Raw genomic sequence first — 72,089 nt, 5'->3', positions numbered from 1 at the left:
AGTCGTCTAACATCACATTTATCATCTTCACTCCATACCAACTTCCTTGCTGACTCGGCCCTAAATTCCACTCTATCGTTTTCCCCTTTTCGCCCCCATACAGTCCATTAATTGTCGAACATTTTGGCCTTCGACCCGCATACTTTGATAAAGCGCCTATGATTTGTCGTTTTCGTTTTAAATATTCGCTTTCTCAAATTTGTATTGTCATTTTTCGCACTTTAAAATTTAGGGTAGACTTGTTAAAATTTTGTGGGTAAGCAAGAAAGTTGGTCGGGTAATGGTGCTTTAACAAAAATCATTCACTCACTTTTCATTTTATTGGCAACAATTTTGTCAAGTGTCACCTGTCAGCTGACACCTGTCACTTCTGTCAGTGTCAATCAACCGACTTTGTGTTGTGATTTATTCTGTGAAGATTAGTTTTGTTGTAATTTTATATTAATATCGCCGTTTTTAGTGTAATTTAACGCCGTAATAATGACGAATAGCGAATAAGTCTGTCGGAACCGAGGTTGACACGGTGATGATTGCGCGTGACTATCAGGTAATGAGAATTGAATATTTGCAAATGTTGTCGGACTCCGAACTTGCGCTATGTGACGAAAGTGAGCTGTGTTCTATAGCGAAGAACTTCCATGAAGCGCAAATAAAGTTATTAAGTAGTGCTCCTCGGTCCGAACACAGGGAGATCTGCTCACATACCGCGATGTTCGATTCGAAAGTAAGGGCAGTACGGTCGAGGTTACAGAATAGGAAGCCTTGTGCTGGGACTTCGTCAGTCTCGGGCGTGCCGCAGCCGGTCTTGCCTAAGTTACCAAAACTGCAAATTAAAGCATTTGATGGGAAAATTGAAAATTGGGTAACATTTATGCAGTTGTTTAATTCTTTGGTGGACAAGCGGACTGACATTGCTCCGGTTGAAAAATTACATTATCTTTTGTCCAGTGTGCAAAACGTAGCTTATGACCTTATAAAGAATTATCCTGTCACTGATGACAACTATAAGGTAGCATATGAAGCGCTGTACAAGCAATATAATAAAACTAGATTAATTGCTACTACATACTATGAGAGGCTTGTACAGTGTGAGCCGGTGAAGGCATCTCGGGCTAGTGACCTGCAGCGGGTTTATAAAATAAAAAATAAAAAAAAATCATTTATTTCAGAAGACAGGTTCCATAATATGGTTAGTAGCTCTAAAACTTAATAACTATGTTAGACTAATTTAGTACAAATAAAATAAAATATTAACACAACACAAACAATAAACAATACTTTCACGGATCCCTCACGTGCAGATCCACGAACCGGCCAAGGACGGGCGAGTCCAGCCTGTCTGCTATCATCCGCAGGATGCTGTTGCCGCTCTCTCGCACACGTCTTATTACGGACGCCGACTTTTTGCGCATTATCGCATAAAAATCATCGACAGCGGCGTCCGCAAACATGCCCGACGCGCTACAATGGCGAGGGAGCCTCAACAATGCCCTGAATGCATTATTATACTGCACTCTAAGTGCACTGTACGCCCGCTGCGTAAAACCGACCCATAGACCACACGAGTAGAAGCTTTGGCAATAGGCTCTAAAAAGAGTAAGCTTTACAGGAACACTACAACGAGTAAATCTATGGGCCAGCATATTGCCACGAACGGACAGTGACCTTCGCTCACGTTCTATATCCCTGTCATCTTTAAGGTCCTCGGTTAGTATTATATTATATTATAGGGTTTTTGCTGAAAATTTGTCGATTTTGAAAGGTTTCAACTTACCGGACAAAAATTTCCTTCTTGTACAGCTACTGTGGTCGAAGCTTGATAGGAACACTAAAGAGCAATTCGAATTAGAACATAACTCTGATGACATTCCTGAGTTTAGTAAATTGCAGGATTTTATTGAAAAGCGACACCGTGCCTTAGACGCTGCAGTGGCATCGGGGTTTGTCGCTAGTGTTCCGCAGCCAAGTAGTAGCAAGCCATCTAATAAGCCAAAAGTAGCCTTGGTAGTCTCGGCTCCTAAGTGTGAGGTGTGTGGACAGGCCCACAGTCTTACATCCTGTCCAACCTTTTTGAGTTATGACCCCGCTTCTCGGTTTAAATGTGCAAAAGAGAATAAGTTGTGTATTCTGTGTCTGTCTGGGTCACATCCTATGAGGTCGTGCAAGTCGAAGCAGCGGTGTGAGCAATGTCGGTTCTCTCACCATACGCTGTTGCATTTTAATAGTGGTAAGGTGCCTGTACCCCCGGCAACGGATGTGGATGATTTGAAGCGTCCATCGAGCTCAACAAACCCTCTGGTGATGGTAGCCAATAATGTTGCCGCTTCATCTCTATTTTCGACTGCGAGAGTATTGGTGGAGAATGCCAGAGGGAATTTAGTTGAGGTAAGGGCCTTGCTTGACTGTGCCAGTGGTTGTAATTTCATAAGTGAGGCATGTGCACAGAGACTTGGTCTCCGGGCAGAATATGGGAACCATGCCATCACTGGTATCGGTGAACTTGTGTCGAAGCCTGGTGGTACATTGTCATGTACCATCACACCGAGCGTTGGGAAGGCTGATACTAGCCTCTCGTTTCAGGCTTATTTGCTGCCTAAAATTTGTCCTGAGATGCCGCCTGAACTTGTCGACCTGTCATCATGGCAACATATTAGGGGCTTAGAATTAGCTGACCCCTACTGGCACATTCCAGGACCTGTTGATCTATTGTTGAATGTCAATATTTTCGCTTCTTCGTTGCGCCCAGGTTTAATCCATGGGGCCCCGGGCCAGGCGACTGCCGTCAACACCGTTTTCGGGTGGATTCTGATGGGAGACGCAGGCGACTGTACTACGGACATTTGTCGTTCTCGGTTCCGTAACAACAGTTGTCAGCTGGTAGTGGGCAAGTTATCGCTTGACGACTCCATTAAGAGGTTCTGGGAGTTGGAAGATGTCAACTCTCCGAACACCGTCATTTTATCGAAGGAAGATCAGCTGTGCGAGGAATACTTTCTCGCTAATTTTCGTCGCACAGAAGAAGGTAGATTTGTCGTTCCTTTACCTTTTGCTGATACTTCTAATAAACCTATCTTCTCGGGCTCTCGAGCCATCGCTCTTAAGAGATTCTTGTCGTTGGAGCGGAAGTTATTAAGTAACTCCGACTTCTACCAGAACTATGTAGCTTTCATGAAGGACTACAAAAGCTGTCGCCACCTTGAGGAATGTGATCCTCCAAAGGTGGATTTGGGGGGGTTCTTTTACATACCCCAACATGGAGTGTTGAGGCCCTCGTCGACCAGCACTCCTCTTCGGGTAGTCTTCGACGCTAGTGCCAAGGACAGCCGGGGTGTCTCACTAAATGACGCGCTACTGCCAGGGCAGAAGCTGCAAAACAACATCTTCCACTTGCTCCTTCGTTTTCGGTGGCATAGTGTTGTCTTCACAGCAGATGTCAAGCAAATGTATAGGCAGATCTTAGTGTCTCCGGAAGATGCTGAATATCAGCGCATCCTGTGGCGTCCGTCTGTCAATGAGCCTATCCGGGACTATCGGCTGTTGACCGTTACTTACGGCGTGTCCTCAGCTCCCTACCAAGCTCTTCGGACAATAGCTCAACTGGCGAAAGAATCAGGAGAAGAATACCCTTCTGGCTCAGCAGTGCTAGACCGAGACATCTATGTCGACGACGTGGTGTCTGGAGCTCAGTCTGTCGAAGAAGCACGGAAGCTTCGATCGGAGCTGTCTACCATCTTAGCTTCTGGTGGCTTCCATCTACGGAAATGGACGTCCAACCACCAGGAGTTCTTCGAGGGTGTCCCCTCCTCAGACCTATATTCCGAGGACTTTCGGGAGTTCAACTCCATTGGGGACATCTCACTAAAAATTCTCGGCCTCTCGTGGTTACCCCAGACGGATGACTTCACCTTCAAAGTGTCTGTCGAGGATCGACGGTGCACTAAACGCACTATCCTCTCAGAGATCGCTCGAATCTTCGACCCTCTGGGCCTCCTCTCACCTGTGACGTTCTTCGCGAAGTACCTCATGCAGTTGCTCTGGGTCTCAGGTGTTTCATGGGATGATGATGCGCCAGAGAACCTTGCATCCGAATGGCAAGAATTCAAAGCGCAGCTTCCTTCGTTGAAATCGGTGTCTGTCCCGCGCCGTATGGTCAAGGATTTCGTCTCGCTCGAAGTCCACGGTTTCTGCGACGCCTCAGAGCGAGGGTATTGCGCGGTGGTCTATTTACGGACGTCAGGTGAGGATGGAACGCGATATGTTCAACTGGTCTGCAGCAAATCAAGAGTGGCACCTCTTCGTAAGCTGTCGATACCCCGTCTAGAGTTGCTGGCTGCGGTTCTACTTGCTGACTTGATAGCATCTGTTGCAGAGGCTCTGACGCCCCTCCACAAGATTTGTGAAATTTGTGCGTGGTCTGATTCCAGCGTTGCTTTGACGTGGATAAAGTCTTGCCCGTCCAGATGGCAAACTTTCGTGGCTAACCGCGTGAGTCACATTCAGGATATCATCCCTCCAGACTGTTGGCGGCACGTGAGGACTGGTGACAATCCTGCAGATTGTGGATCGCGAGGACTCTTGCCAGATGACCTGGTTCACCACAATAACTGGTGGCAGGGCCCATCTTGGCTAGGTTTGGATAAGGTTGACTGGCCTAAGTCCACGGTGGCAGTGGATCTGGACGTTCTACACGAAGAGCGCAAGGTCACTGTGCTCACTGTCTCAGTGAAAGAATCATGGACAGACAACCTGATGAATAAATTCTCGTCGCTAAGGACACTGCAACGTGTCCTTGCATACTGTCGCAGGTTCGCATATAACGCGAGGAATCAGAAGATGCCCAACAACTTGTTGAGCGGTCCCCTGACACCGCTAGAACTTAAACAGGCCCTCATGTTCCTCGTGTGCCATGTGCAAAAGCACCACTTTGCTTCGGAGATCGAGAAGGTGACAAGTCGTCTTCCGAACTCTCTCCCGAAGGCATTTAAAAAACTGTGCCCATTCCTAGATGACGCGGGTCTCTTGAGGGTGGGCGGACGCTTGTCGCGAGCCTCTCTCGAATTCGATGTTAAACATCCCCTTTTGCTACCTCGCGACAACCGTCTGACCTATCTCTTGATTGACGAATACCACAGGCGTTTCATGCATCCGGGCATCCAAACGCTCCATAATTTGCTGGCGCAGCATTTCTGGATCATGAGTCCTAAGCGGGCTATCTACGCCGTGGTCTCAAAGTGCATGAAATGCTTCCGGGTTCGCCCGCTGGGCGCTCCTGCGCCATTCATGGGAGACCTACCAGCTTATCGCATCACTCAACTGAAGGCTTTTTCGAGCTCAGCGGTCGACTTTGGTGGACCTTTCGATATCGCCCTTGGTCGTGGTCGCGGGAACAAGACGTACAAGGGTTACATCTGCGTCTTCGTTTGCACCGTGACAAAGGCGATACATACTGAGCTGGCTACGGAGTTGTCCTCAGACGCCTTTCTGGCTGCGCTCCGGCGTTTCGTCGCCCGTCGAGGTCGGTGCAGTCGGTTAGTCTCTGACCAAGGCAAAAACTTCGTCGGTGCGAGCAACATCCTCCAACGTCTCGTGGAGGATGCTGCCGCACGCGAAGCAATTCATTTCGAATTTAACCCGCCAGGGAGCCCACATTTCTCGGGACTCGCTGAAGCCGGGATCAAGGCGGTAAAGACACACCTCTCGCGCGTCATAGGGAACCAAAGGCTGACGTACGAGGAGTTTTCGACGGTCTTAACTCAGGTCGAGGCTTTGCTGAACTCAAGGCCACTCACTCCTCTCAGCTCCGACCCTAATGACTTTTCAGCCTTGACTCCGGGTCATTTCTTGACCACAGAACCCCTGTCGGTCGTGCCTGAGGAGGATCTGGCAGACGTCCGGGTTGGCCCTCTCCAACGCTGGAAGCTGCTGCAGAAAATGCACCAAGACTTCTGGAGCAAATGGTCTAAGGAGTACATGCATACTCTCCAACAGAGGATGAAGTGGCACGACAAAGAGTCTAACATCCAGGTCGGAGCACTCGTGCTCGTCATAAACGAGCAGACGAGCCCAATGAAATGGCCCCTGGGTCGCATCGTCGAGACACACCCCGGATCCGATGGAATCTGTCGTGTGGTTTCCGTGCGCACTGCCACAGGGTTGTACAAACGGCCTGTGGTCAAGCTGTGCCCATTGCCGGTGTAGCTGCTGCTCTAAAGCTGTTCAATTGTGTCGTCTATTTTCTCGTTTAATTTTAATGTTTTCGTATCCGTATCGTTTTCGCCATTCTTTTTTTATTTTATTTTTTTTCTCACACTACGTCAAAATACTAGTGTATTTTGGTGGGCGGAATGTTCAGTTTTGCTCATCATTTTTCGGATATTTTTTCATGTTAACTGTGGCAACACTTTGTCACGGTTGAAATTCGAATATTAAAAAAAAACGGTTGCTCTGTCATGCAATTGACAGAGCCCGTACGCAATAGATTCGCGAACAGTCACCATTACCTTAGCCAGTCTCGCTATTTCTCGCAGTGAATCATTAAAAGCACCATCACCCGTAGTTTAATATCATTTCAATAAGTGTTGTGTATCGGAGAGCGCCAGGATCATCCGTGGAGAGAACGTCGAATATCTAAGTTGAAAGCTCGAAGGTAACGGTTTTACGCTTCCTCTAGCTTGCGACAAGGAGCTGAAATCACCGCTAGCGGGCCTACAGCGCGACCAACGACTCAGTCCTCACATTCCCGGACTGTAAGGTAAACTTCGCTTACACTTATTTCACACTTAGTCGTCTAACATCACATTTATCATCTTCACTCCATACCAACTTCCTTGCTGACTCGGCCCTAAATTCCACTCTATCGTTTTCCCCTTTTCGCCCCCATACAGTCCATTAATTGTCGAACAAACGCTCAGGATAATATCTGTTTCGTAGCAATTATCTGTATCGCTCTTGCACATCGGCGCGACAGAGCTAGACTGTATTTCTGTCGGCGTCTGGCGTCGCAGAAATGCCATTCGGCTAGCAGACCTGATTCCCAGTGCCGAAACCGATTATCAAAACTCAAACAAATCCTTCAATCGGAGTTCTGCTCCTGGGCTTTTGATATTTGTGATAAAATCCATTGGCTCCATTTCGGTTGACATTTGCAATGATTCGTGAATAGTTAGGTTGATTCAAGTGTATTGAATGCTCAGGGCTTTATTATTTGGAAACAGGAGATAAACATTCGACTTTGCTAATGTTGCATTTTATCGGGGTTACTAGTTAAATTTATTTAGCTTTTGCCCGCGGCGTCGCTAGCGTTAGAAAGAGACAAAAAGTAGCCTATGTCACTCTCCATCCCTTCAACTATCTCCACTTAAAACATCAAGTCAATTCGTCGCTCCGTTTTGCCGTTAAAGACGGACAAACAAACAGACACACACTTTCCCATTTATAATATTAGTATGGATTTTTAAATACGTTTGTGTTTTGTCACATGCTTGATTGTGACTAATCCCAAACAGTTTCAGTTTATTTAAAAGAGATTAATTTGAATGATAGATATACGAAGTACTGGTGGCGAAGCCGGGAGTGGGCTTGATCGCTTTTTCTTTAGTGTATGGGTTATTTCAGTTTATAATTTTATAGTAGTAATAATACAGTAGTGTTACTACTTAAAAAACAAATCAAAATATATTCAATGATTTGATTTGTTCCCTACATCGATAGATATACGTATTAATGATAAGTATGTATGGAATATTTAAATATGGAAGAAAAAGACAGACGTGTTGCATCCAACTCAAGTGAATGGGATGACGGCGAGTTAATGATAACTTAATTTTCAGAAATCAATCAATTTAATTTAATCCTCGCAAGGTCATCAATAGGTACACCGTTTGAAAGACTTTTTTTTAATATTACCTATATTAATATTGTCTTCGGTTACCGCGATAGTTACTCTATGGAAACGGGTTATATTGTATATGTGGTTAGATTTGGAACATTGTAATTTTTCTTCAGTCACCCCTTGGCCAAGACTGCTGTAAAGTATTCGAAACGTCGGGATGTCTTCTGATTTTCATAAAGTACCTTATTGAATTACTTATACCAACGACCTCCTTATAAAAAGCAACAGATTCTAACCTGCAAAACAAAAATAACTGCATTTACCCTGTCAACATGACAGACAGACAGACAGAGCAATAAAACTGTCTACGGAACCCACGGCTCGGAAATTAAAACGGTGACTAATGTGCCAAATATGCGTGTTTCGTTCACCGCGGCAATCATGATGTATGCGGGGTCGACTAAAAGTATTTGTATGTTGTATTTGTCATTTTTGTTGTATTTATGTTTTTGGATTTTATTATTTTGTGTTGTTTGCAAGTAGCAAAATAACAATAATTCACTTACTCGTAGCTTGCTTTTGGTGAGCTTTCGAAGTGTCTATGGAATGGTGCTAAAGATTTTTAACATCTGATGTAATGCAAGGAAAATTTTAGGTATTAAAATTTGAATCAAGGATGAGAAGGATTTTATTGCTTCTGTAAGGACCCCTTTAGGCATGGAAAGCTACAAATAATTTCAATTTGTTTACCTCAACGCTAAATGTAAAAAAATACATCCATCTGTTACTATTTCTTAAATAATTTCTGTGGATATAATATGTACTCTGTCTAGCCATTTTTATCACTCGAAAAAAACATGTAAAGTATCCTACAGAAAGTTATGATTTAGCATTTTTTTTTTCGTCAAGATTAATCAAAAAGCGAACAGATAAGACAGCGGTTTTTTTAATGAACTGTATTTTCTTATGAATAATAAACAATACAGTTCTCATGAATTTATATCAACTACTAACTACAATTTTTATCTGATCTCAACGATAACCACTTCCAAAATAAAAAAAAGTCCGGCCTTTTGTTTTTATAGTATGGTCACGCGCGCCATTCCAAAAACTTTCAGTATCGCCTCTGTAGGTAGGTATGCAAATGAAAATCGAGTCATGTGGTTGACAGTAACTGCCTTTATGACTATTGCCTGCAGGCAAAAATACTTCAGCAGATGGGTCATAAAATTAATTAAGTATATTTTGCTTTTAACTGTTTTTTACGCTTAATTTTTTGTTTAATCGCGGGAAAAAAATATGAAAAGTAGTGGTGACATTATTTGCGCTGTGAATTCGATGGTTATTGTGGATGTACCAACGTTATAAAACTTATGAGTATTTATATTATTATTTTATCCCAAACTCTAGTGCATCTCTAGTGTACCTAAAGGCACATTTACCTACACCAAATATAGGTAATGGATAAGATTTTTGAAATCTTTTATTTGATAAACAGTGAAAGAAAAAGCACCGTTTAAACTTTGCATTGTGACTTTTGAGGTCATAATGAACAACTCTTATTACGGGACCAATGCTGAAATCGCAAAAAAGTATTTTATTGGAATATTTCGCTTGCTCGGGTATCAATATTGGCCCGTGCGGTTAAACAACAACTTAAGTAAAACAAATAACTATTGCTTATTTCATTATTATTTATTATTTATTTATTTTAGGTAATTACAAACAAAAATCTCTAATTAATTACACAGTATCGTTAAACCAATAAGGTTTGTCTCGATACTCGATACCTATACATACATTTCGACTGTCAAGATGCCGCTCATTTCTATGGAACAGCCAAGGCCAAAGCCAGCATTCGTCCCATAATAAAAGTTTTTCATTATGATCTCTAAGGTCACTATGCAGTTTGAGTGGTCGTTTTATTTCACCCTCAAGAACTTATAATACCAACAAAGTGTACCACAGCAATTCCCGAATAGTTTGTACATTTGGATCCAAAGATGGATTTGTTAGCTGTACGTCCAATACGCGGTTCGTCCAAATCGTGTTTCGTCCGTTCGTCTACTACGCAGTTCGTCCATCATGTGATGAGTCCATTTTGCGATTTGTCAATACACAATTCGTCAATTAAGTGATTTGTCCGACCGCATTTCGCCGACTTCGCGATTCGTTAATACGCAATTCGTCAATTAAGCGATTTGTCCGACTGCATTTCGCCGACTTCGAGATTTGTTAATACGCAATTCGTCCATTTCGTGATTTATCATATCTGAGGTCCCTCCTCTTATTTCAACATCATCATCATCATATCAGCCCTTTATCGCCCACTGCTGAGCATAAGCCTCTCTTCTAGTACGCCACTTGTCTCGGTCCTGGGCTAATCTCATCGAGTTGTGACCCGCAGTTTTTCGGATGTCGTCGAGCCAACGGCTGCACGAGAAGTAAAATACATTTGCATCCGTGTGTAACACAAAACTTTTCCCCTCACTATAGCGAGGAAAGTACAACGCAAAAAACGCATTTATCACGGCTTCCAGTAGTTCTATAGGTGGTAAATCATCTTAACCACTAGATTCACCCAGTTTTATCAATTTTAAAGCAGAAAATTTGACTATATTCAAGGTCAAATTACTTTATCCAGTAGTGGATAAAATGTGTTTTTACCCGCTGGTATTAAAGGACAAAACACGTATTTCCGAGCTAGTGAGGGGAAATAATAATTATAAGTGTGGAGCACTTATAGTTGTAATTGTATATTGGAGGACACCAGCTCACACAGAACGAACCTAGACCCAAACTAAGCATAGATTGTTACTATGGGGGCTGGTGACGTGGTGACGTTATTTATACGTACCTCCTTTAAATGTATCCTTCAGCCTTCGCAATATGGTTACTAAGGGGGTTGAAGGTAGGGAAGTTGGAGCTGTTTAACACGATCCAATATTAAAAGAGGTAAAACGGCGGGCCAGCGCAGCGGGCCAACGTCCCGGTCCGCCGCCGCCGGCGCGCCTCGTAGTAGGGACGCTCCGGGCCTTCGGCCCTACGCCTACGCCGAGCTCGGCCTTCGGCCTTCGCTGGGTTTTGAAGCTCAGCGTTGGCCCTCCAGCCCGCCGCTTCTCTTTCAATACACTTTTATTACTGTTCTGCGTCGGAGCACTGTCTGTCCGGAGCTCGGCCTGCGGCCTCGCGTGCTTGGGAGCCTCTCAGAGACGCTCCGGGCTTTCGGCCTTACGCGGAGCTCGGCCTCCGGCCTTCGCTATTTAGTTATTTTGCCCTCCTCAATAGCGGTGGTCCACACAACGTTTCACGTTATCCATAGCAGCTGTGTCCCTGACGCAGCCTACCTTTTTTTTCCATAAGTACATAATAATTCAGCACGCAATGTATTATTTCCACATCAATTAGTGTACCTACCCAAACGTCATTACGACACACTGTGGTACCTAACCTAACCTAAACCTACATTCTTAGCAAAGTTTTGCGTGGGGGTCGCAGTTCTAACCTAACCTAAACCTACTTTCTTAGCAACAGTTTTGTGTGGGGGTCGCAGTTCTAACCTAACCTAAACCTACTTTCTTCGCAACAGTTTTGTGTGGGGGTCGCAGTTCTAACCTAACCTAAACCTTCTTTTTTAGCAACATTTTGTGTGGGGGTCGCAGTTCCAACCTAACCTAAACCTACTTTCTTAGCAACATTTTGTGTGGGGGTCGCAGTTCCAACCTAACCTAAACCTACTTTTTTAGCAACATTTTGTGTGGGGGTCGCAGTTCCAACCTAACCTAAACCTACTTTTTTAGCAACATTTTGTGTGGGGGTCGCAGTTCTAACCTAACCTAAACCTACTTTTAGGTTTTTAGGCTATGTTTAGGTTTTTAAAGATTATTTGACTCGTCATAATTATGGCATTTTCGTCAAAAGTGTTTGTGGGAAGCAAACGTGTAAGTAGTTGTTAAAATCTGTTTGGGAAATGAAATTCGATAAATGAAAACAATCATGTTAAAACACTTGTCAAAAAGTGGTTTTGCATAGTGTGTTTTTAAGGAAAAATTTTTTTACTTAACAAATTATTTGACTAAATAATTTTGTCCAGTAATTAATTTGACGAAAGTAAAGTTGAGCAAACTTTTCTAGTCAAAGTGAAACATTTGCGAAATTAACAGTTGGGGTTATAAAAGTTGCATTACAACAGTTTGGGAAATTATCATTTGACGGATTTTAACGTTGTCAAATGTTATTATAGGAAAGATTGAGTTGACAAACGTGTAGTTGGCAAAATTCGTTTGGGGAATGAAATTCGACAAAAAAATCTTCGGTAAATTAAAAGGATCCCGAGTCATATAATATCGATCGAACTTCGCTTGCGAAGCTCGTTTGATCATATAGTATACCCATCTGCGAGGTTATAACGGTTGAGTGTGTGAGTGAGATGATTTTCTTGACATTTTGTTTCCGCTCCATACATTTTTATCGAAAAAAAATCATAAAACTATTATTTTCAAGTTAAATTGCCTAAAATTTATAGGTTGTCATAGAAATGATATGTTGACATTGTCAATAAGTGCGGCCCAAACAATGCCCTCGCAGGTGGACACACTTTTTGGCCTACTTAACTACTCATTCTGGGTTAATTATAATTCTGTGGTACCTACTTCGTTTGGACTAAATTCATGTTGGCCGAATTGATGTTAGGCGAAATACTTGTTGACGTAATACGCTTTGGCCGAAATGCTATTGGACGACATGCATGTTTGACCAAAAGCGTGTTGGACGAAATGCTAATTGAAATACCATTTGGACGAAATGCTATTGGACGACATGCATGTTTGACCAAATGCGTGTTGGACGAAATGCTTATTGAAAAATCATTTGGACGAACTGCGTATTGGACGAACAGCTAACAGAAATCTGGCAACAAAAAAGGAAGGTTTCATACAAACAACCTAGGACATTTTGGGAAACCTAGTGGATCTGTGCTCAGCATCATGGACTCTATCAGCCTACCAATTTTTATCAAAATCGGAGACGTGATCCAAATGTACAAACTATTCGGGAACTGCTCACCAACAGCTATAATAAAGTAACAACAACAAAACAGGAAACGGAAAGTCAATTACAGGATCTCATAGGTAGTTACAAGTTTTTTCAATGATTTTGTTTAAATATAGAAAATTTTCAACACCTGGTATGAAAAGCTAATAATTTAGTTTGAAATGGAATGTCTCTGTGTTCCCAGAAAAAACGACCTCATCCTCTTTAAAGCAAGTGTATAGGCTATTACTGATGAATCGGCAAGCTTCATCTTAGACTCTGCCTTCACTTTCCATCAGGTGTGACCAGGGTCAATCGCTGAACAGTCTACAAAAAAAAGTTTGAACGAGTTGCAAATAACTTATTAGTTATTGCAGCATTAGTTTAGCCTATAACTAGGCCCACGTCACTCGCTCGCGGTCGCGCGTTAAGTACCTACCCGCTCACTGAGTTTGCACCTACCGGTTTATCCGTTTGAATCAGCCAAACGTATGTTTAAAACAATATGTGTCAGCTAGCAGTTGCGTCGAGGTAACAAGTGGCCATGCGCCCGCCTGTGTAGTCGCGTGGCACGTACCTACTATTCTTCTGAGTTTTACGTAGTAACTTATTAGTATTAGTTAAATAAAACGTAGGCATTTGTCGTTTTGCGGGTAAGTGCAGGGTCTATTAAGTTAGTAACTTATTAATAATCTGTTCTATAACTGTTATCAACCGTCACAGAACTCACAGACACTAATGGTAACTGTTTCCTCCAGTTTAGTTATTAGTGGCAATAACCTCGCAATCTTAGACTGACGGGTGGCGGGTCTGCGTCGCGGCTAAGCCTGGATTGGGATGGCTCGTTCGCTAGAATATTGTGCACCATTTATTGCGTACCATAATTTGTATTGGATTATATTCAGTTATAAACTGAAATAGATACCATACACTAAAGAAAAAGCGATTAAGCCCACTGGTGGCGAAGCACCGGACGGGGTTCCCGGCTTCGCCACCAGATCGCTTTTTCTATTTCAGTTTATAATTTATATATAGTAGTGTTACTACTTAAAAAAAAAACAAATCATAAAATATTTAATAAAATAATTTGATTTATTCCCTACATCGTTATTCAGTTTTTTGTAGTAGTGCAAAAGAGTAAAATGCTCTTTGTACAGCATCCTAGATAGGATTTCTAGGACTAGTAATCGTCAGGTCAGTATGTCAATGTGAAACTGAAGAAGCTGGGTTCAAATCTCAGTTAACTCTTTATAGGGCACCGGTCTCAAAAAAGACCACCCTGTATGACTATTTTCTTTTTGTATTTTTTATTTTTTTCTTGTAGAGAATTTTTAGTACTACAGGATGGCGATGAGGTTTGAACTCACGATTTTTTTGAGTCTTGCCCGTTAAAGGGTTAAGGCTCTCTCAGTCATATGGTATGTTTATCCTGCCCAAAAACCACGTTGTTTAATACTTAGAATAAATGACTTACCACTTTTAAACGTCGCAAGATGCTTGTAGTTTTAGCATTTGCAGATGCCAAAGTTGGTTTTTGACACGTTCGCTGCGGTACCAGAAAGAAAAACCTTATGCGAAAGGTTAAAGGACCTAAGGGACCGAAGGACCAGACGAACTATTGTAACATAATATAAACAAGAAACAATAGGCTTGTGCCGTTTCGTTCGTTGATCGGAGCGCTCCGATCTCGTTCAATCGCTCCCACGAACTAGTTCGCTCTTTTAGGTCTTTTGCTCATTTAGTTCAGCCAGACCAGCGACCACTGGTCGGAAAGATCAGAACGAATGGGACCGAATAGTGTCAAAATGATACGAATCACATACGAATAGTCCACAGATAGTAACATTCCGGGCCGAAAGGTTGTAAGTAACCGAAGTTTAATATGAAAACTTGACTTTTTTTGTTGCTCTGCTAAGTAGCTCTCGCTCTCGGTCGGCGCAGTCACACATTCGTTCTCGATCCAAACCGCTCGCGTTCGCCGATCCTATACTGAACTAAATGAGCAAAGACCGATTCTCAGACCACGGAAAGATTCCGTTCATTTCGGTCATTGATGGGATTTTATTCCTAACAGTTCATAGTTCGTGAACGACACAAGCCTACATAAAACTGGGAACAAATCAAATTATTTTTATTGAATATCTTTTGATTTGTTGTTTTGTATAGGAGGTGCATGCACTAATTGCTCGCCCTTAGAGTTGGTCAAAAGGCGCCTAGCCTTATCAGAGATAACATACTCTAGAGAAATTTCGTCGGGTACCACGGCGGGCGGGTGGTCTAGTGGTGAAGACGTTAGCTGCGTAAGCTGAAGACCCGGGTTCGATTCCCGGCTCGGCCACCAGTGGGCCTTGTCGTTTTTTCTTTCGTGTATGATATCTGTTTCAGTTTATAAGAAACATAAAATAGTGGTAATTGAATGGTGCCGACCTTACTGTTGTTATTGTCTTGATAGTTCAGCGGGTAAGGGTGGCCACCCTTACGAAGATTTACTTGGTTCACTCTTTCGATCCTGTGCACACTTGCGAATCGTTATTTATTTAATTAATAATTATAACTTTATTCGTCGTTGCGGATATTTTTTCACATTGACATCGAATGTTATTTAGCGGATTGACGTATTTACTTATATTTTTAAGAATCTCGTCAAAAAGGCAGATGACATGACAAATAAAAATGAGGTTGAACCTATCATAAGGAAGAGCGAGCGGGATGGATGATATGAATGATAATGAATGAAAAAGACGCGAACAGTCGTAGTGTATTATGTGAGCTAGTGCACATTTATCTCTGTGACATTGTCAATTCTTCACAAGCTTGACGGTCTGTCTTCTCTTCTGTCGAACGCTCAACAGCTACGATGCGGTTTCAGCAGAGCGATAACAATGCCTCTCCTGCACTCCTGTTTGTTCACACTTGCCGGATTATCCGGAGACCTGGATATTTAACGACGCAGAATCTTCAGTCGAACGGCAGCTACAAACGATGCGGTTTCAGCACAGCGGTAACGAAGCTTCTGCATTCCTGGTTGTCACACTTACCGGATTATCCGGATACCCGGATATTTGAACGACGCACCATCTTCACTCGAACGGCAGCTACAGTACCAAACGATGCGGTTTCAGCACGGCGATAACGAAGCTTCTCGAGCACTCCTGGTTGTCTCACACTTACCGGATTATCCGGATACTCGGATATTTGAACGACGCACCATCTTCAGTTGAACGGAAGCTGAGTAGCAAACGATGCGGTTTCAGCACAGCGATAACGATGCCTCTCCTGCACTCCTGGTTGTCTCACACTTACCGGATTATCCGGAAAGCGACACCTTGTACCTCAGAACTATATTTAGATAGAAGAAATAAGTTTATCTATTTGTATAGTCAAGCGTGTCAAATTTTGTACTGAAGTTGTTACTTGCCTGTGATTGGAAACATTTCTCAGGCCCAAACCTGTAGCGAGGCGTTTTTTTTTGTTTTTGTTGACATCAACTTACAAAAATTGAGCTGTGAGACAACAAAATTAAAATTTTGAAAAAAACCCCGACTGCGACATAGTTGACCGATTTTCATGAAACATGGCTAAGAACATTCCCGACTGACTCAGCTTTCAGACAAAAAAAAAAATCTAAATCGGTTCATCCGTTCGGGAGCTACGATGCCACAGACAGACACACACAGACAGACAGACAAACAGACAGACAGACATACGTTTTTGCGTCGGGGGTTAAAAATGGACAACTCTGACACGATACGTTGCCCAATCGCTTACTTATAATATCTCTTTCGTAGCTATATCTATCTCTATCACTCTTGCGTATTAGCGAGACAAAGCCAGACTACATTTCTGCGGCATTTCGGTGGCGTTTCGCGTCACAGAAATGCCATTCGGCTACGCCCCCTGATAGGTATACGTTTCCAAGTTTCGGTGGTTGAACTTTCGGGAACTCACTAATTTTAAAGTTTTACTGACAACTTGGAACAGAATCGGAGAGGTGGCGAATCGATGCATTCATTAATAGTTATTTGTTATATGTAGGGCAAAGTTATATTTTTTTTTATACTACGTCGGTGGCAAACAAGCATACGGTCCGCCTGATGGAAAGCGGTCACCGTAACCTATGAACGCATGCAATGCAAACAGTTCACATGTAACACGTTTTCCACTCACTATAGCGAGGAAACTACAAAGTAAAATGCGTTTATCACTGCTTCATAGTTCCACAGGTTTCATTCTTTATTACTAGATTCACCTACTTTTATCAATGTTAAAGCAGTTACTTTATTCAGCAAAACTTTACCCACTAGTGGATAAAATGCGTTTTTATACGCTGGTATTAAAGGACAAAACACGTGTTTCCGAGCTAGGGAGGGGAAAAAATTTAAACTGCAGTGTTTTTGTGTTTCTGTTTTTATAATTTATATGTAACGTCTTGAAGATAGGTACATATTATAGTGGTGCTGCACACTTTACTCTTAAAAGCTAAGAATCTTTATGCAGATAAATCTTGTGAAGAATTTAGGAAACCTTAAATATCTGCAAAGTTTCCTAATATACCTAATCGTAGAACGTACATACTTTACTTACTTACTTATACATATAAAACACTTGATCAATATGTTTTCAATTATTATTTAAGGCAGTGTTATGTAAGTAATTAAATTAATAAGTACTCTAATGTTATGTTTAACTCAATTTTTATTTGCGAATTGGCAATAATTTGTGTGACATTTTGCAAGCTTTAGGTATACAATTAACTAGATATTACTTATACACAGTGTTCCATTTGTCCTTTTTTGTGATGCGGACTGCAAATTTGTAAATAATAAGGAATTGAAGAAAAATAAAACCTCGGTCTCTTTAAAGCAAGATTAAATAGAATAGGCTATTGCGGAATCGGTTTAAATTTGTGTTCACTTTCCATCATGTTTGACTAGGGTCAATTGCCGATCAGTTTATAATAATAATAAAAAAAAAAACAATAGAAAACACGACTGTATTTCAGCAAAATTCTGAGGTCGCGGGTTCGAACCCCGGCTCGTACCAATGAGTTTTTCGGAACTTATGTGCGAAATGTCATTTAATATTTGCCAGTCGCTTTTCAGTGAAGGAAAACATCGTGAGGAAACCGGACTAATTCCAACAAGGCCTAGTTAGCCCTCCGGGTTGAAAGGTCAGATGCTAGTCGCTTTCGTAAAACCAGTGCCTATGCCAAATCTTGGGATTAGTTGTCAAAGCGGACCCCAGGCTCCCATGAGCCGTGACAAATGCCGGGATAAAGCAAGGAGGATGATGATGATTTCAGCAACATTTTCTAACAACGACATTGGTCAAAAAGCGGCGGCCATACATTGGAGCGAGACACAGCGATGGGACTTTTCATTCGCATATGGCTGCCGCTCACCGCTGTCGCGCTTAGACCAATGTCGTGGCTGAGCCGTAACAATCAAAAAATACACGAAACATTTTATTCAAAAACAAATGAGACTCGCAACTAAATAAATAATAATTGCAAACTCATACCAATGTGAACTGTATTATTAACGCAATAGAGTGCTGTGTGAGGTTCAGAATTAGAAATGTCACGTAGACGCCTCGTTACGCGCGGATGTTGTCGAGACGTCCCGGAGTATAATGTAGGGTGTCCAACTTTTATATAATGCTTTTCAAATTGATAAAAATATGGTTAATATTAATACCAGATACCTAATATTGGTTTTACGATCCTGACTATGATAGATTTTTTTTATACCACGTCAGTTGCAAACAGGTATACGGCCCGTCTGATGGAAAGCGGTCGAGCGGTTGCCGACTCATTAGAAACTTGTACACTCCTTTTTGGAATAACCCCATACTGAAAAATGACAGAAATAAAAAAAAAGTCATTTGTTGTCGCAAAAAATATTTAAATTGTAATATTAATGATGTGGAATGGTCGATAAATTAAACCAGCCATAGAATTTGTTACCATTAAGTAAGAGGTGATTTTAAGTGACTTGATTTTCACCCCATAAATGACATACATAACATGGTTGCGATGACAGTCACTGAAATTGGATACGGGATATGATATTTTTAAAGTCAACTGTCAACGAGCGTTTAACGCGAGTATGTTTGCATTACAGTGCGGGCCGAATTATTTTGTATGGATGAACCATGAGTTTCAATTAGGTATAAATAAAAGTTATCTAATTATATTTTTAAGACCTATGTTACTAACCTGTCTAAACACCGTTAATGGATTCGTCCGTATTAGATTTACACAATATAAATTTATACAATATACGTATAACGGGCCGGCCACGGCCATACATTGGAGCGAGACACAGCGATGTGACTTTTCATTCGCACGTATGGCTGCCGCTCACCGCTGTCGCGCTTAGACCAATGTCGTGGCCGGGCCGTAATATATGATTGATATACGAATATCAATCACTTGTTTGTCTTGTCAGAAAAATTACTTTTTATTACATAAAGAACAGTCTCTACTAATTTCAAAGGCTGGTCGCCTCAGTTTCCGGTCAGCAATTGTGTAGTGATCCTTCGTTGCTCGTTTCCGGGGCACACAAGGCACAACACATAACTATCTACTTTTCTACTCACTAGCCAGTTAGGTACATCCATTAGGTACTATATATTTAAATACTTGAAATGGGAAAGTGTTGTGTGTCTGTTAGATTATCCGTCTTTTATGGCAAAACACAACGACGAATTAACATGATTTTTAAGTGGAAATATTTGAAGGCTACTTTTTCTCCCTTTCTAACCCCCCCACTTCCCTAAAATGGGAGGTGAACAGGTACAACAGATCAACATAGCCCCAAACTAAGCAAAGCTTGTAAATAAGCCACTATAGGTGCTAGGCGACTATATACATCTAAATATATAAAAGAAGAAGCTGACTGACTGACTGACTGACTGACATATCAACGCACAGCCGAAACCGCTGGTCCTAGAGATTTCAAATTTGGCACGTAGGTTCCTTATATAGTGTAGAGGAGCACTAAGAAAGGATTTTCCAAAATTCACCTCCTAAGGGGGTCAAATGGGGGTTCAAAGTTTGTATGGGGAAACAAGATTAGTTTGACTATTTTATTCGAAACTTCACAGGAAGATTCCTTAAGACATATGACAGAATACGTGTTTCAGGTTTTTTGAAAATTTAACCCCTAAAAGAGTGAAAAGGGGGTGATAAAGTCAAAAAATCAATATGGGTATCGTTTTTATGGTTTATCGGGTCGCTGATCACGATAAATATGACGTTTTTAAAATCTAACGGGGCGGAAGTGAAATACCTTCTCCCCTGTTGTGGTGCAATGGGGTTTAAATATATTAAAGAAGATATTGACTGACTGATTGACATATCAACACACAGCCGAAACCGCTGGTCCTAGAGATTTCAAATTTGGCACATAGGTTCCTTATATGGCGTAAAGGAGCACTAAGAAAGGATTTTTCAAAATTCTTCTCTTAAAAGGGTGAAATGGGGGTTCAAAGTTTGTATGGGGAAACAAGATTAGTTTGACTATTTTATTCGAAACTTCACAGGAGGATTCCTAAAGACATATGACTAAATACATGTTTTAGTAACATGTATGACCTATCTGATTTGTATTGAAGATTGAAGGGGATAGTCAGATATCCATACTAATATTATAAGATAGGTCATACATGTTACTAAAACCGAAACATTCCTCCCTGGATCGTACCTGGCTCTAAAGTTCCCATTATTCCCGCTGCATTACCCCGCTGGACGGCAATGGAGACCTGTTGGACCAAATACAACCCAGAACGAGGATCGCAGCCCATCTTCAATTAGGTCTACATACCTAAAGTCGCCGTCAATAGAACTTGTGAACAATGTAAACAAACCTTGTAGTCAAAATGTCTTTGACTTCCATTCTATTTAACTCATCAGATTCTGGCTAAATCCATGTGTTATTTAATCCATATCACATTATGATCCTCAAACTTTAAAATAATAAAATCGGGCTCAAATATTGATATTTTATATAATGGTCTGTTTACATTGTTGACAATTTCTATTGACAGCGATTTTATCTATTTTTAGAAACAAAAACTAGTAGGAATTTTTTTAATTCCTAATACTTCTGATTCTTGGCAAACAAGCATACTGCCCGCCTGATGGTAGGCATATTCAACAATCAAAAAAGTCAGACGAAAAGGAAGTGGTTAGAACAAATCATATTCAGTTACTTACTCATACGGTTTTCCCGTGATTACAGAAACGCAACCCGATCGTGGTATTTTTCCCTAATTACAAAATATGTTGAAATGTTTATATTTATAAGTAATAAATTAAGGTAAAACTGAAAGAGTCATGAAAACAGGACGTTAAGAAGGAAATGGCATCACCGAAACTACGAGTACAGTCAGCATCAAAAAATAGCCGATGAAACAACGCACCAAAACTATTTGGCATTCTAAATAACTTTTCTAACTATAGATAAATGTGTAGGTCAAGTTTAATTATTATTTCTGTGTTTATACCATAGACGATATAATACCGGCGGTGTGCGTAGCCGAATGTACAAACGCTCACGATAATATTTTTCGTAGCTATCTATCTCTATCGCTCTTGCGTATTGACGCGACCGAGCCATTTCTGCGGCGTTGCCACACAATTTCGAAATCGCGAAAAAAAAACATTGTTTCATACATTTTATTTATTTATTTATTTATTTAAACTTTATTGCACAAATTATCAATAAAAAGTACAAATGGCGGACTTAACGCCTTAAGGCATTCTCTACCAGTCAACCATTGGGCAAAACAGAAATAGTTAGTTTGGTGCACAAGATTATAAAGCCAGTATGAGATTGTAACGATTAAATACAAGTCGATACCTACTATTATAAAATAAACATACACAAATACAATAAGTAAACCTACATATATATTAGAATAATACATATATATGAATAAAATACACATATACATAAATAAATAAATGTACCTAGTGCGAGACATCAAGTAGACTTTAATCTCGAATGTTTGCAAATAAGTGCTTACGCAACTTGCTTTTAAAAGAGAGTTTACTCTGAGCTTGCCTGACAGGCAGAGGGAGGGCATTCCATAGACGAATTGCCTGACAGCTAAACGAGTTGGACAAGAATCCAGTGCGATGAGGGACGACAGCCAGTTTCAGCGGTACGAGAAGCACGGAGCACACAATCCGGCCGAGCCGCTACGAACTGAAAATTGGTCCTGAGATAATTGGGCGCAGCTGGGTCAAATAGGATCGAATAAAGAGCACACAAGATTCGCAATGACCTACGTTCACGAATTGGGAGCCAATTAAGTTTACGGTGAAAAGCGGAGACATGGTCATATTTGCGAAGATTAAAAACGAATCTTATACAGTTATTGAGGAGACGATCAAGCTTGGACAACGAGGCTTGTGCAATGTTGGTGCAACATACATCAGCGTAATCAATAATTGGCAGTATCAGCGACTGTACGAGAAGCGTATTTTGTACATTTTGTATATCGATACCTCTGGGTTCAATTGGCGTAAAGGACATTTTGGCGAAAATGAGTTATATATACAGTTTTGTTCAGAATTTCAAGCGCTATCGATCTGTGTAGTTAAAATTTCGATATCTCTTAAAAAGTTGCCTTTACGACCAAGATTTTCTACTATGGACTTGCAAAAATAGCTTTTCTGAAGGGGCGTAAATATCAAGTCATTAATTATAAATTATTATTTGTGTCGTAAAGGAAATCTACAAATAAAAATATAGTCGCAAGTCACCTTGTTATATATTGTTGACCTTTAAGCCCTTACTTTTTAAGGATCACTTTCTATAGTAGTGTGATAAAGTTGGGCGTAAAGGACAAGTTTTTTGTTCTTCGTCCTTTACGACCAGCACTAAAAATATTTTATCCGCAACTGTAATCGATATCTTTGGGTTCAATTGTCGTAAAGGACATGTAATGCAGGTTTCCAAGAGAAGGATAAACCCACTTTTTTGTTTTTTTTACCTATATTTGTGACGTGTATAAGAAAAATATGCAGATTACGAGTATCTTTAACCTAGTGTAGCAACCGTAGTGATAAACTAAACGATTTAGAAGATAGATGGTTGTAAAGGACACGTCAAAATGTTATAACGTCCTTTACACCCATGATTTGATACGGTCGTAAATGACGGTCTTAGATGATTTTTATACAAAGTCGGGGCGTAATTGTAACCGAAATGGTACAAATGTTGTTCTAAGTTTACAATTAAAAACTGGAAAAATGTATCAAAACGTACTTAATATGGCATAGAATAGCTCTACATCAGTTTAATGCAGTGTATTATTTATCTAAGCTATCTTAGCAACAAAAAAGAACAAGACTAATATTTTATATCCAGTTTTGTCATAAAGAAACAATATTTGCTTAAAAACTATCTAATACTTTGGCAACAAATTCAAAGTTATTTTTTTAGTATTCGCCGCTGTCTGAATAGTTAGTAGGTTACGCATTCAGTCTTTAATTCTAGCAGGGAAACGCTTTCGTAGTATTATTATACTGCGGCGAGATGTAGGTAATTAAAAAAAACATTATGGTAATCAGGGTACGTACCCAAATGCACAAACGCTCACGATAATATCTATTTCGTAGCTATATATCTTTATCGCTCTTGCGTATTGCACCAGACTGCATTTTTGTCGACGATTGCCATTCAGCTACGCCGGCAGTAAACTTTAACAGTAGACTATACTAACATTAAGTGCGACTGCGACAATAACAGGTGCGTTTCGCTAGCGAATGAGCGTTAGCGTTTGGTGACTTGGCTATGTACCCAGGTACTTAAAGCATTGACTATAATATTTCTAGGATTGAACTCATAATTAAAATTATTCTTATTTAACAGGTTTAAGACTAAATAACAATCTTCTATTTTAAAATTATCAAAAATATGAATCAACATAGTAGGTAGTCTTGACTATATATACAGTTTGTATACGCGTCCTAACTTGCGTTTATAAATAAGTACTTAACTCTTAGTTATTCTTAAAACTTCTTTCTACTTTAGACTTAAAATTACTGTCGTATTAATATAGTCTACTATTCACAGTTGCTGATTAAAGTTTACGTGATTACAATTAGTGTTTTACTTAAACTACGAAATCGTTTCCCTGCTAGAATTAAATACTGAATGCGTAACTTATTGAGACAGCCGAGCGGCGAGTACTAAAATAATAACTTTCCAAAATATTAGATAGTTTTTAAGCAAATGTTGTTTCTTTATTGCAAAACTGGATATAAAATAGTCTTGTTCTTTGTCACTGTTAAATATTTAGATAAATATACACTGTAACACTAATGTGGCTATTCTATGCCATATTAACTACGTTTTGATACATTTTTCAAGTTTCTCAATTGTAAACTAAGCTAAAAACAGTTGCCATTTGTACCATTCCGGTTACATTTACGCCCCGAATTTGTATAAAAATCATCTAAGACCGTCATTTACGACCCTATCAACTCTAATTGTTCAAAAAAATCGTGGGTGTAAAGGACGTCCATAGCATTTTGACGTGTCCTTTACAACCATCTAACTTCTAAACCGTTTAGTTTATCACTACGGTTGCTACACTAGGTGAAGGATACTAAAAATCTACATATTTTTCTATATACGTCACAAATATAGGTCAAAAAACAAAAAAGATATAAACATTTTTCTAAAAAAAAAGTTGTTTTTTGCTTCTCCTGAAAACCTGCATTTTGTCCTTTACGCCAATTGAACCCAAAGGTATCGATATGTGATCTTGATATTTTGTAGGGGAGATCTTATTTTTTCACAATTTCTGATTTGGATTTTTATATAACAAACAACGCCAAGTTCCAATCGATGTTGAACACAAAGTTTGTCTGAATTACTCATAAACCTTCACAATTCGAAGATAAATAATTTTGAGATACGTCGAATTTAAGTACTAATTAATTTTGACGTACAAGCGCATGACTGTTTGCCAAATATTGTGTAATTTCGTCTTCGGTTAGTAAGAATCGCTGGAACGTATAGTATTGTACATTTTCAAAATGAATTTCAGAATAAAAATCAAACCTGCAAATATTTCAATAATAGGTACCTATAATGTAGGGATCTGCATGGTTTTAATCTGCACGGGAAACCTATTAGTTACCCTTAAGAGGCAACATGAATCGAAAATGTACCTCACTTAAAACTATTTTTATCTGAATTGTTATATACCTCGGCAACTACTTAACTATTGTTTTACAATAATTGATAAAGTTATAAAACGTTGAAACGTCGGAGGTTAGTTATTATTATTATTATTATCGTATGGCTTTATTAAACAAAGGATTTACAGAAAAATTAAGGTTACATGCATGTTTAAATCTATAATTTTACATCTAAGTTAGATATCCATTCCCTGATCATAGTCCTCTCAGGTCTCCAGAGAAGCGTCTTATAGGGCATTCCTCCACTATGTGCTTAGTTAGTTAATTTATATGCGATCATGTCCCGTGTAACAAGTTATAAATTCAGGGGCCAATTCAACAAGTTGTGACAAATGTTATAAAATATTATGTAATATAATTATGTCACAATTTCGTTTTATTTCAACCCCTTTTTGCCAAGAGTGGCACTGAAACTTGAGTAGTTCATGTGCTCTGCCTACCCCTTTATGGGATACAGGTGTGATTGTATATATGTAATATACAATATTATTGCCTTCTTGAGCTTACCGTGGGACTCAGTAAATCTGTGTAAGACTGTCCTGTAATATTTATTTATTTATTATCGTTTAAAAAACACGACTGTTCTCCTTTCCGTCTTCCCTTCAAACTTAATCAACATATAATCATATTACAGTAGAAAAATACATTCTAGGGTCGTTGACATGCATACATTAAAATGATTTAGGTAACGGTACCTAATATGACAACATAAAAACGAATCATTATGACTGTGCTTCCACAAAATGTAGTCTAAAATATAATAATTGAGCACTTACCTCTTCGATGTGACAATTTTCGACCATTATGTTATTAGCAAAATAAAAATAGTATGCTACAGAGTGTTACATTATTTTATATAATGCTCTTAATAAAAGATTAGAATAAATTTCAAGAAAGCTGAAATTTTTATTTATTAGTCATCGTAAATAATTTGTGTTTCTTACGTTATTCCCGACTTACAAAAATATTGCTTAATTATTTCACAATATTATTTCATCGTATGAATAAAAACGCCGAGCCGACCGCACCAAAGCGCATTCAGCCAGCCGCCTTTGCGGACACAACACTGTTTTCAACAAACTACCAAAACGTGTCCCATTTTGGCTTATATTATCTTCTTCAATTAAAGAAGATAACTTTTAAAACTTGAAGTTGGACTTGCCAGAAAAGTTTCAAATTTGAATGGCAAATGTCTCCGGCTGCAGAGAAGCCCCTGAAAATATGCATCAGAGGGCTTCCAGCGGACACTGACCATCGCAAACTTCAAAAGGACCTCAGGGAACGTGACTTCGATCCAATCTTAACCCGATATGTCCCCGCACGAGATAAAGGTCCTGGCATATTCTGCATGCAGCTGCAGATGAATCCGAAAACTTCAACAGTGTTTGAGGTCAAGAAGTTGCTAGATTTGCCAGTGAGAGTAGAAGCATGGCGCGGCCGGCAGGGACCGCCGCAATGCCAACGCTGCCAAGGGTTCCGGCATTCAGCTGCCGAGTGTCTACGGGAATACAGATGTGTGCACTGCGCGCGCCCGCACCCATCCAAGAACTGCAATCGCCCTTATGACATCCCCACCTGTGCCAACTGCAGCGGCCCTCACGCTGCCAACGACTTCTCCTGCCCGGCTATGCGACGTGAAGAAATCGCAAAGAAAGGAATGGTTCTCCGCACCAGCGGCTACACGCTCGCTACGCCGAAACCCGTGGATGAATCTAACGCAAAAAGCTCTCTAATGGCTGAGGCCAATGCAAACTGGTTGAGCAGCCAGCGTAAACGCCGAAGGAGGAAGACCCAAGCCAAGGACAGGCTTTCGGCTTCACCTGAGCGACCGGAATCTTCTTTGAAAGAACAGGAAACTCAAGCGGCGCCCAAACCTGTGCTGAAGAAACCTGTGCCAGTAATGCCAGTATCGAATGAGGTGCGTAAATCGGCCGTTCCCGTTATGAACAAGCCAAAGCCGGTGTCAGAAATAATCGAAGAGGCGCTAGCTGCATCTAAGAGTACCAAAGAATCTAAGCAATTACCCAAGAAGAGCAGCCCTACAGTCAGTGGAAACACTCACATTCCAGTTCAGGAAGTCCAATTGGTGGTGGATCCTGTTTTAAAGAAGAAACCTTTAAGATTAGAACAGGAGATCGGTCCTACAGTCAATAGAAATACTAATATTCCAGTGCAAGAAATCCAACAAGTGGTGGATCCTATTTTGAAGGAGTCTGTTGAACAGCAGACCCAGCAGGTTTCAACCAAACCTTTACAACTGGAAAAAGCCAAGCCAGTAGAATCGCCAAAGAGGCCAGACCCTGTTCGCACTAAAGTTGTTCAGGAATGCCTGCTGGTCTTGTCAAGTGTACTTAGTGCCATACAAGAAGGAGACAACCCAGTTCCCATTATCCTGGAAGGTATAGCCAATCTGTGCCAGGGTGCCTAGTCAAATTACAATTAATGTTAATTTTATACTTGTAGCATAATTTTTAAAGATTCCAGGATATATTCATGTATAAAATGTGTTAGAGAGAGAGAGAGGTGCGTGACATTTTAAAGTGAACTTAAAAATGTTCAAAGTATAACTGATATTATGTTAGTTTTAAGAGTTAGGGAATACTCAAAGACTGACGAATCCGCAAGTAGGTAGGTACAAAGCAAATACAAAGAAATAAAAATAATTTCTTGATATAACAATTTGTTTTATTAAAATGACCTGCAACCTGTTTGGACCAATAACTCTTGCTACTCACGACAATATAAATAAAAGTACATAGAAAACATTCTTACAAATGTTCGTTTTCTTCAAACAAATAAATACCCTTACGGGAATTTGAACCCAGGACTATCGGCAAAGCAGGCAGGGTCACTACCGACTAGGCCAGACCGTCCTCAACAACCGGATTACATCACATAGGTATCTGAACCTCGACCATTTCTGTTAAAGTTTTTTAGAATACGATATAGCATCATCCTTGCGTTATCCCGGCATTTTGCCACGGTTCATGGGAGCCTGGGCTCCGGTTTGATAACTAATCCCAAGATTTGGTTATGATATACCATACGATATAGCATCATCCTTGCGTTATTTCGGCATTTTGCCACTGTTCATGGGAGCCTGGGCTCCGGTTTGATAACTGGTCCCAAGATTTGGTGATGATATAGCATACGAATCATACGATATAGCATCATCCTTGCGTTATCCGGCATTTTTCCACGGCTCATGGGAGCCTGGGCTCCGCTTTGATAACTAATCCCAAGATTTGGCGATGATATTATAGCATACGATATAGCATAAACTGCATGGTATATGAATTATTAATTCAACCTTTTTCGTATAAATTTACTAGTAGTTTTTATGGGACATCCTGTATCATAATATATTTCCAAAAAAATGTGATGTGTTCAAATGTAGGTAAATAGTAGAGATAAATGTCCATTTAAATTTCAAGCTATATTTTGTTAAAATACACGATTAGTCATACTGACTTGTCATATCGTCACTACTTTGAAAAAATCTCGTATCTCACGCTGCTCCTCAAAGTTAAAACGCAGTAAGTCTATATGTATTCTATACATACTTACTACAAATTTCTTTTCATTGACAGACGAAAATACAAGTTTTTTTTTAAAGTAGTGACGATATTATCATTGCCAATTTGTGTATAATTTTGCTTAGCATTGAAATGTCAATGAACTGTCAATTATCTGTTTGTGTGATATAATTTTGCTAAGCATAATCGAAATGTCAATGAATTGATAATTACGTCACGTCAGTCAGTGGGAGGTAAAGGAAACTGTCATCCTCCTTGCGTTATCCCGGCATTTGCCACGACTCATGGGAGCCTAGGGTCCGCTTTGACAACTAATCCCAAGATTTGGCGTAGGCACTAGTTTTTACGAAAGCGACCGCCAAACCGAAGGGTAAACTAGACCTTATTGGAATTAGTCCGGTTTCTTCACGATGTTTTCCTTCACCGAAAAGCGACTGGCAAATATCAAATGACATTTCGCACATAAATTCCGAAAAACTCATTGGTGCGAGCCGGGGTTCGAACCCGCGACCTCCGGAACGAAAGTCGCACAAAGTTACCGCTAGGCTACCAGCGCTTAAAAGAAAACGGAGCGCAGGTAAAGGAAACTGTAACTGTATATTATGACGATTAAGGTACAGCAGGACAATTACGACTGGGTGACAATTTTCAACTGATCGAATTTGTTTTACACTATTAACTTGAGCTACATATGTATCCACTAAACACGTATGCCATATATGACCAGTGGACACTATTTAATAATGCAAATATTGTAAAACATGAATATAACGAGTACTTGAAAATTACAACCAAAATTTCCTTTACAATATTTTTTTTTTTAATTTTGACTCGCCCTGTTGAATATTTGGAGATAAGGAAAGAATTTACAATGTTTTTTTAACCCCGACGCAAAAACGACGGGGTGTTATAAGTTTGACGTGTCAGTCTGTCTGTCTGTCTGTCTGTCTGTGTGTGTGTCTGTCTGTGGCATCGTAGCTCCTGAACGGATGAACCGTAAGTCGGGAGTGTTCTTAGCCATGTTTCATGAAGATCGGTATACTATGTCGCGGTCGGGGTATTTTTCAAAATTTTAATATTTCGTTTTGTTCGTTGTTTACGTTTATTTAATCATGAATTTAGTATTTTTTAACCCCCGACGCAAAAACGACGGAGTGTTATAAGTTTGACGTGTCTGTCTGTGTGTCTGTCTGTCTGTCGGTTTCATGAAAATCGGTCAACTATGTTGCGGTCGGGGTTTTTTTCAAAATTTTAATTTATTGGAGCGATATAGGTACGTGTAATTGTTGATTAGTTGTTACCAAAAACTAATTACCATGGCATATTACTTAGTTAAGTTTACACATATAAATATAACACCTAAAATGTTGTTATTGAATGAACGAATGAGTTATGACTCATTTGTAGCGCAATATTACGAAATGACCGGCGAACACAATCAGCGGGAAACCCAATGTTTGGATTCTATTCATTGTGAAATAATCAGGCCCCGTAGCCGAATGGCATTTCTCCGACGCCAAACGAAAGCGATACGCCGCTGGCTCTGTCGCGCCAATACGCAAGCGCGATAGAGATAGATACTACTAGCGCTTCGTTTCGTGAGCGTTTCGTGAGCGATTGTGCCATTCGGCTAGCCACCCAGATCTGTTTGTGTTTTTTTTGCGGCATTTGTTTGGTTTCATCGTAAAGTGTAGTTTGATGAGTCACTGTTATTTATATTATAATGCAGTAGTGTGACGATTAGTGCCGGAAACGGCGAATTAGTATGAATGTATAGTCCCTGCTGGCAGAAAGCATGAAACTTGGCATGTATATAGCTTATAAGTTTATAAGAAAAAAACCGGCCAAGAGCGTGTCGGGCCACGCTCAGTGTAGGGTTCCGTAGTTTTCCGTATTTTGCTCAAAAACTACTCAACCTATCAAGTTCAAAATAATTTTCCTAGAAAGTATTTATAAAGTTCTACTTTTGTGATTTTTTTCATATTTTTTAAACATATGGTTCAAAAGTTAGAGGGGGGGGGACACACATTTTTTTCCTTTGGAAGCGATTATTTCCGAAAATATTAATATTATGAAAAAACTATTTTAGTAAACCCTTATTCATTTTTAAATACCTATCCAACAATATATCACACGTTGGGGTTGGAATGAAAAAAAAAATCAGTCTCCACTTTACATGTAGGGGGGGTACCCTACCAAAACATTTTTTCCACTTTTTATTTTACCACTTTGTCGGCGTGATTGATATACATATTGGTACCAAATTTCAGTTTTCTATTGCTAACGGTCACTGAGATTATCCGCGGACGGACGAACGGACGGATGGACGGACAGACAGACATGGCGAAACTATAAGGGTTCCTAGTTGACTACGGAACCCTAAAAATGGAAGTAGAAACACGCCGAGGTGTCAATGTTTCCCCTCTTTCCCCCCACTTTTGTATCCCTGATTTCAGTTTTTTAATATTTCCATGAAAACCGTGAAAGCTATATACCATCACGATGTCTAGGAGAAGTATATTATCCATAAAATTTTCTACAATATTGTCTTTGGAAGTATATAGCTAGAACTTATAATTTTCAAACTATGCTCATTTTCCCCTAACAATATTTCTGTTTGATGACCTGAACGATAAGTAAGATTTTGACAAAATTGTTCCTTGGGTCAAACTGATCCGATTTAGCTCAATAGTCATGAAATCGCACTATGTACTTGAAAAACAACAAATGATAAACAAAAATTATATTTTTTCAATAAAATAATTCGACTTGTTTCCTAATAGATTTCTTTGCACTTAAAGATGGTCAATTGGTCAGCATAGATAGTAGCGGATGACACAATGCACCAAAAACCAAAAGTATTGGACATCTCGAATAACTTCTCTAAATATAGATAAAACTGTATGCTTAGGTAGCGGTAGGAAGTCGAAGTTTAATATTTTTTTTTCTAATAGGTAATAGACGTAAACAGATGGCGCTGATCACCGCCTCGCAATAGTGGGTGCGTTCAGATAATGTCGGAAGGGCAGGCCGCATAGCTGCGTTCGTGGCCCACAAACTGGTCTCGCCGGAAGATCAGCGCTGACCCCTAGGGGTCAGCATTTACGCTGAGGCGGGACCATTTCGTGGTAAACATGACATATTTTAGTTTCTTATCTTATTTTTTTTTGTAATTATGAATTACTTATGTACCTAAATAATTTATGTGTTTACCATGAATAAACTATTGAATCTGAATCTGAATATCTCTGTTTGTATGACGGTTACAAAGTGGTAGTTAGGTACTTCTGAAGCATTGTTTCATCTGCTGCTATTGATGCCGATTTTACAAAATTAATTAAACGTTGCTGTAGATTGATATTGATAATTCTTATGATCGGGCCTCAACGAAGGTTTTTAAAATGAAAAAACTATTTAGTAAAAATTTATGAAAATACTAACCTAACCACAAATTTAGAATTTTGAAAAAAACCCGACCGCGACATAGTGGACCGATTTTCATACAACATGTTTAAGAACACTCCCGACTAATTCAGCTTACAAACAAAAAAAAATCTAAATCGGTTCATCTGTTCGGGAGCTACGATGCCACAGACTGACACACACAAACAGACAGACAGTCTGACACGTCAAACTTATATGGGTGAAAAACTTAAGAAAGTCACCTGTTGTATGTGTGAGTGACGTGTTCGAATAGAGAACACATATTAAAATTAGTAACACCCTGAATATATAACAGCCTGTCGTTTTTAACCCCCGACGCAAAACGAAGGGGTGTTATAAGTTTGACGTGTCTGTCTGTGTGTATGTCTCTCTGTCTGTCTGTCTGTCTGTGGCATCGTAGCTCTCGAACGGATGAACCGATTTTGATTTAGTTTTTTTTGTCTGAAAGCTGACTTAGTCGGGAGTGTTCTTAGCCATGTTTCATGAAAATCGGCCCACTAGGTCGCGGTCGGGGGTTTTTTCAAAATTTTAATTTTGTGGTTAGGTTATTTCGTCGGGGGTTAAAAACCTATATCCGAATACAGTTGTTTTTTGTGACAAAACATTACGTCATAAGTACGCCATACGTATAGAACGCATCAGCTGATAGCCTCAAGGTCAAGCGTATCAGTTTATTTCTATTTATAGCCGCCCGATTCAAGGTAAGTATACGTATTGATAAGACATGGCTCGATTGAGACAGGATACAAAGAGACGTTTGTTCACACAAAAACGTCACTCCTGGCATTGTTGTAAATTATTTTACGAAATATTTTGATTTGTGTTTTTAAGTAATCGCACTGATATATTTAAATTAAAATTCGAAATAAGACAGATACTTATATATAAAAAAAAATACGGACATATGTAGTGGTTCAGATGCCCTGATTTTTCCAGAAATATAGATTTAAGCTTTGGGCACACCTCGGACACTGGCGATCAAATATATGAAAGAGACGCGTTCCTAGCACACAGTCTAATCTCGTGTAGGTGAACGCGTACCATGCTTGTATGAGTGAGATATGACAGGCCGACTGTTCGCGATTTTGACAGGCGGTAACTGTGAGGTAACCGAGAGGGGGTGGGCGGCACTTTCAGCGAGGAGCGGGAGTGGCCATACTGTACGATAGTACTCTTTATTATACTGTGCTTTAGGTACTATAGGATAGAATGTGCCACTGTTTAAAATGACGTACTTATTCGTATTAAAAAAAATGTCGCTCAACACTGACAGATCGATATCCTGTCACAGTGACTCTTATCTTAAGTAGAAGCGTAGCTCGAATATAGAATAGAATAGAATAGAATAGAACTCATTTATTCAGGCAACACATCAGTAAGTACAAATCAATTAATAAAGTAGGATAAACACATCAAACATCAATAGATAAAATAGGACAAAAAGTTGCACAAGGTAAAAAGTAGTAATAACGATGTGAGGCCTAAAATGGTCTCCACTCAGCATTGCAGATGACACGGCTAGCGTGGTCAACGGCGCTGGTTTTCTGTGGAGCCAGCGGGGTTTGCGGGACAGCACACTGAACTGAACGGCACTGACGACGTAAATAAATAATATTATAAATATATACTATGTCTTATTTGGTTAGTAAATAACTACAAAATACAAGAATACATAATAGGCAATGCAATAAGTAGCAAATACGTGAATTGAGTCCGGAAAAACAATACAGAGCAGAAGGCTTTTACTACGTTTAAAATTTCATGCAGCAAACTTTTGTTGGTCCATTAGGAACGCTTTCAGTTTTGATTTAAAGGAACCAATAGTTTTACTCTCTCGAATTGGTGGTGGAAGATTATTCCAGCACTTTGTGGCAGCGTAACGAAAGCTACCACGAAATGCTGCGGTTCTGTGCCTTGGGCATAACAGTCTGATACCACGTCTAATATGTATGTTAATGTTCAATTTCTCGAATAAATACACCGGTTTTTTACTATTGCATATACCAAAGAGGAGCGTAGCAAAATGTAGTGTACGTCGACTATTCATGTTTAAAAGTTTATTAGTATTTAGATATGGGCTTATATGTGACCGAGGTGGAATTGGGAAACAAAAGCGTGCGCAGGCATTTTGCAGTCGTTGAATAACTCTTTTGGTACGTGCTAGCAAACAGTTCCCATATACTATATCTGCATAATTAAGTTTGGACAAGATAAGAGTATCACATAGCTTCACACGAATATCCACACTAAGATAGTTTCGCACTCTGTAGAGAACAGTTAATCTGTAAAAGCAGTTTCTAATTGTTTCAATGACGTGGTTTTCGAACTGCAATGAGCTATCCATAAGGATTCCTAGGTTGCGGGCTTCCACCACCATGTCCACATTTTGGCCCATAATGTTTACGTTCGGGTTTGAAGCATTGATTCGGTTAATTTGTTTTTTTGAACCTAACACCAAACACTTAGATTTTGTGGGGTTGAGCACTAAACTATTAGTTTTTGACCAGATAGCTATACGATTTAGGTCTTCGTTTAGCCTGTCGACAGCCATTAGCGTGTCTTCCGGATCCGAATAGCGCAGTATGAGTACCGATATTAGAACACCAACGGTCGTTGACCTTGTCAATATAATGACTCGTGTATGTGAAATAATGACTCTGTGGGCCTAGTGAAAAAGGGTATAACTCAAATTGACTCGGTGAAAAAGGTCACAAGTCCGAGGTGGGACTTGCGCCCTTTTTCACCGAGTCAATTTGAGTTATACCCTTTTTCACTAGGCCCACAGAACTATAGACGTAGTTAATTTTTATTAAGCAGAAACGTCTGCTAACGATTCTTAACATTTTTATATTAAAGGAAAAAATGGAAAAATTTTACGCTTCCGGCGGGACTTGAACCCGCACCATTTTTGCAATCCGTGCGATGCTCTTACCAATTGAGCTACGGAAGCCACGCCGGACTTCGCAAATCTTTCCATGCCTTTCCTTTTTGTACACACGTCTTGGGGTGACGTCTAGCGCCATCTACCGACAGACTATTACATCTTGTAACGGCACTGGAGTCTCAAGTTATATTGAGAATTCACCAGTAACAGTTTCCTTTAATATAAAAATGTTATAGACGTAGTGTTGACGTCAGAAGCCAGGATACGTACCCGAATGGCACAAACGCTCACGAAACGAAACTCTCGTAGATATCTATCTCTATTGCTCTTGCGGATTGGCGCGACAGAGCCAGACTACCTTTCGGACCAGGTTACCTACCTAATAAAAGGCTATAGTTTCCTATACTTAAAATAATAGTACATTTCGTTATAAGTGCGAGAAGTATGTCATTACTTCACGAGCCCCGAGACATTTTGCCACGAGCGGCACGCGAGTGGCAAATCTCGGGACGAGTGAAGAAAGACATTCTCGCACGTGTGACGAACGACGTTTTTTAATACAGTTGCGAAAAAACACTACTACTTACTTACAACGAAATAAAACAATCCGAACTATCAATTTTCCCATGGACATTGACGGATTATTTGACAATTCAAAGGCGTATTTTTGAAGCTTTTAAACTTGCGTGCATATTTTCGAGTTTGCTATTCATCTAACATAATTTATTTCATTGGGCGCCATAAAAACATAAACATTTACGATTTGGGACGATTGTTTAATGTACAACTACATTTTAATTTAATCGATCCATTTATGCCCCGACGTATTGCAAATAACGTAAAATAATTATGACAAATCGCGTAACATATTGAGGTTTTTTGAACGTGCATTAAGTTAAAACATGGTAGACGCCTCTACTTTGACAGTAGAAGACGCGTTTCGTTCCAATCATGTTCTGTTTACACGACTCATTATGACCGATTTTTCAAAGTATAAACCATTTTATAAATTATGTTTAGTATAACTAAAAGTAAACAATTACATATGAAATATTAACGTTTTAAATATTAATCACTTAATAGTATGTTTATAGTTTTATTCTGTCTTAGTAAACTAGACTAATATGAAAACAGTTCGGTAAGTAGTCGTAAAATGGAACGTATATACTTTTTACGCACTAGTTCGTAAAATACAACTTCTCGCACGCTAAACAGCCAAAAAACGGGCACTTTTTGAGCAACTGTATTAAAAAATATTTTATGCAGTGCACGAAATAAAGCACCACAATTTGAAGAAAAATATGGACAGTAGTTATGTTTAAACGTAATTTCCATTTAATAAGTCAAAGATATATAGACGTAAAGTAAATGAATTGACCGTGACGTCACCCCTCAGTATTTCATAGTATTTCCATATTAGCAAATCGTTTTGACATTTCTTATAAAGACGCTGATTTGACTAGTAGGAAACTAGCCTATTGTCAGTATTGTCACAATCGCTGACCTTCGTGCGTATCTCCTATCTCTCTTCTGTTTTAGTTTATTTTATTAGTTAGGTACCTAGATATTTAACCGCTCTTTAACTGGTGTGACTGTGTGTTTGTGGTATTTTTATTTTTTATTTTAAGCGCTGTTGGTATAGCAATAACAGTGTGCAAAACGCTTACCATCAGCCTAGCTCATATATGTATATATTGTACGAAAGGCTTGTAACTTTGCGTTGTGTGCTCTCTCTTGGGAGCGATATATATTACACGCGATATAAATCAATGCGCTATACAAATAACAATTAATAAGTATACTTCCTGTAGGCAGTAGGGAATATTAGGTCGATATTCTGCCATCAGATTGTAGCAACACACACTAAACCACAGAGAAACTTATGCAGATAATAATTTATTGTGAAGTTTTGATCATAACATAGATGCATCAAAGTGGTTTGCTTACAAATGGCCTACGTTTTTCCAGGTTCGATATGTTGCTTCCCTGTATACTTACGTGCGAATTTACATATTGCTACAAAGGGGCAAGCTGATGCCAAATTTTTTTTTCTAGCCAAAAAAGAGTTTTGGGTCTTTCATTCCAAGGCCTTTTGGTTTTACCACACTTAAATAAACGTACGTACTGTCGCGAGACACATAAATAATCCATACTAATATTATAAATGGGAAAGTGTATGTGTCTGTTTGTTTGTCCGTCTTTCACGGCAAAACGGACCGACGAATTAACGTGATTTTTTAAGTGGAGATAGTTGAAGGGATGGAGAGTGATATAGCCTACTTTTTGTCTCTTTCGAACGCGTGCGAAGCCGCGGGCAAAAGCTAGTTAGTCATAAATGCTCATACGGTGACTCCTTTTGTCTATTATTTTCCTAATTTTAAATAAGTTTCATTTGAATTTCTCAATTCTGTGAAAATATACTCCAAATTACAACATATTTCGCAGTTTTCTGTAAAATTGCACAATATTTTAAGTAATTTCACAATTTTCGAAACAATTTCACGCCCATTTCACAAATTGAGCAACTATTGAGTAATCTTTTACAATAAAAGGCTCTCGCGGCGGCGCGAAACCACATTCTACCTCCAGCAGCGCTGACGTACTGTTGTGCATGATTTTATACATCAGATACTTACGTTGATAACAATACAAGTAAAATATGAGAGGTCCCCCAGAGTGTGATTTTTTCGGCTTCGGGCCTATGCGTCATCACCATCACTTCAGGCATCATCCGTTCGGACGGTTTGGACACCATGGATCTGGTCATCACGGTCATCACGGACCTCGTGGCCACTTCGGACCTTGGATGATGGGACCCTTATTAACACCTTTCGGATCTAATGAGTGTAAGTGCAGTGAACATCGCAAAAGAACGGAAGGCCCTCCCGGCCCTGGACATCACAAGAAAGGTCCATGCTCTTTTGAGGCAGGGCCTATGGATGGACATGGATGCAGAGGCTTCGGTCAATGGGGAAAAGGTTGCCACAGACGCGGAGGCGAAGACCGGCCAGGCAGCCCTGAGCGTGATGCGCCTTCTGGACCTGGGATGCCCAATGGAAGGTCCTTGTGGTCGCAGATGCCACAGACGCTGTGATCAACCTGGCAGTCCCGAGCGAGATGGACCACGTGGACTACCTGGATGCCCATGGGGTCGTGGATGTCACAGACGCGGCGGTGATCGACCTGGCAGTCCTGAGCATGGACCTTATGGACCACCTAGACTCCGGGATGGACCTTTTGGACGTGGTCCATGGGGTCGTGGATGTCACAGACACGGAAATCATCATCATGGTAGACCTGAACGCGATGGGCCCACGGAGGGACCTGATTGCTGTTCAGGGGACCGGTGCCGACGTAAATGTGGAAGAAAAGGCTCTAAAGAAGGAAATAAAGGATGTTCCTGCAACGATGACAGTGATAAGGATCAAGGAGCTCAAGTGATTATAGAACGGGTAATCGTCGAAAACGACGCGCGATGCAAATCAGTTTAGAACAATCGTGCTTCATATGCAATGTTTATTTATTATTTTATTATCTTATCATATATCACATTTTCATAGCCACTTGTATATCATAAATTATGCATTTAATCTTATCGATTTAATAATGTGACATTCTCGAGCAAAGGATACCACATTGTCGTTTGACATATGGGCGCGTTTCAAAGAAACAAAAGTTCTTATGGCAATCGACACTGTGGTACATTTTAATTGAGAACGTCACATACCTACGTTGTAAGCTGTGAGCACACTGTCAAACTTGCGATTACTCGTACCATAATAATTTATGATGTTATTTGAAATGTACATATTAAATTGGAACAACGGTTTGCAATAAAATTAAATGCCAAAGCTTGGGTAGATAATCTGGACACTATAAAAATGTGATTGAACTGAATTAAGTGAAATATGGAAACAGTATTATGAAGAAAGTTACCAAAAATACAAAGACATGCAAATGGGGGCCGAATATAACAACTGTAGTACACTAAGATTCATATTTTATAGTAGTAAATTTTATTCATTTACACACTAAACAACTTACTTAAGTAAAAAATGTGTTTCTGTTTTTCCTTTTCAACTTACCTTACCGCTAATACCTAACATGCAAAACATACTAAGGGCCACTTGCACGGAACAAGGGGTTAACTAAATAAATAGTGGGTTAATAAACCCGGGGTTAACTCGTTAAAATTTTAACCCCGATCTTTTGTTGCACCATTGAAAACTAACTTAGGGTTAGCTAACCCGACAGTTTTTTTTTTATTTTAAGCTGGCAACATTATTACTTTTTCAATCCGTTCTATAAACCAGCCAAATATTAAAGAACGAATGATGAATGGAAATGTATGTCTATCTCTTTTACGCCACGACATGGTTTCTTCATCGTCGTCAGAAAATAATAATAAGTCGTTGATCATATTTATTTGTTCTCTCCGACAACAGGTCAAAGAAATTTCCAAATTGTGCGCCATTTTACTAGTACTAACCCAGAGTTAGCGATTTAACCCTGCGTCGTCGGCGGGTTAAATATTTAACAATTTAACCCAGAGTTAAACCCTAAACTTTAATGGTGCAACACAAATTATTAGTTTAACCCCGTGTTAGCGGTTAACCCGGTGTTAGTTGGCTTAACCCTAGTTCGTGCAAGTGGCCCTTACATATTTTACTGCCTCATCGCCAAAAGGCTCATTATTAAATACTTTTAGTAGGTATTGTTCATATATTTGATTGTTATAGAAAATCAGCCAGCCGTAAATAATTATATTTTAGTTCTATTATTATGATAAATAAAATGTATTTTGCTACCCAGTGAATTGGAAACTGTGATTCTATTTAAAATAATCACTGTGTGTAAATTTGTTATATCGTAAAAGTTCAGTTTGAATTTGAAATTGATATAATTTTTAGAAATTATTATTAATCTGTACTTAAACTACTTAATTAAAATTACAGTTTTACTGCGTACTAAGGTAACGGACCCAATCATGGACAGTTTAAGAAAAATTTTCGCCTGTTTTTGATATTTCACTCATAAATGTAAAAATTCTACCGCTAAGCGTGTTAAATCTTGAATGTCCTATCCTTCTTTTACATTTCAAGCGTATTGCAGAATGGATACTCCTATTGGTTTCTTCATAGTTAACAAATTAAAAATAGGTGTTTTTTCTCCAATTATGGACGGCAGTTCTCCAGTAATGGATCCCCCATTATGGACAGTGAAATAAGTTTAAAATTTTACTTTTAAAGCCAACTGATACTCAATGAGTCAATATTATATACCATAAATACAATTAGTTTGAGTTATTTTAACATAGGATTGTTTCTTGTAAATTTTGGTTTTGTAAATTGTTCCTTGTCCATCATAGGAGGTAGGCAGTTTTTCGGTTCCAGTAATGGATACTCGCAAAATAACGCCATTTCTTTATATCTTTGGAGCAACAAACTAGTATGTTTTATACCTTATCTCATGCCTAATGCAGTAAGTAAAACGCATTCCAGTTTACACAGAGTATTATTTTTTTATTATTTTATACATGAACTCAACTCTCTTAGCAACATTACTAAGGATTCGTCTTGATATTTTTTTCAGTAAACTGATGAATTTTATCTTGTCGCCAAATCCTTCAGAAATAACCGAATTAATTGAAACTTCAAAATGAAACAGCTCTATAACTCTAGTTTATGGTACATAGCCGTCAGTTTTTAGAAACTAATTTTAGATACTTATTTTTAAGGATTTGTGTTTTTTTGTCCATAATGGCATCACCGTCCATTATGGGGTATTTCACCTTACGAGTAAATATTTTTTTTCTTTTGATGAAACAGTCAATAGAGTCCGTCCAAGATAAATTGGCAACAGTTTTTTTATTCAGAATTGTCAAAGGGCTGTTGGAGTGGCTCGAGTGACCATAATGTTTTATCTTTAATAGTATTTTATGCAACAGGCGTTTAAAGGGAGATCAAAAAAGACGAGTGGCGTGGGTAACAATTTCAGGTGAAGCCAAAAATTATTATTAAGTCGCCACGAGTAATTTTTGACTCAGTTAAACACCGTTGCATACAATAGTTATTCTACGACCATGCACTTAGTTTTTAATAGTTTACTTGAATAACTTTGGTGAAATACACTGTTTGCTGTATTTTGACGCAAACGTTTGCACTGTCAAAGCCTTCCCGCGCGGTATCGTTATTATTAACAATGCGTTGCCATGGTTACAGAGCCAAACACTGCGTTTTTTACTGCGCGCATGCGCGGAAAGCCGGCAGACGCTGGCTTTGGGGAATAGACTTTTATGTAGGGTTTTAAAGATCTATGCACGATCTTGTAAATGACGAATGGAAGTTCGGGAGTGGGAAAAATTAAAAATAATATTTTTGTCTCAGCATCGTTTATCAGCTCCATAAATATTAAGACAATATTTCTATATCAAGTCCAATTTAACGAAATTGGACCAAAGATTACTCTGAGATTAAATGGCAGGATTTCCTGGAATACTCTTAGAATTAAGTTGTATTAAAACACCAAATTCTGATTGAAGCCTCAGGCGATGAAGAGATTTTCTGAGCTATTCCCGTTAAGTTTGTACATTTGGATCACGTCTCCGATTTGGATAAAAATTGGTAGGCTGATAGTCCATGATGCTGAGCAAGATCCACTCGGTTACCCAAAATCTGACCTTGGCGTGTAAAGTTTTTGTTTTTACCCTAGAGTTCTAAGGGTAAGGGCGCAATTACACTGCGACGTTCACCTAATGCGGTCACCTACAGGAAAGTATGAGGTTGCTAGGCAACCGACATTGTTTTCATGCGGCGAATGATACAGTGTAATTGCCGCTTAAATCTCCTGCCGACCTAGCCGAAATGAAAATCGTTGACGCCAGATGCCAATCGAAACACAGTCTGACTCTGTCGTGCCAATACGGAAGAGCGACAGAGATAGCTAGCTATGATAACGATATTATCGTTAGCGTTTGTGCATTTGGCTACGCATCCTGTTCCTTATCGAGCTAGACTGTGTAGTTATTAGTCGAAGTCACACACTAACAAGTGTTCGATAAATCTTGTAACCTGCGCGTTAAATAATTATAATCGTGTCAGCAATATGCTAATGAACGTTGGATGTAAGTAACGGTTTAGTTGTTCATGGACACACGGAACTGAAGGATGAGTATCAACAAAAATGTATACAAGTACCTACAAACATTTTCACTGTCTAATAGACATTGGGGTATTTGGTGGATAATACTTTTTAAGACCACCACAGTTTCGATTAACACTTGATGGAAAATAGTAAAATAAAACAGTTTTTGGCACTTTGTAATTTTATAAAAGCATATTTTGTTAGATAATTTATTACTTTTGTAGTTACATCAAATTTTGTTTTACTTGACGAATACACTTAAGAGACTATAATAGAACTAAAAACTTAGTTGAATTAATTTAAAAGTGGAAAAATGTCTGCCTTGGGTGAGACTTGACACTCCAGTGCTCTACCAACTAAACACCAATACTTCAACTAAGGCAGCGAAATTTTCCACTAAATAGACCAATGAGACCTGTAGCGACATCTTCGATAAGACCATTAGGGTCTCCCCAAACTCATCGACGCGGCATCTGCTTTCGCCGGTCTAAAACATATCGTTAGTATGATCATGTGTACAAAAAATAACACAACAATACAATACAATTGTACAATTGTGGCGTAGGCGAGAGGCTGGCAACCTGTCACTGCAATGTCACAATTTTGGATTTCTTACAACCCCTTTTTGCCAAGAGTGGCACTGAAACTTATTAGTTCATGTTCTCTGCCTACCCCTTTATGGGATACAGGCGTGATTATATGTATGTATGTCTGTATGTGTACAGATGCGTTCAGCGATCACGACGCGTAAGCATCTTCATACTAACGAGCGATTTTTGGCAGACTAGAGCCGTTTAGGGAATCTACCTACTTCCTACGGAGTTCCAAGTCATATTGCAGACGATCGCAGATATATCGGTTGCAGACGTTTCTGCAGGTAGCACATGATTGCCGCGAGAGTATGTCGCCGCGAGATGGACTAGCCGTCCTTATGTCATTAATACAGTTAGAAGAAGATGTTTGATCTATCTCGTGGCGACATGTTCTCGCGGGAATCATATGCTAGGCCTACTGCTTGTCAAAAAGTTAATAATGCAACTAAAACAATACATGGACTATGTTGCATATTTATAAATATCCAAGAGTATTAGAATATTTGTAACATTCGTCATTCTCCAGACCTGTGTGTATCAGTTTATGTCTGTTGACGCGCGTTATCAGCGCCACCCACGGAGAGTCGGCGCTGCGTTATGTGCGTCAGCCTAGTGCTGCCGTTATGGCGCTAACACTTAACTGTATAATATACAGGGTGTATTTTGATAGTGGGTCAGTGAGAATTACCAGATCCCGTGATGCTACCAGGAAATAGTCTTAGACGACCTTCCCTTGATTAAATTAATGTAGATTGTCGTTTACAAATTTTGGAAAAACGTATAGAGTGTGTGAGAAAAACATCATTTGATGGCAAAAGTTTATGGTATGGAGTTTATGGTTGGTTTATAATTTATGGTACTTTTGAGGCTCCATCTAATTTCACTTTAAGACTTGATGAAATACACAAACGAGTGACAGATATAATGTCATTAAATTTGCTGTCCTTTCTCATAATATAAGAAGTTTATTCATATTTCTACAATATTCGCTACTCTTCAAACCCGTGTGTATCAGTTTATAGTCTGTTGACGCGCGTTATCAGCGCCGCGCACGGAGAGTCAGCGCTGCGTTATGTGCGTCAGCCTAGTGCTGCCGTTATGGCGCTAACACATAACAGTGTACAGGGCAGGGTATATTTCGATAGTGTGTCAGTGAGAATTACCGAGCCCGTGATGCTATCAGGAAATAGTCAGAAGAGGGTCATTCTCAGATTTAGCATTCTCAGACTAATAATTGCCACAACCTTTCTAATATATTTTTTTTAATTATTTTTAAAATCGGAACTTAATTGCGTATGACATATTAAACTGACCTCCAACATTTCAGGGACGGCGTTGTCCCCGTGGTCTCGGAGAAGACTGGCTTGAAATGACATCAACACCTTCTGACAGCCGCGCGAGTTTTTCGAACTACCCGCACTTGGTTTTGATTATCAACTTGAACTGTTTGCGCACTAGGGATGTTACTCTGTCGACACACAACATTTGATTGAAATTGCGATGTTTTTTTTATTTCAATGGCTTTACGCACTTTTCTACTGTAGAAATGGCGTTCCGTGGAAAGGACTTTAGGGTCATGTAGTTCGATTCAGTGGTTTGGTCCTGACTCCAACAAATGTTCAGCCACGGCAGACTTGTTGACCTGACGATTTCTCATAGCCGCGATGTGCTCCTTTACCCTTTCTTCTATGGTGCGCTTAGTTTCTCCAATGTAGGAGCTACCACAACTGCAATCAATTTTATAAACGCCAGGTGATTGAAACGGTATAACGTCCTTAGGTGATCTTAGGCTTCCTGAAACTTTGGATCCCGACTTTAAGAATAATTATGTGTAACAATCGTAAAAGTTTAAATCAATTTTTTTTTGGCAGACGAGACACTGCTGACACCTAGTATCGAGTAGTGGTACTGATAATTTACGCTATTTGACGCGTGATTGTCGCTAGATGTCACTACAAATAACCCGCATTTACTGATGTAAGGAGTTACAAGTCTTCCCTTACTTATTCCTCTATGTTTATTAGTGATAGTTATAAGAAACCTTAGGTATGAAAGGATAATAGGCTCTAATGAAACCTAATTTATTTTCCTGGGCGAGAATTTAATACAAAGGTCTCATTTCATGAAATATGATTTAGCTACGGCTTTACGTTGAAAGTATATTACTTTAATTTAAGTTGATTTAGTTTTTAATAGAAAAAGGAATTCGGTCTTCTAAAAGTAACTTAACACTGTTTTCATGAGTTTCATATAATTGAAGATAAGTTGTTTTCGCCGAATGAAAAGCCGAAAGTCGTTTATTGTAGGTCGAGTGACACATATGTTGCCTAAAAGGATAAAAAGATTAAGTTTCATTTAGTCGTATGGCAAAAAACAGAAACATTCATAAGTTAAGATGATACAGGAGCGAAAATGCTAAAATGGAAAGGGGGGCCTTTCAATTTGGTAATTTTAGTTAAATATAATATAATTTTAGTTATTAACTAGATTTACCGAAAAAAAATTTCCATTAAGAACAACTAAAAGATATTGCAAAAAAATCTTTAAATTCGAGGTTTCGCTTTCGACTATTTCCTCCTTCAATACTTAATCAATCGGAACGAAATTTGAGAATCTGAATAATAATGAAATAATCTGTGTCGGACCGTTTAGTTTTTTTGGCTATTTGTTACCAATCTTGAGAATTACACCTGTTTTTGCGCCATAATGAAAAAGGCCGTTTTTGAAAATTTTTGATTGGCTCTAGCGTCTTTAAAAATAAAAGTACTAAAAAAATCAAAACGGTCCGACACAGATAAAAATAATAACAATCTGTACTGAAAAAATCTTTGCACTATCTTCAAAAACCAGGGAGGAAATAGTCGAGAGTGATTGTATGGAGAATTGACCCCTCACGTACAATCGAAACTGGACAAACAATCCAGCACATAATAGAGGATTGCCTAGTAACGCGCTAAGCCAATGGACCTCCAGAAGACCTAATCACCCTTACGCCGTGGCTTGCGTGGGCGACGGTCGCGCGATGGTCGCGCAACGGCGATGCGACGCATACGAAATCAAACCTTATCGATATGGAAGTAGACGATGCGATGAGACGCGACGGCGACGGTCGCGCGACCGTCGCCCACGCAAGACACGGCGTTAGGGACGAGGCCATCAAATGGCTGATTGGACTTAGTTTTAACTTATGAAAATAAGTTTAGAGACAATATCAAATGGCCTAGACGAAGCCTCAACGATTATTCTCTTGTCAAAAGCTTTATACTTAATGCGTATACATAGTCAATCAATTTACAATCCCGCATCCCTCTAGCATCAGATGAAACGCAGAAAATATCCATTAGCCTATCAAAGCACAGCTCTAAGCTTGAACGGCATTGATCAAAGGCTGAACCATAGGCTTGTGCCGTTTCGTTCGTTGATCGGAGCGCTCCGATCTCGTTCAATCGCTCCCACGAACTAGTTCGCTCTTTTAGGTCTTTTGTTCATTTAGTTCAGCCAGACCAGCGACCACTGCGGTGGGAAAGATCAGAACGAATGGAACCAAATAGTGTCAAAATGATACGAATAGTCCACATATAGTAACATTCCGGGCCCAAAGGTTGTAAGTAACCGAAGTTTAATATGAAAATTTGACGTTTTTTTGTTGCTCTGCTAATTACCTCTCGCTCTCGGTCGGCGCAGTCACACACTCGTTCTCGATCCAAACCGCTCGCACTCGCCGATCCTATACTGAACTAAATGAGCAAAGACCGAATCTCAGAGCCTGGAAAGATTCAGTTCATTTCGGTCATTGATGGGATTTTATTCCTAACAGTTCATAGTTCGTGAACTACACAAGCCTACTGAACCATGAATTCGGGCGTATTGGTGCGGCATAATTGTATGAGGGGATTTCTATTGTTATACTAAAATTTTGGAGTTAGATTGTTTTGATTATGAAGGGTGGAATGTTAAATAGATTATTTGAATGAGTTTGTACTCGGATTGCTTATGAACATTCGGCGGAATAAAATTCCGCGAAACGTGCGTTGTTAAGTGAAATTCGGCCATACAATTTTCGGCGATAAATAAGAGAACCGTTTTAAGTTTTATTTTTAAATAAATTATGCTTACAATTGCGCGTTTTCATCCTTTTTTTCATTATTTTAAATAATTTTAGTAATAACAGCCCTGTAGTAGAGCAAAAAGTATTTTTTTTTTTGTGCTTTTTCTACCTGCTGGATCCAGCTGGATTGGCGCCGATCCAGCAAAAAATCCAGCTGGATTGAAAATACTGCTGGATTGCAATACCTAGTAATGGGACATGATCGGTTGTCAAATAGACACGTGGCTAATCCAGCGGTGATACCAAAGCGGAACCCCAGGCTCCGATGAGCCGTGGCAAATGCCGGGATAACGCAAGGAGATTGATGATGATAAGTCTTACGCACAAAATACCTAAACGTTCCACACTAACAAAATGGTAGGTACTCATTAAATCGGTTACCAGATAGACAACTGGCTAACCCAATGGTGATTGGATATTAGCGGGTGGTTACGGACAAAATGGCCGCTGTTTTTAGTCCATTAAACGGGATAACGGGAGTGCACTTAAGCTAAGCTGAATTCTATCGCGAAATGTCCTAGGTGTAGACGATAAAGTTAGTTTATTTATACTTCAACAACAACTTATAAAGTTAATAAATAAAATTAAGGCAGTAAAAATGTCAATTAATTTCAATAATTTTAAAGTTTCCATGACTTTTGGTAGTAAAAGTTGCTCAGTTTGACATGTAAGGGCCACTTGCATCAACGAAAATGAAGGGTTAACCCGAGGGTTAACCCACCATTTTATATGGACGTTGACAGCCCTAATTAAGTGGTTGGTGTAGGTGTAATTATTTACCCTGTAGATTATTGTAGATGACTAACTATAAACAATCTCTGTACCAGATAACACTCAGTACCAGAGAACAATTCAAGGGGGTGAAACATAAAACATTTTCACTTTGATAAAATAAGCAACATCCTACTCTACAAAGATGTTTCCTTTTTACAAAAGTTAAATGAATAATAATTTTCCTTCTCGCGACTAGCAGACTCGAATAAAAGCAAGCGCAAGCGACATTATAGTGCATTTGTGGAGTCGTTAAATACTCCGCAGCTTAGCACTTATTTTTAGGTTTTATATACTTTTGTGAGAAGTCTCACTGTGTAAGCATGTGCTTATATAGTGAAAAACATAAACAAACCTTTCCTTTAAGAGACAGATTTAGGTTTATTTATCAAATTTCCGGTGTCTCCCATCGAAAAGCATTTACTTTGTCGCTTGAAGTCAATACCTATATATGGAAAACGAATGCACAAGTTTAGAAAACCACGAGAGTCGAAACAGCAGTTTAAAAGATTGTTATCTAAATTCGCTGTTTGTCATTTTTTATGAGGCTGCTAGCAATACTAAAAGCGCGATGAGGGCAACTGAAACGTCTAATGTAGTTTTTGAGTAAATATTTGTGGCTTTCTATGTAGGGTGCATTGGGGTAATTTTGAAAGTCACATAAAAGTCACCATTATAATATCTATCATAATCAAAATTCCCCTTTCGAAATTACCCGAGCATTTCTGTGCTTCGAAATTACCCCAATGCACCCTATACCCAAAAAAAACCTGAAAGATTTTAACCACGGCGAAGCCAAAAGAAGGAAAAAATATTTAAGAGTTCAACGAAAAACAACCTTTTTTTTTCGTTTTCTTCGTCAATGTCGTTTTCTTTCAACCTTTAATTGATAAGGTGTGGTACTGAAACTTCGGCAGTTTCATGTGCTCTGTCTACCTTTAGAAATACTGTCATGAGTTTATGTTTTTATTAAAAAAAAAACCGGCTAAGAGCGTGTCGGGCCACGCTCAGTGTTGGTTTCCGTAGTTTCCCGTATTTTTTTTCAAAAAAGGTTCAACCTGTCAAGTTCAGAATGATTTTCATAGAGTCTTTATAAAGTTCTACTTTTGTGATTATTTTCATATTTTCTAAATACCTAGCCAACAATATATCACACGGTAGGGTTGAAATGAAAAAAATACTCCCCATTTTACGTATAGGGGAGGGGGGAGGGTACCCTAATAAAACGTTTTTTACCACTTTGTGCTAACGGTTACTGAGATTATCCGGGGACGGACGGACCGACGGACGCACAGACATGGCGAAACTATAAGGGTTCCTAGGTTGACTACGGAACCCTAAAAATGTGAACGGTTACTGACGCTAATACTACTACTCTTTTGATTTCGACGTCTTTTGGTGTTAGACCTACGAGTATATTGACTGGAGACCATGATTACCTTTTTCATTTTTGTCGAGCTCTCGATATTCCGACGCATGCATTATGATATGATCACGGGTAACATGAATATCGGAATGTCTACTCGTACCTCAGCAGCTCTCGAAAAGTTTGTACAAAAATTAAGGAAAAAGTTAAATGTGTTTTTTAATTCCTTTTTTCTTTGAGACAATTGAGATTTTAGTAAATTTTATTTGTTCATTAGGGTTCTCTAGTATCTATCTATTATTTTCTTCATTATAACAATTATCTTGTATTATATCTTACGAAAGTCGACTTATATCACTAAATGTTGGTAACAAAATAGGATCAATTAAAATTTGCTGACGTGGCTATGTATGTACAAACTTTTGAGAACTGCTGACCTATATCTCGGCTCGGTCAAAAAAGGGCTAGTTGCATCAACCACAGTTAACAGACACATCAACGTCACGCATCAGAAGTCCATGGAAATTCCCATACAAACAATTTAACGGCTACATTCGGTAGCAGACGGTTTGATGTAACCGACCCTAAGGCCTGATTTAGACGGCGTGCAAACTCGCATGCGATTTTAGTTTTTTTTTAATACTAAATGGGCTTACTCTTGGTCACAGACTAGCCAAAGGCAAAGACGTTGCGGGCTGTGCAGGTTAAATACAGTCAGCACAGCCATCAAATACCGCAATGTAATAAAACTCGTATGCGAGTTCTCGTACCGTCTAAATGGGCCCTAAGTCTAATGAAACTAACCGTAAATCATTCAAACGTAAAAAATGCCTTTAGGTGTTCTCGGCTTAGGTTATTAAAGTGAATATAGGACATTGATATGCACAATGGCATCTGTTTTGTGTCCATTTAAGTCGCGTCTGACAGCGAACGTGGGCAATGAAATTAATCCAGATTCAATTCAGATCCGTCTGAATCCAAGCCATGAGCGGTAGCGAAATTATTACGCCGCAGGTGACATCATTGACAGTACAGTCAACAACACATCTGTAAATATGTATAAAGAACTTTATTGCCTTTACATTATACATGTTTTACATGTACACACGTTTGTGTATACATGTTTTTGGCACTTTGTATTCACAACGGTGTTATTGACTGTAGGTTCGTGGCGTTTGAAACTCAGTCTGGCTCTGTTGCACCACTACAGAAGAGCGATAGGGAGAAGCTTACGAAGCTATATAATAAATATAACGAGATCATACCATCCCATAGATTAAAATGCGACCGCCTAAGAAAGCGCATACACTACACTACAGATAGATGGCGCCAAAAAAAAAACCTTTTTGCCAGCGATTATTTGTAGATTGGCGTTAAGTGTCACTTTAGAGCCTAAATCTATGTCAAAAGTGACTCTTATCGCCATCTACAAGTATAATCGAAAGCTACAGGACATTTTTTTGTGGCGCCATCTATGTGTGGTGTAGTGAACGCGCGTTCTTAGGCGGTCGTATTTTAATGTATGGGATGGTATGATCTTCTTATATTTAATCTATGACGAAGCGTTGACGATTTAGTCAAGGTTTCCAGATCCGTCTGAATTCAAAACACAAGCAATAGTGAAAAATGTAAGCCAAGCCATTTGCAAGAAGCACAAATCTCATGACGCAGAGAATACCCGCAGTAAAATAATAGAATAAGACTATAAAATAATAGAATAAAGATGAAATGAAATGAAATATATTTATTTGCTTTAAGATACACCTTTAACGCCACAACATACTTAGTACAGTCACCTGCAATGATAATAATTATATTTTTTAGTATACAGTGCGTAAACGTAATAAGGGCGATAAATGAAACCAGGCATATAATTCAATATTGTTGTCATTAATTAAGAGTTGTTTTTGAGTTACTCTTCAGTTTCAGCCCATAATTAATTTTTGAAAAATTTCCCAGCAGCAATGTACTGTAAACGTGGTTGCGATGACAATCAATGACAACTGTCAACGAGCGTTTAACGCGAGTGTGTTTGCATTACGTTGCAGGCCGAATTAATTTGTATGGATAAAAAAAATATTTCAATTTTATGTAAAAGTTATCTAATTCCATTTTTTATGTCCTACACTCACCACCGTTAAGAGGTTCGCCTGTATTAGGTTTACACCCTGTAGATGGTGTTCTTTTTACGCACTAGTGCGAGAAGTGGTTCATTATATGTCTGGTCGAAACTTCGGAAGGCCATCTGTACTGAAAAACGTCGTACGATACACATGCGAAACGGAAATTCGCAACTCGTGTCGATTTAAAACACTCCCTTCGGTAGTGTTTTAATTTATCGCCACACGTTTCGAACTTCCTTTTTTACGCACTTGTATCGTAATGTAATGTAAGTTTGGACATCTGCTACGACACGACCTGTTTCTCAAAAACATCGTAGAAGGAAAAGTAGAAGGAAAGAGGGGAAGAGGAAGACCCAGGAGAAACTATTTCACCCAAATTAAAGAAAAGGTTCAGGTCGTGTCGTACCAGAAGGTGAAGGAGTTGGCAGAAGACCGGACGAGTTGGAGATTGCTCCACCGACAAGAGCACAGCTCTTAAGTTAGAAGAAGAAGAAGTATCGTAATGTACTATTATGCAACGAGACCCGCAAAGATACCTCCTTTTACTTGTAATGCCATAAGAGCATTTGCGGCCTTTGAAGACTAACATGTTATTGCAGGCGACCGTCACTCATAAAATCATGGAATTATTGTCTTATTTTGTTGAATAAGCATTTTCAGTACAGATGGTGTTTTACGCACTAGTGCGAGAAGTGGTTCATTATATGTCAGGTCGAAATTTCGGAGGGCCATCTGTACTAAAAAACGTCGTACGATACACGTGCGAAAAGGAAATTCGAACTTCCTTTTTTACGCACTTGTATTGTAATATTCATATCATCATTAAACTAAAAATGCGGTCGCTTGTAACTTGAGTCTAAGTGCTCGCATATGATACACATATCCTATTCTCGCACTAAGCCTGGCAGTCAAGCTGGCGGAGAGACCGCCGACTTTGGACGGAAGGTTTTAAGCAAAATCCTTCCATCCTTTACACTCTCATGAAACATACCATTATATTGAAAGAGATGGACCTTTGGACCGCGATCAATCCGTACCTTTGTACCGCTTGTTCACCAGCATTATAGTAGGTTTAATTATCTTTCAAACGATATCTCTCCCCTTTTTCTCGACCCGTCCCCCCCTCCTTAAACTAAAACAGGTCAATTCGTAATCTGGAGAGAACGAGGAACACATCCATACCTGTTTTAGGTATTTAGAAAAGATGTCGACGAAAATCGTGAAGGAGACGACTTTTGGCCAAATTGGCTCTAGACTAAGTCATATATTGTCGTAATGGAAAGTGGTACTGATGACGTCACATACCTGACATCTAGGAGTTTCTACAATCGATGATTTAGTAGAGCGGCGAGAGGGTCTCGGAAAAAGTTGATGTGACTGGAGAGTATACTGCTGACAAGTGGTATCGTTGTGATCGGTAGACTTTACTGAGTACGAAATAATGACTTGTCGCATTCTCAGACTGTGGGGGGGTTAACGACGACGACGTCACAAAGATCGCGGTCCCGGGTTTCAATTTTTTGCCAATTTGTCTAGAACCCCTTATCCAATTTTGAAAAATGAGGTGTCGATTGAAAGCGTATAACATGCTGATTAAGATTTCTTATAAGTGAAAAGTATAGGTTTGTTAGTTATTTTTTAATTAACAATAATGCAAAAAATACTTTTTTTTACTCTCTTTTTTGATTTTTTGGACTCAAAAAAGCAATGAAAACGGCCACTTAGTTAAAAAATATGTTATATGAATCATTTAACTACATTATTAAGCTATCTGTTGATTTTTAAATTTCTACGATCGGATAATAAATAAGCAAACTACAAGCACATACCTGTAGGCGGGGAGTACCGCTTGACGCGCGTTCCCATACATTCGGCGTCTACCAAATTACACCTCGCGCAAAATTCGTTTCAAGCAGATATACCTCTAATCTTATTCATTGTAACCTATCAATATTGGTATCATTTGAAAGTACAATTAAAGTACTTTAAGAAACAATGTGAATCATTTTCTTAAAATCAATAATCGCCAGTCTGCGGTGGTTACAAAGGAAAAAAGTGGGTATGGAATTTGGCTGGTTTCCTAGGTTTGATACCCTAGACGAGTTTAAAAGGGGAGGTAAAGGTGACATATGGGTTGTTCTCTGGCCTAAAAGCTACACAGAGGGTCAGGGGAGAAAAAACTAGGGTTTAAGTTTAGTTTTAAGTTATTTTTTCTTTTATTTGTTGATTTTATTGTGTTTAATTTTTTTTGTAATTTTATCAAGGATACACGTTGGTTTCTTTTGCTGAAAATTCACTTTTTTATGAGAAATGTGATGAATTTCATGGCATTTTCCGATAGAGACTAAAATTAACTTTCAAATAAGGCCACATATACATACTTTTACTTATATAATATTAAGGGTAATACCAAGTAATACCTACCGTTTGAACTCAAACGACTTAGAGGTGCGGTTTTTTTGACCCAGTAGGTATTAAAAAGTAATCTTAAAATCAAAACGATTAGACTTCGGTCGTTATACACATTAAATCACTAAAATGAAGTTACCTTTAATGTTTTAGTAATTATAATCATTACTTTTAGCCACTTTTCTCAGAACATAATTATTCGACAGAAGTCAAGATAACATTAAGAGCATATTTATTATTAATAATGCGTTATAAATATGAAATAGTTGTTGGGGTACACTTGTTAAGTACATGCAGCTCTGCAAATACACTCAGTGTCAAAAAAATCATTGACCCACATATTAGAGAGCAGGGCGCGCAGGGCACCTCGTAACACTATGTGTGGCACTGAGGAACCAGTGAAGTCAGGTCTATGGATTGCTACACTGCTGTCCCGCTTGCACTACTCCGCCGGGGCTATTACCCTTAATATTATATAAGTAAAAGTATGACTATGTGGCCTTATTTGAAAGTTAATTTTAGTCTCTATCGGAAAATGCCATGAAATTCATCGATTTTCTCATAAAAAAGGGCATTTTCACAAAAAGAAACCAGCGTGTATTCTTGATAAAATTACAAAAAAATTAAACACAATAAAATCAACAAATAAAAGAAAAAATAACTTAAATCTAAACTTAAACCCTAGTTTTTCTTCCCCTGGCCCTCTGTGTAGCTTTCAGGCCAGAGAACAACCCATATTTGTCACCTTTACCTCCCCTTTTAAACTCGTCTAGGGTATCAAACCTAGGGAACCAGTCAAATTGAATCCCCGCTTTTTTTCTTTGTAACCACCGTAGACTGGCGATTATTGATTTTAAGAAAATGGTTGATATTGTTTCTTAAAGGACTTTAATTGTACTTTCAAATGATACCAATATTGATAGGTTACGATGAATAAGATTAGAGGTATATCTGCTTGAAACGAATTTTGCGCGAGGTGTAATTTGGTAGACGCCGAATGTATGGGAACGCGTGTCAAGCGGTACTCCCCGCTTACAGGTATGTGCTTGTAGTTTGCTTATTTATTATCCGATCGTAGAAATTTCAAAAGCAACAGATAGCTTAATAATGTAGCTAAATGGTTTATATAACATATTTTTTAGCTAAGTGGCCGTTTTCATTGCCTTTTTGAGTCACAAAAATAAAAAAAGAGAGTAAAAAAAAAGTATTTTTTGCATTATTGTTAATTAAAAAATAACTAACAAACCTATACTTTTGACTTATAACAAATCTTAATCAACATGTTATACGCTTTCAATCGACACCTCATTTTTCAAAATTGGATAAGGGGTTCTAGACAAATTGGTAAAAAATTGAATCCCGGGACCGCGATCTTTGTGACGTCGTAGTTAACCCCCCCACAGTCTGAGAATGCGACAAGTCATTATTTCGTACTCAGTAAAGTCTACCGATCACAACGATACCACTTGTCAGCAGTATACTCTCCAGTCACATCAACTTTTTCCGAGACCCTCGCCGCTCTACTAATTAGGACAATATATATAAAACCCGTTGTATGTCATGCAGTAAAAAAAATGATAGATAGATAATCGTTTATTCATCACACAAGGTAATAGGTACATTTAAAAAATATATATGTATATTGTGTACACAAGACTTTTTTTATGGCGCCATCTATGTGTGGTGTAGTATATGCGCGTTCTTAGGCGGTCGCATTTTAATGTATGGGATGGTATGATCTTCTTATATTTAATCTATCGTCCCATTAATGCAAATACCGACTAAGTGACTTTTTGACGAAATCGAGTTTTTAGCACCTATAGAATAAGGTTTTCAAGGGCTACAATATGTTAAAACCCATGTATTGATACGACGCTGCATTCAAAAGATAGCTGTCGCATAAAGTTACTTAATGGTCAATTTGTTGCATTATAAACTGCCAGAATGTAATATGAATATTTAATATAAACTTTTATGCTTTATCCGCCAAGTAGAACCTTTTAATGGTGTATAGTGTTTTTTTGCATTTAAACATTTTGTTAAAGTAGCCATCTTATGTTCTACAAAAAAGTTTAATATGTACATATTTGATTTTTGCAAATAAAACTATCAACAAAATTCTTTATTTTAAGCCAGGCTAAACACACCAAATGTCTTTAAGATGTTTTTCCAGAAGATGTTTGTTTACAAACATCAGCAATGTCATTCTACCAAAAAGTTCTATAGGGACTATAATTGGTTTTGCATGTAATGTGACGAAGGAAAGGATAACGGTCTATTACTGCAAATACCGACTATGTATAAATAGGCGATTTTGAGATAATGCGGTATTAAAGTTTGAAGGCAAGTTTTATATGAAAACATGAAGAAATGTACGTTATGTGTATGGCATTTTAGAACCTGTATTTTTTTGTTTACTACTTTGTCGTATATATATTCAGAATGTATTTAGTTGACAATCAAATACGATTTAATGAAACAGTCGAATACCTACTTAGTTGGTTTTTCCTGTAGAAATAAATGTTTGTATATTTCTCTTCTTTATACATATAACCCATTGTTTGTCTGTTAAATTAAGCTTCGTTTTTCGTATGATGTTCTCGTGATTAGCGTGCGTTGAGAACCTCTTCCTTTTTTTTGAAGTCGGTTAAAATTACAATAACACAAACGGTTTAAGCTACAGGAATCGAATTTAGTTTAAATTTATGTTTCATAACTTCGATGACCGTTACTAATTACAGTGTTACATTTAAATAAAATCTTTTTTTGCCACTTCACCGACTGGTAAAGGCTCTCTTAGTTCTTCAAAAACGGACGAGAGAGTTGCATTTTATCCACAAAATCTTGTGGATTGCATTAGTGCAAAGTTAATTTATACTAATTTTAATTTGGTAACCTAAGCTGGTTGGCAAATAACCTTAAATTAATCTTTGAATTACGATAAATAATACAAATCGGTTCAGACGTCTGTGAGTAATCGCATAACATGTATCATTGTTTTAACAACTCGAAGTGGAATATTTTGGCCTACGAAACTAAATTCACTGCGCCAAAGTAACTGTATTGTAGACGTAATTAGATGATATTGATATTGTAGATGATATGAAATGGGCAACTGTTGATACTGTATTTTCTGTATATCATACCATCTTATGTACACAGTTAACATAGAATAAACTTTACTTTACTTACTAGCATACCTACGGTACGAGTAGACTTCAGATGTCACAACTGTGTACCACTTCACCAACTGCAGTATTAAGTGATTGAAACCACCCATGGTACTCTTTAGGTATGAAATCTCTGTCACAAAGGCTGCATAAAGCCTTGAGGACACTTAGGTGGAGTCGAGCCGCGTCGAATCTAGCCCTGCATACATTTACAATGAACGATCAAACCGATTCGACGCGTCGCTAATGGACGTAGTTTCATAAGAAATGCAAAAGGCGAATTAATGAGATTCGACTCGGCGAGCTTAGTGGGCACCAGGCTTAAGTTCAGTTATAGTTTGTCTAGCATTGTCAGCCGTGTTACAGATGTGTTTGTATCTAATTCCACCAGCGATGAACATGTCGTTTAATAACTCTTTATCACTCTTGCGCAGTAAGTGTGCAATCGCACGCAGGCGTATCAGGAGGCGTATTTTTCCCAAAGGAGTGTTCAAATTTGTATTTTGGACTACCGTGAATACTTTTTATTCTTTTTATTGCTAGTGTGATGAAAAACACTGCGTGTAACTGGGGGCGTAAGAATATTGCAAACTTGATTGCTTTAAATCGCCCCAGAAACCTATGTAATTACCGTTACACATTACTTTTTCTAACTTATTACCTCATCTACGCCTACATTTTAGTGACTTTGGCGTAAATGATTACTACAAAACTTTAAATAAACTATTACTTCAGGTTATTGAGCGTACAAAAACTATTTACCTATATTAAATGTAACAGTGTAGATACTGAAATTTTGAACATAAATTATGGCGGACTTCGGATTGCTGAGACAGTGAACTAGTATGTAGTAAGTACCTATGCATATTATGCTATTACCCAAAAACGCATTAACCGATTTGTAAAATTCTTTTTGTGATTTCAAGCGAATGGTATTGCGTTACTTTTTGTTAAATTTTATTGAAATCGGTTAAAGTATTTTGTGAAAAATCTCCTAAAACCGGTTGAAGAGGATTTTTTTCAAAAAATTTTTTTTGAGAATAACCCTTCAAAATTTCAAATAAAGTATTATTAATGGTTAGTAATGTTAAAAAACTTTTTATTACAAATGTACCACTTTAATTAACAATGATAAGTGAAGTTTTGTAACATAAAATTAGAGCAGCTATATTTCCTGCAGCTAAAACCGCCTATGTTTGTGAGAATATTTAATATATTTTGAAATAAGTTCAAAACTTATGTATATTTTTTATTTTTTTACAAATCATAAGTAAAATGTATGAAAAGCAAAGCTTAATCAAAGGGAAACACTGCTTTATATGTATAAATAAGATAAATATACACATTTTTATTTCTACAGGAAAAACCAACTAAGTTTGCTACTATTTTTTTTTAAATCGTTGTTTTATCGGCAATCAAATACAGCCTGGATATTTTTTACGATTAAGTATTAAACAAGACAATACGGGCTGTAGAATGCTGTATACAAATAGTATTTTTTTTCATGTTATCATATGAAATCGTACCTTCAAATATTAAAATCGCAATATCTCAAAATCACTTTTTTGCACATAGTCGGTATTTGCAGTAAGGGGACGCTATGGTAATATTGCATTAAAATATTCTACAGGATGGTCCAAACCTTGACGTCATAGGTCAGCAGTTCTCAAAAAGTGTGTACATAGCCACGTCAGCAAATTTAATTGTTCCTATTTTGACAACATTTAGTGATATAAGTCGACTTTCGTAAGATAATATTATACAGGAAAATTGTTATAATTAAGAAAATATAGATACTGGAGAACCTTAACGACCAAATAAAACTTACTAAAATCTCAATTCATGAAATAAATCTTTGTAACAAAAAAGGAATAAATAAAAAACAAATTTGACTTTTTTCTTAATTTTTGTACAAACTTTTCGTGAACTGCTGAAGTATGTCCCATCCCACTACTGTCATTTTTGCCATACTAGTACCAGCGGCGTAGTATTAAAAAAAAACTCTCGTCTACAAACAACAGCCTTATCAACTGTCGCAGCAAAGCGTCTCATAATTAGTTTCAAGCGGAAATCAACGCTACTAATTAAGGGAGCTATTAATTAATATGATGTAATAAATTAATTACGTAGACAGCGGCTGTCGGCTGCATGCTGCGTCAAATGCAAGGTCGTTCGCGCACTGTAGAGGGATTAGTTACTGAATTTGTCGCTAGATGTCGCTTTGTAAAATGTAAACTTGTAACGATTTGTTTTCTTGAAACAGTGGGGTAGAATCGCTCCTATGGTTAGACAAGTATATTACAAATACGCTACAAGCGCGGAAAACAGGAAACTGAAACTACTAAATATTCTTTTTGCACGTGTATCGTACGACTTTTAACGCTACATAATAATGGGCTTTTGAAGTTTCAACGTAGCACACAATAGTACATTACGCTATCAGTGCGAAAAAGAGGGGATCCGAAATGTTTTAAGTCTACACGAGTTACGAATGGAAATTTGCACGTAACTCGTGTAGATTCTCACATCGTGTAGACACTTCGCACGTGTATCGTACGACATTTTACAGCATATGGCTTAGTTCCGCCGACGCGGAACGGACGTCAGCGCCACGCCGCCTGAATGTAATTTAAAAAAAGTCTCCTCCAATACATTTTGTATAGGAAGGACGCGCAAGGGACGCGCAAGTGTGACATTGCACATTTTAGCTTAACAATTTAACAACGGCAGTTTTAAATTTGTCCCGAACGTAATTACTTTTTGCGCATAGCAAGGTCTTTATGTGATCTAGCAACTGGATCGATACTGGATGACAGTTCGATTATCCAATCAGAATCAGCTGTCAACAAAGGGTGTCGCCAGAATACAAATATGCACGATTTTCACAATATTTAATTATTTAGAATTTACAATTTAAATGTAATTAATAAATCAGAAAATAGTCACTTTGTTGTTGGAAAATCATATGGAATTTTGTGCACTAGGATTTTCAGTTGGTTGAAATTTATTTCTGCAGAGGACTGCTGAGGTGGTCATTTTAGATGTTATCCCCAAGCCTCTCAAGGTCGTTAGGGCTCCTGAGATCATTTCCTGCACTTGCTAGCTGTCTTCGGTCCTGTTCAGGCCTCCAGTGCCTGCTTTTATTTATCGAGTTTCATCTTCGATCCAAAAAGTGATCAGATTGATGGAGTGCTGGCGGTCAATCCTTGTGTAGCCTAAGGGCATTCTGGAGGAATATTTTCCCACCATGAATTTCTTCTGGTGGACTATGTGGAGGGAAGGGTCGTCAGAGCTGAGAAAATGAGCTCTCTCAAGTTCCAGCTGCTGACTGGGAACTACAACTAAAACTAAATCTAGCTTTTATCACCTTGTGTTTAGGCCTACTCCAAGTTATACTGGTTATACAGACATTCAAGTAATGTCTTCTTTATAAAGGGGACCGGTTTGTCCGGCAACTCCAATTTTACCACAAGCGTCGAATGGTGCGATAGCTTGCTTCCGGGGTTGAGCCTATCCAGGCGAAGAAGATGCTCTCAATTTGCTGATGCGTCGGTTGCGGTTGTGCTTCATTCTGTCACAGCGCCTGTGGCAACCCGCTTCAGCTCGCAGAAGGAGGGCTTACTCATTGTATTAGCGGTAACTTCTGGCTTGAAGGTTGGTGTCATTTTCTTTCTTCCTGGAAGGCAAGATTACTTAGTTTAGTTAAGAAGAATTCCTATTATCTATGTTGGCACTGATAACTAGGGACTAACAGAACTTAGGAACGCTTGTAAATCATTTAGAATAGAACTATTGCACGGCCCAGCTCTACCGTCTGGCAATACATATTAAGGTGCTAGCTTAAGCTTAGAATAATGATTTACTGGCTATAACTTGCTTTGTGTCCATATAGAGAAATAAAACTGTGTGTCACAACTAACCGTTTTATTCCATTTCCATTTAGAACCTGAATCCTTGAGGAAAATAGCCAGTAGCACCTTGTTTCGTTTCTTTATTAAGTTTTTTTGGCAGAATGAGTCTGCAAGGTTATTAAGTTTAGATTTATTTTGATGATCGAGGCTTTCCCACCAGTTTTCCCGAGCCGGGTGTGGGAAGGCCCCGTTTCACAAGGGACGTCGCTTGGTGCGCCCCAGGCGACGCATCGCTTGGCGCGCGCCGCGCCGCCCGGGGGCGCGTCTTACGTCTTTCCTATACAAAATGTACTGAGGAGACGTTTTTTAAATTACATTCAGGCGGCGTGGCACTGACGTCCGTTCCGCGTCGGCGGACATGCGTCTCGTAAGTGTGGATGATCCCTAATACACTTCCATAGAGATGGAAGATTTGATTTCGTCGCGCCACGCATCGCATCGCTATCGCGTGCCCGTCGTCCACGCAAACATAGATTAAATATACATTAAAAAACTATGGCTATCCGACACAAAATTTTTTTTTAATCGGTTTTTTTTTCTCTCTTTTTCTTTTTCTTTGATTTTTATCTATTTTTTTTTAAATTGTCGTCTTGCTTTGTGGTTCGAATTAATATCGATATACTTTTTGGTCTAAGTACCTATATAAATATATATTTTATGAGTATTTGTTTATTTATTATTATATATGTATATATTAGTGTATTAATGTAATTGTATATGTATATATTTGTTACCATGTGTATACAAAATTTGCATTTAATTCTTTTAGTGGTTGTAATTTTTTTGAATTGGTCACTCATCGTTAATTCGCTTCTACTCATTTCCTCAAAGGTTGACTGGAAGAGATCCCATTAAGGGATATGTCCGCCTACATTGTATATTACTCTGTAACTGTGTCTCTTTTGTTTCCTTTATGTACAATAAAGCTTATACATACATACATACATACAAATATAAGAAGATCATCCCATACATTAAAATACGACCGCCTAAGAACGCGCATACACTACACTACACATAGATGACGCCACAATAAAACTGTCTTGTAGCTTTCGATCATACTTGTAGATGGCGTTAAGTGTCACTTCTGACATATATTTATGGCTCGAATGTGACATTTAACGCCATCTACAAGTATAATCGAAAGCTACAAGACATTTCTTTGTGGCGCCATCTATGTGTGGTGTAGTGTATGCGCGTTCTTAGGCGGTCGCATTTTAATGTATGGGATAGTATGATCTTATATTTTAATCTATGACGCAAGCCACGGCATAAACCAGATCGGTCGTCAATTCCGGTTATTGGAATCCAAATACGCCTTTCAAAGCCATCAATCAATACGATTTATCCTCATTTCAGCCGCTGAAATCAGATCTCACTTCGAAATTTCAAAATTCGGTTCATTATTGTAATTAAGGATTAACGCGCCATTTATAACTACGGCCTAAGAATAATCTTACACAATTGTGCCTTTATTCAACGTAATTAATAACTGTGCCCTTACCACGTGTAACTCGGACGTACCCTATTCGTACATTTAACTCATACCCACGTTTGGGGGTACGGTAATGTCCCCGCCAAGACGAGTCAAGCGAAGCGCAAGGCTCCTTGCGTTATCCTGGCTTTCGCCACGACCCATGGAAGCCTAAGGTCCGCTTTGACAACTCATCTCAAGATTTGGCGTGGGCATTAGTTTTACGAAAGGGACTGCTATCTGATCCAGGGGCGGCTCACTCCGCGATTCTATCTCCGCGCTACAAGTACGTGCTGGCTGCCGCGAGTTCGCGGCCTAATCAGGGGTGGCGCGCGTTCTCACGGAACGCACGTTCGTACTTTCTATTGTTACTTTACGTCGCGAGTTTTATTTAAAGTTTCATATGCGATGTCCGCGTGTGAATGGCTAATAATGCTTAGTTAAATAGACATCATGAATAAAATAGAACAGTCTTACACAGATCTACTATTGATTAAGTCCCACGGAAAAGTTCAATAAGGCTTGTGATGTTGGGACTTAAACAACAATATATATATATATATATACTGTATATGTTATGGACCAAGTGATTAATAAGGGCATTATGTATAATGCCCGGGCATTATGAATAATGCCTAGCCATATTGGGCAAAGTGATTAATCATCACTTGTTGATTGTCTAGACGCCATTTTTTATCACATTGCCCGGTCATTATGATAATGCTACATGACCATTGGGCAAATTGATAATAAGTTTAACAAGTTTGCCTGAACGCCATTTTTTATCACATTGCCCGGGCATTATGATACTGCTACGTAATTGTTGGGCAATGTAATAATAAGTTTAACAAGTTTGCCGGAACGCCATTTTTTATCACATTGCCCGGGCAATATGATACTGCTACGTGATTTTTGGGCAATTTGATAATCATTTTAACAAGTTTGCCTGAACGCCATTTTTTGTCACATTGCCCGGGCATTATGATACTGCTACGTGATTGTTGGGCAATTTGATATTAAGTTTAACAAGTTTGCCTGAACGCCATTTTTTATCACATTGCCCGGGCATTATGATACTGCTACGTGATTGTTGGGCAATTTGATAATAAGTTTCACAAGTTTGCCTGAACGCCATTTTTTATCACATTGCCCGGGCATTATGATACTGCAGCTGCCCGTAATAAGTCAACCCCTCTTTTTCTGCTTCGAGAGTACCAGAACCCGACTAAGCGAATGACCACCATTTGCAAATGGTACAATTCTATTTACCAGCTTTGCTAATCGTGAAAGTACACTTTTATGATAGCGCTTACCGCCTTATGGCTCTCCTCTTGCCCTCCCCCGACATCATCTATGTCTCACTAAGGCTGGAGGCGAGCTCTGCTCTGTGGCCTATGTCGGACTTGTCGTTTAACTCTAAATCATCGATTATAAGTCCTATCTTAGCCATCCTTGACATCGAGAGGTCCTACGGCACTGCAGGCGGCTCGCGGCTGTGTCCTTTGTAGTTTGATATGAAACTGCGTACAGTCTCTTGAACAAATCGGCACGAAAGTCTGCTGAACCTGCGCCAATCTACATGTTTTATTATTACTCTGCCCGACAGAGGACAAGCATTATGAATAATGCCCGGGCAAAATTGAGATATTCGGTATGTTATTATCACTTTGCCCAACAGAGGATAGGCATTATGTACAATGCCCGGACAAACTTCAGCTATTCGGTGTGTCTTTTGCATATCTCTGGACCGTGGGGTCCCGGACCTTTGCGAGGCATGCGTGGGGCCGAAGCCAACAGCTCAGAGGCCCTTTAAGACATTTAAATCTAAAGGCAAGAGTAGAGACACACGTGGCGGATACCATCCCCGAGCGCACTAACTATATGATATGGGGGAGCCAGGTGCAAAGACTATTGCAGTGCAACACTGTCTTTTGTGCTACGATGGGAGCTAAAGTCATGGGTTATTGTTTTGTAAGTTGGATGAACTGGATAAAGGGCTATGGGAGGAGACAATCGAACACCTGCCGTGACAATAAGTCTCACAATTGTAAAAGACAGGAGGTGACTTGCCAACTCATTGAGTGGGCCCTGCAAAACGGGCGCACACACGGTGCGACAACAGAGCAACACTTAAAGAGTGGCTGAAAGGTTGTCGAGAGGTGAGACTGCGGTAGCCAGTTTCCGGTGATCCGTTCAGCAGGCCGCCGGCGTTATGACACTTTCCCATTTATAATATTAGTATGGATGCTCATACTGTGTAATTTTCTTTAAATAAATAAATAAATATTATAGGACATTCTTACACAGATTGACTGAGCCCCACGGTAAGCTCAAGAAGGCTTGTATTGTGGGTACTCAGACAACGATATATATAATATATAAATACTTATATACATAGAAAACATCCATGACTCAGGAACAAATATCTGTGCTCATCACACAAATAAATGCCCTTACCGGGATTCGAACCCGGGACCGCGGCGCAGCAGGCAGGGTCACTACCGACTGCGCCAGACCGGTCGTCTTTGTGTAAATAAAATAAAAAAATGTCTATAAAATGTGGTGTCCTGCCGTTTCGCCAAAAAACGTTTCGTCAAATTTCATTTCCCAATAATCATATCGCAATAGTTTCATTTCCCAAAGTATTGTTTGGCAAAGGTATGTTTCGCAATGAATTTGTTTGGTCAAATTATCATTTGGCCCAATTTTACTTAGTCAAATTTTATTTAGACAAAACTTTATTTCGCAAACGTTTTTAATGGCAAAACTTATATCCCAAAAATATGTTTGGTCAAAATTTCACATCGCATATTTCGAAAATATTTAGGCATTTGCATTTTCATTTCTACGGGATTAATTTAATTTACCGAAGATTTTTTTGCCAAATTTAACTTAAAATTGTCAAATGATAATTTCAGTTTTATTCCCAAGGCTTCAGTTGGACAAGAAAAGTTTGCTCAACTTTATTTTTGTCAAATTAATTACTGGACAAAATTATTTTGTCAACTATTTTTTTGTCAAAAAATGTTTCTACAAATTACACCATGCAAAACCACGTTTGACAATAAATATTACAAGGCATAAATGTAATGTAATAATTTTATTAGTATTGTAACAGAAAACTCGTGTGCGACAGGGTCAGTTTAGGTGCGACGACGAGCGAAGCGAGGAGGAGCGTGTTAGGTTGACAGTGAGCAAACTGGAAATGGATTTTTAAAGTAATTAAAAATTAATAGAACATAATGGTCTTGAAAACATAAATTAAGGTTTCTTTTTAATAAAATGTAACCAGACATGTCGTACAAAAGTACAACATACACATTATTTCACACAAATCTTGGACACAAAGTATAAAATCAACAAATAAATTTCTAGTGCGCCATTTAATTACAATATATTGGGAAATGGAAATTTTGCCTAACAATAATAATAATGCCTGCTGAAACCGGTTCACGGGTATCTATTCATGTACCCGTGAATGGGTTCCAGCAGGCGTTCTACATGACATCAAATATCTCCAAACGGCCTCTACGTGTTGGATATATATCCCCACGCACGCCTTATAAATGACCGGGCTCGAAAGGCCCGAGAGTTTAAAAACGGAGAAACAAATAATAATAATAATAATAAATAACTTTATTTCGAACCATCAAGTCCATAGGGTTAGTAAATACAACAACCTATACATCTATTGTTAGTAACAAGAAAAGATACAATCATTAAACAAAACAGATACAAGGACGGAAACAAACAAAAACCTAATATATTTACAAGTTTCGCGGCAGCACAGCTACAGGTGAGTGTAGCTGCACATACCGCTTGACTAGGGGCGAGTCACACCGCTGCGCCAATGTACTTAGGATGCCGTTTGTGCTGCCTCGACTGCGTGTGAGAAGTGACGCGATACGCTTCCTCATGATTGCGTAAAAACAGTCTGTTCTAGCCTCTGCAAACATTGCTGAGGCGCTACAATACCGCGGCAGCCTAAACAGCATCCTAAATGCATTGTTGTATTGGACTCTTAGAGCGCTATATGCCCGCTGCGTAAAGTTAGCCCACAGACCGCACGTGTAGAAAGTTTGACAAAAAGCTTTAAACAGCACGAGCTTCACTTCTTTACTAGCACGTGCAAACCTGCGGGCCAACATGTTACAGCGGACACAAAGGGCCCTGCGTTCCCTCTCGATGTCCTCGACGTCAGACAGTGTGTCTGTGACCCAGTGGCCCAGGTACTTAAATTTATCCACTCTCTTTAATGGAGTTCCACACAGCTTAACCTCCTGCATAATGTAGCTTTTGTTACCTGCTTTAAATTGCAGGAGCTCGCTCTTCGAGGCATTGTACCTGAGCCCATGGGCCCCAGCATACGTTTCGCAAATGCTCAACAATTTCATTAGACCACCCATCGAGGGGCTCAGCAACACCATGTCATCAGCATAGCTTAAATTATTAACACATATGTTTTCTACGTGACAGCCGACATAAGCGCTGCTGAGCTCCTCGATGAGGCCGTTCATATAAACATTAAACAATAACGGAGAGCTCAAACCACCCTGTCTGACCCCGCACTGCATCACGTATTCCTCGGACAAGGCGCCCGCCCACTTGACACAATTTTTTTGGTTCCCATACCAATGCCGAAGCAATGAGATGATAACACGGGGGACCGTCGTGTCCTTAAGTAGTTTCCGCCATAGTAGGTCGTACGACACCGTGTCAAACGCTTTTGACAGATCCAGAAAACAGGCAAATATCGGCGTCTCACGTGACGTATAGTAATGGACGGTCTGCTTAAGACATAGGATTGCGCTTTCAGTTGATAACCCCGGCCTAAATCCGAATTGAGCGTCATTTAGTTTTGTATTTTGAACCAAAATGTCGTCCAGCAAACCGTCCAATACCTTTGCCACAACAGTGGCGAGCGATATAGGCCTGTAATTGGAAATGTCAGAAGCATCCCCGGTTTTATTTTTTATGACAGGCACAGCTATTGTTTTCATGAGTTCATCAGGTAAGTAATTGTGACTAATACATAAATTATAAAACATTGACAAAACTATTGGAAGAATTTCACCTGCATACTTGAGATGCTCAATACTGAGGCCGTCATATCCCGGCGATTTACCCTTATGCATCTTACTAATTTTAGAAGCAACTTGCTTGGCAGAAAATCTAACAAGGGGGATATCATCTTCAGCCTCAGCATCCAGCATCTCAGGCGCTTGGAGAGTGGGTTCGACTGTGAAGTGGCGCTGGAAAGCATTAGCAATCGCGGCAGGGTCAGAATAGTCGGCTACACTCACAGGAAGGCTCGACCCCGGACTCAATTTAGCGGTATTTTTCCAGAATTTTCCAAAGTTGCGATTCGCATGGTTTTTAGCAATAATGTCCATCTTTATGTCATGCTCATGTTTCTGACAATATTTCAATTTGTTTTTAAAGAGTTTTTTAGTTTCGCACATCTTATTGTATACATAGCCAGAAGCAGGTTTACCATAAGTTACCCACCACTGAAACCAAAATCGAGCCTCCCGGTGAGCTTCACTGACATGCAAATTCCAGCCCGTTACATACCTATTTTTCCCGCGCTTAATATCTTTATAGGAAGCTCTCGCAGCCAATTTTAATACAGATGTTATATTATTATACAATTCTCTCAGCTTATTTTTATGATCCACATTTGAACACATCCTATCTGCACATAAAGTGAATTCAGCAGGAAAATTAATACACTTAAGTTCGTTCGTACAACAATACTTATATTTTTCCACTTGCAAAGCGTCCCTCTCACCCCACTTCACCCTATCAATGGGACACGAGTGACTAGTTTGAACTTTTGCCTTTATTAGCTTAAAATCACATTCCAGTAGTAAAGGGTAGTGGTCTGACCAATAAACGTTGTTATATAACACTGCTGCACTAACAACCGTGGACCGCGCAGCGCTTGTCACCACGCAGTGATCAAGCCATCGTCTAGATCCGTGAGCTTCACTGACAAAAGTGTAGGTATCACTTGGTAATATGTCCATGTCTACACATGTCAAGTAATGTTCAGAACAAAAGCTTAAAAGTTCACGTGAGAACGACTCACCAGGGTGCGCGTTGAAGTCCCCAAGCACGAAGACGGATTCCACGTCGTTACTTTCCACAATCGACTGAATTTCGCCTAAACATTCAGTAAATTCACTTACGTTATCAACACAGTCAGTCGGCATATACACTGACATAACGATCGCTGATCGGTCATTTAGTAATACCTTGATAGCAACTAGACGCACACTATTGCACTGAATGACAGAAACACACGGAAACGACGATTTCCTCCACAATAAACCAACGCCACCGTGTGGTCTGCCTCGAAGTACCTGCGCAGACGAGTCAACCGCTGATTTTCCCGTATAAGCGAATTCCTTATCGATGGTGCCAAGGAATGGTATATCATGTTCCATTAACCATGTTTCCTGTAATCCGATTATTCCCGCTGTATGACATAACTTACGTACACATTCCACAGATCTAACAATATTTTTGCAATTAAAACTTATTAATTTAGTCGTATCTTCCATTATAATATTATGTATTTATAAGACTTTTTTTTTATAAAACTTCTTATCAGTTATTAATTATCCTCATTTCCATTATTCCGCGAAAAATTAACAAAACGTCGAAATGCCACACCATCTGGCCAGAAGTCATCTTTTAAAAATAAATCTAATTTATGTTTGGGCACGAACACTTTGTAGGCATCATAATCTTTTTCAATTTTCATCGTCATTTTAACCAGCCTTACACTGATCTTACTTTTACTCCATATATATTCAGAAATGTCACACGCAGACGTCTCTTTGGCAACATTGTATATATAAACAGGGACTTTAATATCCGCGGCCTTAAACTTATTATCAGAGGACAACACTGCTTTTCCTTGCTGCCCAATAAATTGGTTTCTAAGTTTCTTTCTCTGCACCATATGCCAGTCGTCATCACGAGCTTGCGGTTTAAATACACCACCCTCCGCTACTTTAGAATAAGGTGCCTTTTGTTGTGAGCAGCACGGCTCACTTATACCCTTTTGTGTCTGCGACGCACACTCTGGAGTCGATGTTATGCACTCAGCTGACGGGTGAGTCATCGCCTCGCTCGGCGCGGGCGGCTCGATCTGTTTATTACTCGCGCGCTCACTAACAGGTGATGTAGGTACGCTACATGTTGGAACCGCGCGCAATTTTTGACTACCCTCTTTTGGAGATTCATTTATTTTTGTAACATCATATTTCTCCAAGGACACAGATTCATTAGGTTCATGTGTCATGCCCATTGGCCCGCTATTACACTCGAGGCTATTATTATCCAAAAATGCCCCCCTTTTGTAGTTTATGTTTTCTTCAAATCTATTTACCAACGACGCAGTCTTAAGGTTTTCCAACTCAGTCTTCAGTAATTCCAACTCCTTTTTTGTGGCAGTTTCATTAAATAGCCTATCGGTTTGACTTCGCAATTCAACAATATCTCGCAGAATCTTTGTAGCGTCAAGATGGTTAAACGTTACGGGCGGTAATTTGTGTGTAACAATACCTTTGACTAAATAATATTTGGTAAAATGAAATTTGACCAAGTAAATATTTTGGGAAACAAATACTTGCCAAAAAAAGTTTTGCTAAATGTCAATTTGCGATAAGTTGTTTTGCCAAACATTTATTTGGGAAATGATAATTTGGGAATAATAGTTTGGGATGTGAAACTTTGGGAAACGTTTTTTGGCGAATCGTCAGTAAACCGGTATTATCACTTTTCCCAACAGAGGATGAGTATTATGTATAATTCCCGGGCAAAATTCAGCTTTACAATATGTTATTATCACTTTGCCCAACATAGGACGGGCATTATGTATAATGCCCGGGCAAAATTCAGCTATTCAATATGTTATTATCATTTTGCCCAACATAGGATGGGCATTATGTATAATGCCCGGGCAAAATTCAGCTTTCCGATGTGTTATTATTACTTTGCCCAACAGAGGATGGGCATTATGTATAATGCCCGGGCAATTTAATTATTTGAATAGTTATTATCAAACTGCCCACTCACAATGGGCATTATTCATAATGCCCGGGCATTATGTATAATGCCCGATTTATCACTTGGTCCATAACATCCCAAGTAACAATTTCTGGTCCTATAGTGGTCGAGAGCACCAAATTAAATCACATTAAATGGTCCTATAAATAGTCTATATTGGTACTGTAGAGCCGATTTGGCGCAATTATGCAGCCATTTAGTGATATAATAGGGCTATAGCAGTATCATCCGTGACGTTTAAGGTCTATAATGGTGATGTGATGATGACTATTGTGCTAATTTGTTGACATAGAGGACACAGTAACGCTATTATAGTATCAATTTATGCTATAGTAGCATTTGAGATTCCGTTATACAGGTTTTTTGTTCTGTAATAGCAGTTGCCGTCCCTTTTAATGCGAATGAATGAAATTTCTAAAATAATTTAATGTGTGTAATATTTAACAAAAACTGTTCTAAACGAGGAACTTTATGAAAAGTGGCGTGTGAACTTGTGAAGTTTAGTGTCAATCAAAATAATTTGGATTTCGTATAATTCCATCATTACTGCAAAAAGGTATGCGATGGAAATTTTACCGTTAAAAGAATATTAGTTTAATGGAGTATTTTAAGTGCGCCCTCGATTTATACCTGTTTTGAATAAAATAAATAAATATAATTTATTACAATAAAATTATTGGCACCATAGTTTCTACTATGGATCCAAGAAGTAAAACATACGCTTTTATAGTTCGACTATGTCACTTATCATACGCATTCACTGCCATAAGCCCGCCATTGTGGATTCAATTAGGGTTGCATGAGACTTTAACTATGATCCAGTTTAACTTATAAGTTCTTTATATAGAAAACAATACTTGTTTTCAATGTTTTACTATAGAAAGATCTTCTAAACAGTTTTTTTTTTATAAAACATATAGTAAACTCAGCTATAACGCTATTGTGTTTTAAAAGAGATACCGAAACCATTATTCCACAGTTCTGTGATATAAAAGAGTAATTGTGACGTATACGGCGATGAGATATAAAAGGCATTAGAAAACGACTATTAACGCTTTTCAAAGCTATATAAACGTATCCTGAAAACTTCATTATACAGCAAAATAGCTCTATAATGGTATTCATATCACTACTACAGTGTTAAATACTGTAGCAGTGTTTTCCAAAGCCACTATATCCCAAAATAGTGGTATAGTTAGGTTTTAATTTCTGTTAAAATACGACTACTAAAAATACTATAAGCGGCTTGTTGGGAACCTTAATAGCGCAAATTGATAGCATAACAGTGATTCTTAACACTATTATACAATAATATTGTTCTTTAGAAGGTTATTTGATCCTGTCATAGACCAGGCCTATAGCGGCTCTATAAAATGGTGATATAAACGTTTACATCACTTCCTAATAACACCTTTTAGCTTTATAACACAACAACTATAGCAGCTTGTCGGGAACCTTAATAGCGTAAATTGATTGCATAACAGTGATTTCTAACACCATTATATAATAATATTGTTATATAGTAGTCATATTTGATCCTGTTATAGACCAGGCCTATAGCGGCTCTATAAAATGGTGATATAAACGTTTACATCACTTCCTAATAACACCTTTTAGCTGTATAACGCAACAACTATAGCGGCTTGTCGGGAACCTTAATAGCGCAAATTGATTGCATAACAGTGATTTCTAACACCATTATATAATAATATTGTTATATAGTAGTCATATTTGATCCTGTTATAGACCAGGCCTATAGCGGCTCTATAAAATGGTGATATAAACGTTTACATCACTTCCTAATAACACCTTTTAGCTGTATAACGCAACAACTATAGCGGCTTGTCGGGAACCTTAATAGCGCAAATTGATTGCATAACAGTGATTTCTAACACCATTATATAATAATATTGTTCTATAGTAGTCATATTTGATCCTGTTATAGACCAGGCCTATAGCGGCTCTATAAAATGGTGATATAAACGTTTACATCACT

General features: G+C 38.8%; 2 protein-coding genes across 2 annotated transcripts in view; both read left to right on the top strand.

Annotated features, from left to right (window-relative positions):
- The window catches only part of LOC125235788, a 12,185-nt gene extending 5,987 nt beyond the window's left edge, over positions 1 to 6,198 (top strand). The window contains exon 2 of the mRNA XM_048142374.1: positions 2,446 to 6,198. Coding sequence (XP_047998331.1) covers positions 2,446 to 6,198 — 3,753 coding nt within the window. The remainder of the gene's footprint in view (positions 1 to 2,445) is intronic.
- Positions 6,199 to 26,132: 19,934 nt separating this feature from the next.
- LOC125236190 lies at positions 26,133 to 54,963 on the top strand. Its single transcript, XM_048142906.1, has 3 exons — positions 26,133 to 27,542; positions 37,292 to 37,296; positions 54,952 to 54,963. Exon 1 carries the CDS (start codon positions 26,272 to 26,274, stop codon positions 27,508 to 27,510), a length of 1,239 nt encoding a protein of 412 aa, XP_047998863.1. The 5' UTR covers positions 26,133 to 26,271; the 3' UTR covers positions 27,511 to 27,542; positions 37,292 to 37,296; positions 54,952 to 54,963.
- The last annotated feature ends 17,126 nt before the right edge of the window (positions 54,964 to 72,089 follow it).

This window comes from Leguminivora glycinivorella, chromosome 18, assembly GCF_023078275.1.
Source record: "Leguminivora glycinivorella isolate SPB_JAAS2020 chromosome 18, LegGlyc_1.1, whole genome shotgun sequence".
NCBI classification, from domain to species: domain Eukaryota; kingdom Metazoa; phylum Arthropoda; class Insecta; order Lepidoptera; family Tortricidae; genus Leguminivora; species Leguminivora glycinivorella.
This window is presented reverse-complemented; position numbering and strand designations above follow the sequence as displayed.

Excerpts from the sequence above, each read along its gene's own strand:
- LOC125236190 (XM_048142906.1), top strand. The coding sequence starts at position 26,272 with ATGTCTCCGGCTGCAGAGAAGCCCCTGAAAATATGCATCAGAGGGCTT.